This window comes from Hordeum vulgare, chromosome 2H (assembly GCF_904849725.1).
Source record: "Hordeum vulgare subsp. vulgare chromosome 2H, MorexV3_pseudomolecules_assembly, whole genome shotgun sequence".
NCBI classification, from domain to species: domain Eukaryota; kingdom Viridiplantae; phylum Streptophyta; class Magnoliopsida; order Poales; family Poaceae; genus Hordeum; species Hordeum vulgare.
Genome location: NC_058519.1, coordinates 78,505,056 through 78,577,144, shown reverse-complemented (window position 1 = coordinate 78,577,144; position 72,089 = coordinate 78,505,056). Strand labels below are relative to the sequence as shown.

Sequence of the window (72,089 nt, the reverse complement as noted above, 5' to 3'; positions counted from 1 at the left end):
CAAGATTGGTAGCACAAGGATACTCCCAGGTCGAGAGCATCGACTATGGTGAAACCTTTGCTCTTGTTGCTCGCCTTGAATATACTCCCATGTTACTTGCATTTGCTTCTTATCATAACTTCAAATTATACCAAATGGATGTGAAGAGTGCATTTATTAATGGTCCCCTTAAGGAGTTGGTTTATGTCAAGAAACCCCCGGGGTTCGAGGATCCCAAGTTCCCTAATCATGTTTATGTTCTCGATAAGGCACTCTATGGCCTGAAACAAGCCCCACGTGCGTGGTGTGAGCACCGTACCGAGATGTTACACGACCGTAGATTTGAAGTTGGGAAATTCATCCCACTCTTTTTACTAAGAAGGTCAAGGGGTGTTTGTTCACATGCTAACTATATGTTGATAATATTATTTTTGGTTCTCCTAACAAAGCTTTCAATGAAGAATTCGTCACACTAATGACTAAAGAGTTTGAGATGTCTATGATGGGAGAGTTGAAGTTTTCCTTGGATTCGAAGTCAAGCAACGAAGTCAAGGAACCTTCATCAATCAAGCAAAATATAATCAAGACATGCTCAAAAGGTTCAAGATGTTTGATCTCAAGCCGTACAAGGCCAACACTCCCATGCCTCTCAAATGCCATCTTGACCTCGATCCCAATGGTAAAGTTGTGAATAAAAAGGTATATCGCTCTATGATCGGATCTCTGACTTACCTTTATGCATCTAGACCGGATATTATGTTGAGTGTGAGAATTTGTGCATGATTTCAATCCGCACCTAAGGAAAGCCACTATGTGGCGGTCAAGTGAATCTTTCGATATTTGGCTCATACCCCAAACTTTGGCTTATGGTATCCCAAAGGTGCTTCATTTTATCTCATAGGATATTCGGATTCGGATTGGGCGGAGACTGTGTGGAGAGGAAGTAAACTTCCGGAGGTTGCCAATTCCTTGGTCGCTCTCTGGTAAGTTGGTCTTCCAAGAAACAAAATTGTGTTTTCTCTCATCCATCGAGGCTGAATATGTAGCTGCTGCAAGTTGCTATGCTCGGTTGCTTTGGATGAGGCAAACTTTAAAGGACTATGGTGTCACATGTGACAAAGTGCCTCTTTATTGTGATAATATAAGTGTTATCTCAATCTCCAATAACCTTGTTCAACATTGCAAGACGAAGCACATCAATATTCGTCACTACTTCATCCGGGAGCATATCAAGCGTGGGGAGATTGACCTCATTTACCTCAACACTTACGATCATCTTGTAGATATTTTCACGAAGCCTTTGACTGAAGCAAGATTTCACGAGTTAAGGCATGAGCTAAATATCATTGATTTGAGCAATGTGGATTGAAACTAGGCACACCACACCACTCTCATCATTTTATCTTGTTTAGGTGTAGGCATGGTTTTAGGGGTAGTGTTGTTCTCTCAATGAACTCTCACTCCCCCTATTATGCATAAAACAATCCGATCGTTCACATTAGTCATCATCGATGACACTTGTGCTTCAACAATGAGTGATGGTCTTGGGCCCAAGGTTAAAATCTTCGCGGTGCCATACCTACTAACTCAAACATAGGTGGCTTCGGCCACCGCCCTCCTCCTTATGCCACTTGTCTCACAAGAATATCCCGTTTTTGTTTGTGTGACTCCAAGTCGTCCTCTCTCTACTTATATTTTTTCCACAAACTTGGAGTGTTCTCATCCCCATGATGTGTCTTTATATCTTTTACCTCGTTGTGGGTCGAAGTTTTCTTCTTTTGCGCATTTTTTGGTCATTTGGAGCGGTACTACCGCTGCCACGGCGATACTACCGATGATAAGAGGTAGTACCGCTCGTTGCAACGATCCTACCACTGGGCGGTGTTGGAAATATGCCCTAGAGGCAATGATAAATAGTTATTATTATATTTCTTTTTTAAGGTAATCGTTTATTATCCATGCTATAATTGTATTGAATGAAAACATAGATACATGTGTGGATACATAGACAAAACAATGTCCCTAGCAAGCCTCTACTTGGCTAGCCAGTTGATCAATGATAGTCAAGGTTTTCTGACTATGTGCAAGTGTTGCCACTTGATAACTGGCACATTATTAGGAGAATCATGTGATGGACTAGACCCAAACTATGAACGTAGCATATTGATCGTGTCGTTTTATTGCTATTATTTTCTGAGTGTCAAGTATTTGTTCCTATGACCATGAGATCATATAACTCACTGGCACCGGAGGAATACCTTATGTGCATCAAACGTCACAATGTAACTGAGTGACTATAAAGGTTCTCTACAGGTATCTCCAAAGGTGTCCGTTGAGTTAGTATGGATCAAGACTGGGATTTTTCACTCCGTGTGACGGAGAGGTATCTCGGGGCCCACTCGGTAATACAACATCACACACAAGCCTTGCAAGCAATGTAACTAAGTGTAAGTCACGGGACCTTGTATTATGGAACGAGTAAAGAGACTTGCCGGCAACGACATTGAAATAGGTATGGGGATACCGACGATCAAATCTCGGGCAAGTAACATACCGAAGGACAAAGGGAATGACATACGGGATTATATGAGTCCTTGACACTGAGGTTCAACCAATAAGATCTTCGGAGAATATGTAGGATCCAATATGGGCATCCAGGTCCTGCTATTGGATATTGACCGAGGAGTGCCTCGGGGCATGTCTACATAGTTCTCAAACCCGCAGGGTCTGCACACTTAAGGTTCGATGATGTTTTAGTATAGTTGAGCTATATGTGTGGTTACCGAATGTTGTTCGGAGTCCCGGATGAGATCACTATGTCACGAGGGTTTCCGAAATGGTCCGGAAACGAAGATTGATATATAGGATGGCTTCATTTGGTTACCCCCTCCCTCCTATATATAGTGGTGGTCTAGGGCTGATTTGAGACAACTTTTGCCAGGTGCAACTCAGATCTAGACACCATAGTTTTACCTCTAGATCGAATTTTTGTGGAGCTCGGGCGGAGCCGTGCAGGAGTAGATCCTCACCACCACTGAAGCATCGTCACACTGCCGGAGAACTCATCTACTTATCCGTCTTGCTTGCTGGATCAAGAAGGCCGAGATCATCGTCGAGTTGTACGTGTGCTGAACGCGGAGGAGCCTTCCGTTCGGCACTAGATCGGAACGGATCATGGGACGGATCGCGGGACGGTTCGTGGGACGGTTCATGGGGCTGATCGAGGAATGTGAAGATGTTCCACTACATCAACCGCGTTTCTTAACGCTTCCTGCTGTGCGATCTACAAGGGTACGTAGATCCAAATCTCCTCTAGTAGATGGACATCACCATGATAGGTCTTCGTGTGTGTAGGAAATTTTTTGTTTCCCATGCAACGTTCACCAACAGTGGCATCATGAGCTAGGTTCATGCGTAGATGTTATCTCGAGTAGAACACAAAGTGTTTTGTGGACGGTGATGTTTGATTTGCTGCCCTCCTTAGTCTTTTCTCGATTTGGCGGTATTGTTGGATTGAAGCGGCCCGGACCGACATTATTCGTACGCTTACGTAAGACTAGTTTCATCGATTGACATGCAACCTTGTTGCATAAAGATGACTCGCGGGTGTCGGTTTCTTCAACTTTAGTTGAATTGGTTTTGACCGGGGCGGTCTTTGGAGAGGATAAATAGCAATTTGCACATCTCCATTGTGGTTTTTGCGTAAGTAAGATGCGATCTACTACATACCCATAGCAGCCACGTAAAACATGCAACAACAAATTAGAGGACATCGAACTTGATTTTGCAGGGTATGCTTGTGATATGATATGGCCAATGACTTGATGTGATATATTGGATGTATGAGATGATCATGTTGTAATAATTAATATCGACTTGCACGTCGATGGTATGGCAACCGACAGGAGCCATAGGGTTGTCTTTAAACTAATGTTTGTGTTTGGAGATGCGTTTACTATATTGCTAGGATGTGGCTTTAGTAGTAATAGCATAAATAGCACGACAACCCCGATGGCGACACGTTGATGGATATCATGATGATGGAGATCATGGTGTGGTGCCGGTGACAAGAAGATCGTGCCGGTGCTTTGGTGATGGAGATCAAGAAGCACATGATGATGGCCATATCATGTCACCTATAAATTGCATGTGATGTTAATCCTTGTATGCACCTTATTTTGCTTAGAACAACGGTAGCATTATGAGGTGATCTCTCACTAAAATTTCAAGACGAAATTGTGGTTTCCCCGACTGTGCACCGTTGCTACAGTTTGTCGTTTCGAGACACCACGTGATGATCGTGTGTGATAGACTCAACGTTCACATACAACGGGTGCAAAACAGTTGCACACACGGAACACTCGGGTTAAGCTTGACGAGCCTAGCATGTGCAGACATGGCCTCGGAACACATGAGACCGAAAGGTCGAGCATGAATCGTATAGTTGATATTATTAGCATAAAGATGCTTACCACTGAAACTATTCTCAACTCACGTGATGATCGGACTTGAGTTAGTGAATTTGGATCATGTGCCACTCAAATGACTAGAGAGATGTACTTTTTGAGTGGGAGTTCAGGAAGTAATTTGATTAGTTAAACTCTAATTATCGTGAACATAGTCTAAGTCCACTATGAAAATATTTGTGTTGTAGATCAATGGCTCACGCGACAGTCACCCTGAATTTTAATATGTTCCTAGAGAAAATAAGTTGACGATGATGATCATGAAACTTCGGATCAAGTTGCTATAGGATCTCACAGGTCGACAAGATCACGTACTGCTCCTGAGTGGTACGGTAATCCTGTCTTAACAATTATGTTGTTGGACAACAATGAACCTACGAATTATGAAGAAGTGATATCAGTTGTGCTTCCCCGGCAACGGCGACAGGAATAGTCGTGTCGACGGCACCAGGAATCCTTCTCCTACAGCTATGGAGCCTTGCGTTGGTGTTCCCTCAAAGCGGAAAGGGTGATGTAGCACAGCGGTGGTAAGTATTTCCCTCAGTTTGAGAACCAAGGTAACAATCCAGTGGAGGAGTATCACAAGATCCTGCACAAACACAAAAGCTTGCTCCCAACGCTATGAAGGGGTTGTCAATCCCTTATAGATTGTTCGCCAAGTGAGAACTGAAAGCAACAAAGTAACAAAGCGAAGTAAAAGCGGAGGTGTAAACGATGGATGTGAATAGACCCGGGGGGCGTAGTGTTTACTAGTGGCTTCTCTCATGAAAGCAAGTAGACGGTGGGTGAAAAAATTACTGTCGAGCAATTGATAGAACCGCGCAAAGTCGTGACGATAGCTATGGCAATGATTATATCTATAGGCATCACGTCCAAAACAAGTAGACCGATACTTTCTGCATCTACTACTATTACTCCACACATCGACCGCTCTCCAGCATGCATCTAGTGTATTAAGTCCAAAAGAACAGACTAATGCCTTAAGCAAGATGACATGATGTAGATGGACAATCTCATATCAACGACAGAGCCCATCTTGTTACCCTTGATGGAAACTACTTAATGTGTGCCTTGCTGCCCCTACTGTCACTGGCAAAGGTCACCACATGGTAGAACCCAAAACCAAGCACTTCTCCCATTGCAAGAATCATAGATCTAGTTAGCCAAACAAAACCCAAGACCCGGAGAGACTTACAAGGATATCAAATCATGCATATAAGAAATCAGCAAAGACTCAAATATATATCATAGATAATCTGATCACAAATCCACAATTCATTAGATCTCGACAAACACACCGCCAAAGAAGATTACATCGAATAGATCTCCATGAAGATCATGGAGAACTTTGTGTTGAAGATCCAAGAGAGAGAAGAAGCCATCTAGCTACTAATTACGGACCCGTAGGTCTGAAGTGAACTACTCACGAGTCATTGGAGGGGCGATGATGATGATGAAGAAGCCCTCCGACTCCAAAGTCCCCTCCGGCAGGGCGCCAGGAAGGGTCTAGAGATGAGATCTCGCGGAAACGGAAGCTTGCGGCGGCGGAAAAGTATTTTCGAGGCTCCCCTGATTTTTTGCTGTATTTTTGGGAATATATAGGCCAAAGATCTAGGTCAGGTGGCGGCCAGGGAGGCAAGCCCTGCCACCGCCGCCTCCCCCCTGGTGGCGGAGTGGGGGCTTGTGGGCTCCCTGGAGCCCTCCTGGCTTGGTCCATAGGCCCCCTGATCTTCTTCCGTTCGGGAAAAAATCATTTCGGGGATTTTATTCCGTTTGGACTCCGCTCCCAAATCAGATCTGAAAAGAGCCAAAAACACAGAAAAAACAGGAACTGGCACTTGGCACTGAATTAATAAGTTAGTCCCCGAAAAGATATAAAAGGTACATAAAACATCCAAAGATGACAAGATAACAGCGTGAAACCATCAAAAACTATAGATACGTTTGAGACGTATCAAGCATCCCCAAGCTTAACTCCTGCTCGTCCTCGAGTAGGGAAGTGATAAAGAATGAATTTTTGATGCTTTCATGCTACCTAGCATAGATGTCCTTTGTAACTCCTCTTATGTGACGTGAATGTTCAGATCCATTAGATTCAAAACAATAGTTTGCTATTGACGTGGAAACAATAATAATTGAAGCAAACTAGCAAGGTAATGATGAACTTTCAAAATAACAAGGCCAAAAGAAAGTTATCCCTACAAAAGCATATAGTCTGGCTATGCTCTATCATCATTGCACAACGAATTTAAATCATGCACAACCCCGGTATTGGCCAAGTAATTGTTTCACACCTTTACTTTCTCAAACCTTTTCAACTCTCACGCAATACATGAGCGTGAGCCATGGTTATTGCACTATAGATGGTGTGGAGTGAGGTGGAGGTTGCAAGACAAAAAAGGAGAAGATAGTCACATTAACTAGGCATATCAATGAGTTGTGGAGATGCTCATCAATAGATATCAATGTGAATGAGTAGGGATTGCCATACAAATGATGCACTAGAGCTACGAGTATGTGAAAGCTCTTAAAGAAAACTAGTGGGTGTGCATCCAACTTGCTTGCTCACGAAGACCTAAGGCAATTTTGAGGAAGCCTATCATTGGAATATACGAGCCAAGTTATATAATGAAAAATTCCCACTAGCTATATGGTGGTGACAAAACGAGAGACTCTCAATCATGAAGATCATGGTGCTTAACATGCACAAGTGTGGAAAAAGTGGTAGCATTGTCCCTTCTCTCTTTTTCTCTCATTTTTTTTTATTTTTTTGGTGGGCTCTTTGGCCTCTTTTTTTATATTTTTTTATTTGTTTGGTGGGCTTCTTTGGCCTCTTTTATTTCCTCACATGGGACAATGCTCCATTAATGATGATCATCACACTTTCACGGCACTAAGAAGATAGTGATGGTGGAAGGTGAAAGTGCATCTAAACCATGGACTCAACATTAGTCATGAAGAACTCATATACTTGTTGCAAAAGTTTTATTAGTAATCTAAACAAAGCATTCAACGCATACTCCTAGGGGAAGGGTTGGTAGGTATAAACCATCGCGCTATCCCGACCGCCACACAAAGGATGACAATCAATAGACCAATCCTGCTCAGATTTATCACATAGCGTTTCACCATGCGTGCATGCTACGGGAATCACTAACTTCAACACAAGTATTTCTAGATCCACAACACCTTACTAGCATGACTTCAATATTACCAAAACCACAACTCAAAACTAATTGAGATGAATCAAACTTCTCTAACTACTCAATGCACATGAAGGTGGAAGTTTTTGTATCCCTTTGGATAACTACCCCTCTTGAGACTATTTTCAAAGCATAGATCAACTACCAAGCCACGCACCGATGTTCTCTAAAATATATAAGTGAAGCTCATAGAGCAAAAGTATCTAGCTCAAAAGATATAAGTGAAGCACATGTGAGCTGAATTGTCTACCAAAAGATATAAGTGAAGCTCGACAAAATCACGGTGAGTGCATGTCTCTCTCTCTAGGAGTGCAGCAAGGATGATTGTGAAACAACAAAAATAAAAGACTCCTGCGATACAAGACGCTCCAAGCAAAAACACATAACATGTGGTGAATAAAAATATAGCCCCAAGTAACGTTACCGATGGATTGAAGACGAAAGAGGGGATGCCTTCCCAGGGCATCCCCAAGCTTAGGCTTTTACGGCATCCTTGAATCTCTTGGGGTGCCTTGGGCATCCCCAAGCTTGAGCTCTTGCCACTCTTCATCTCTTTGTCCATAAGAACTTCACCCAAAACTTGAAAACTTCACAACACGAAACTTAAACAGAAACTCGTGATAACATTAGTATGAGAAAGCAAACCACCACTTCCTTAGGTACTATAGCAAATTTAAATTCTACTTATGCTGATGTTGGGTTACTGTATTTTCAATCTTCCATGGCTAATACCCCCCCCCCCCCCGATACTATCCATAGTTTCATCAAAATAAGCAACCAACACAAGAAAAACAGAATCTGTTAACAGCAGACCAGTCTGTAGCAATCTGTATGTTTCGTATACCTCTGATACTTCAAAAATTCTTAAACATTACGATAGTCTGAAGAATTTGCGTAGCAATCAGCAGCAAAAAGAATCAACTCAAAACCTCTTACAGAAAAAAAATCTTTTCGTGAGCAGAAAGTTTTCGTCTTTTCCACCATGACCAAACGATCATCCCCAAGACTAATTATAACTGTTTTTCTTGGCACAAACGCAAAAAGAAACACAAAAAACACAATCATAACAGAATTATGGAAGTGTTGAAAACACAAAACAGAAAGAAAAAGGATAGATTCGTTGGGTTGCCTCCCAACAAGCGCTTTTGTTTAACGCCTTTAGCTAGGCATTCAATGATGCTCTCACAAAAGACAAGAATTGAAGCACAACGAGAGCATCATAAAGCATGTGAAAATCACATCTAAGTCTAACATACTTCCTATGCATAGGCATTTTATAGGAAAACAAATTGTCAAGACAACCAATAGCTGCCATATGCAAGGAAGAAGAAAAAGACAAGAGCAATCTCAACATCACGAGAGGTGATTTGGTAACATGAAGGTTTCTACCACAATATTTTCCTCTCTCATAGAAATTACATGTGGGATCATATTCAAATTCAACAATATAGTATCCCATAGGATATTCTTTTCATGATCCACATGCATGCAAAGTTGACGCTCTTCAAAAATATTGGGATTATCATCAACTAAAGTCATGACTTCTCCAAACCCACTTTCAATATTATTGCAAATATCAAATTCATCATGAGGTTTGAACAAATTTTCAAGATCATAAGAAATATCATCACCCCAATCATGATTATTGCAACAAGTAGTGGACAAAGCAAAACTAGCATCCCCAAGCTTAGGGTTTTGCATAATTTCAGCATGATTAACACTAATAGAATTTATAGTGAAACCATTGCAATCATGCTTTTCATCCAAGGATCCCTCGTGAATCACTTCATAATTTTCTTCGACACAATTTTCAGATTCACGCCTCTCAAGCAAAACTCCATAGAGATAGTCAAGTGCCCTCAACTCACTAGCAATTCGTTCCACATAAGTGGGTCTCTTAAAGAGATTAGCTAGTGGATGAGGATCCATATCACTAGATTTTCAGCAAGCGAAGATGCAAGCATAATGAAGGCACATGGCACACAAGCGAATAGAAAGCAAGCGAGAGAAAAGGGAGAGCGAAAAGGCAAATGAAAAAGGCAAACGAAAAAGGCAAACGAAAAAGGCAAAGGAGAAAGGCAAATGAAAATGACAAATGTGAAGCGGGGGAGAGGAAAACGAGAGGCAACTGGCAAAAAAAATAAATGCAAGAGATGAGTTTGTGAGACCTACTTGGATTGATCTTGATCTCTCCTCCCCGGCAACGGCGCCAGAAATACTTCTGATGTCAGCTGTGCTTCCCCGGCAACGGCGACAGGAATAGTCATGTCGACGGCACCAGGAATCCTTCTGCTACGGCTATGGAGCCTTGCGTTGGTGTTCCCTAGAAGCGGAAAGGGTGATGTAGCACAGCGGTGGTAAGTATTTCCCTCAGTTTGAGAACCAAGGTATCAATCCAGTGGAGGAGTATCACAAGATCCTGCACAAACACAAAAGCTTGCTCCCAACGCTATGAAGGGGTTGTCAGTCCCTTATAGATTGTTCGCCAAGTGAGAACTGAAAGCAACAAAGTAACAAAGCAAAGTAAAAGCGGGGGTGTAAACGATGGATGTGAATAGACCCGGGGGCCGTAGTGTTTACTAGTGGCTTCTCTCATGAAAGCAAGTAAACGATGGGTGAACAAATTACTGTCGAGAAATTGATAGAACCGCGCAAAGTCATGACGATATCTATGGCAATGATTATATCTATAGGTATCACGTCCAAAACAAGTAGACCGATACTTTCTGCATCTACTACTATTACTCCACACGTCGACCGCTATCCAGCATGCATCTAGTGTATTAAGTCCAAAAGAACAGAGTAACGCCTTAAGCAAGATGACATGATGTAGATGGACAATCTCATATCAGCGACAGAGCCCATCTTGTTACCCTTGATGGCAACTACTTAATGTGTGCCTTGCTGCCCCTAATGTCACTAGCAAAGGTCACCACATGGTAGAACCCAAAACCAAGCACTTCTCCCATTGCAAGAATCATAGATGTAGTTGGCCAAACAAAACCCAAGACCCGGAGAGACTTACAAGGATATCAAATCATGCATATAAGAAATCAGCAAAGACTCAAATATATATCATAGATAATCTGATCACAAATCCACAATTCATCGGATCTCGACAAACACACCGCCAAATAAGATTACATCGGATAGATCTCCATGAAGATCATGGAGAACTTTGTATTGAAGATCCAAGAGAGAGAAGAATAAATCTAGCTACTAACTATGGACCCGTAGGTCTGAAGTGAACTACTCACGAGTCATTGGAGGGGCGATGATGATGATGAAGAAGCCCTCCAACTCCAAAGTCCCCTCCGGCAGGGCGCCGGGAAGGGTCTCCAGATGAGATCTCGCGGAAACGGAAGCTTGCGGCGGCGGAAAAGTATTTTCGAGGCTCCCCTGATTTTTTGCTGTATTTTTGGGAATATATAGGACAAAGATGTAGGTCACGGGGCGGCCAGGGAGGCCACAAGCCCTACCACCGCCGCCTCCCCCTGGTGGCGGAGTGGGGGCTTGTGGGCTCCCTGGAGCCCTCCTGGCTTGGCCCACAGGCCCCCTGATCTTCTTCCGTTCGGGAAAAATCATTTCAGGGATTTTATTACGTTTGGACTCCGTTCCCAAATCAGATCTGAAAAGAGCCAAAAACACAGAAAAAACAAGAACTGGCACTTGGCACTGAATTAATAAGTTAGTCCCAAAAAAGATATAAAAGGTACATAAAACATCCAAAGATGACAAGATAACAGCGTGAAACCATCAAAAATTATAGATACGTTTGAGATGTATCAAGAAGCAATGGTGGGACCGAATTCCAACAAATGGCTGGAGGCCATGAAGTCTGAGATAGGATCCATGTACGAGAACAAAGTGTGGACTTTGGAAGTACTACCTAATGGCCGCAAGGCTATTCAGAACAAATGGATATGTAAGAAGAAGATGGACGTAGACAGTAATGTGACCGTTTATAAAGCTCGACTTGTGGCAAAGGGTTTTTCACAAGTTCAAGGAGTTGACTACGATGAGACTTTCTCACCGGTAGCGATGCTTAAGTCCATCCGAATCATGTTAGCAATAGTTGCCTTTTATGATTATGAAATCTGGCAGATGGATGTCAAAACGGCGTTTCCTAACGGTTTTCTTGAGGAAGAGTTGTATATGATGCAACCCGAAGGGTTTGTCGATCCAAAGAAAGCTAACAAAGTATGCAAGCTCCAGCGATCCATTTATGGACTGGTGCAAGCATTTCGGAGTTGGAATAAGCGCTTTGATGAGGTGATCAAAACTTTTGGGTTTATGCAAGTGGTTGGAGAATCCTGTATTTACAAGAAAGTGAGTGGGAGCTTTGTGGCGTTTCTAATATTATATGTGGATGACATATTTGATGGGGAATGTCGCATGGGAAACAAAAAATTTCCTACGCGCATGAAGACCTATCATGGTGATGTCCATCTACGAGGGGGATTTCAGATCTACGTACCCTTGTAGATCGCATAGCAGAAGCGTTAATAAACGCGGTTGATGTAGTGGAACGTCCTCACGTCCCTCGATCCGCACCGTGAACCGTCCTGTGATCTGTCCCACGATCCGCCCCGATCTAGTGCCGAACGGACGGCACCTCCGCATTCAGCACACGTACAGCTCGACGATGATCTCGGCCTTCTTGATCCAGCAAGAGAGACGGAGAGGTAGATGAGTTTTCCGGCAGCGTGACGGTGCTCCGGAGGTTGGTGGTGATCTAATCTCAGCAGGGCTCCACCCGAGCTCCGCAGAAACGCGATCTAGAGGAAAAACCGTGGAGGTATGTGGTCGGGCTGCCGTGGAAAAGTTGTCTCAAATCAGCCCTAAAACCTCTGTATATATAGGTGGGAGGGGAGGGGCCTTGCCTTGGGGCTCAAGGAGCCCCAAGGGGTTCAGCCGAAGGGGGGAGGAGGATTCCTCCTCCAATCCTAGTCCAACTAGGATTGGAAGGTGGAGTCCTTCCCTTCCTTCCCACTTCCCCTTTTTTTTCTTTCTCTTTGATTTTCTTATCTCCTTGCGCAGGGGCCTCTTTGGGCTTGCCCACCAGCCCACTAAGGGCCAGTGCGGCACCCCTCAAGCCTATGGGCTTCCCCGGGGTGGGCTGCCCCCCCCCCCACCCCCTGAACATCCGGAACCCATTCGTCATTCCCGGTACATTCCCGGTAATTCCGAAAACCTTCCGGTAAACAAATGAGGTCATCCTATATATCAATCTTCGTCTCCGGACCATTCCGGAAACCCTCGTGACGTCCGTGATCTCATCCAGGACTCCAAACAACATTCGGTAACCAACCATATAACTCAAATACGCATAAAACAACGTCGAACCTTAAGTGTGCAGACCCTGCGGGTTCGAGAACTATGTAGACATGACCCAAGGGACTCCTCGGTCAATACCCAATAGCGGGACCTAGATGCCCATATTGGATCCTACATATTCTATGAAGATCTTATCGTTTGAACCTCAGTGCCAAGGATTCATATAATCCCGCATGTCATTCCCTTTGTCCTTCGGTATGTTACTTCCCGAGATTCGATCGTCAGTATCCACATACCTATTTCAATCTCATTTACCAGCAAGTCTCTTTACTCGTTCCGTAATACAAGATCCCGTGACTTACACTAAGTCACATTGCTTGTAAGGCTTGTGTGTGATGTTGTATTACCGAGTGGGCCCAAAATACCTCTCCGTCACACGGAGTGACAAATCCCAGTCTCGATCCATACTAATTCAACGAACACCTTCGGAGATACCTGTAGAGCATCTTTATAGTCACCCAGTTACATTGCGACGTTTGATACACACAAAGCATTCCTCCGGTGTGAGTGAGTTATATGATCTCATGGTCATAGGAACAAATACTTGACACGCAGAAAATAGTAGCAACAAAATGACAAGATCAACATGCTACGCTATTAGATTGGGTCTAGTCCATCACATGATACTCCTAATGACGTGATCCAGTTATCAAGCAACAACACCTTGTACATAGTCAGAAGACCCTGACTATCCTTGATCAACTGGCTAGCCAACTAGAGGCTTGCTAGGGACAGTGTTTTGTCTATGTATCCACACATGTATCTAAGTCTTCATTCAATACAATTATAGGATGGATAATAATGATTATCTTGGTACAAGAATTATAATAGTAACTTATTTATCATCGCCTCTAGGGCATAATTCCAACAGTCTCCCACTTGCACTAGAGTCCATAACCTAGCCCTCACATCACCATGCGAATTACATTGTAATAAATCTAACACCCATACAGTTCTAGTGTTGATCATGCTTTGCCCGTGGAAGAGGTTTAGTCAGCGGGTCTGCTACATTCAGATCCGTGTGCACTTTGCATATATTTACGTCCTCCCCTTTGACGTAGTCGCGCATGAGGTTGAAGCGTCGTTTGATGTGTCTGGTCTTCTTGTGAAACCGTGGTTCCTTCGCTAAGGCAATGGCACCCGTGTTATCACAAAACAAGGTTATTGGATTCAGTGCACTTGGCACCACTCCAATATCCATCATGAACTGCTTCATCCAGACACCCTCCTTAGCCGCCTCCGAGGCAGTCATGTACTCCGCTTCACATGTAGAATCAGCTACGACGCTTTGCTTGGAACTGCACCAGCTTACCGCACCCCCATTAAGAATAAATATGTATCCGGTCTGCGACTTAGAGTCGTCCGGATCTGTGTCAAAGCTTGCATCGACGTAACCTTTTACGGCGAGCTCTTCGTCACCTCCATACACGAGAAACATCTCCTTAGTCCTTTTCAGGTACTTCAGGATATTCTTGACCGCCGTCCAGTGATCCACTCCTGGATTACTCTGGAACCTGCCTGCCATACTTATGGCCAGGCTAATATCCGGTCTAGTGCACAGTATTGCATACATGTGGTGGGGAACATCGCATGGGAAACAAAAATTTTCCTACGTGCATGAAGACCTATCATGGTGATGTCCATCTACGAGAGGGGATGAATGATCTACGTACCCTTGTAGACCGTACAGCAGAAGCGTTAGAGAACGCGGTTGATGTGGTGGAACATCCTCACGTCCCTCGATCCGCCCCGCGAACAATCCCGCGATCAGTCCCACGATCTAGTACCGAACGGACGGCACCTCCGCGTTCAGCACACGTACAGCTCGACGATGATCTCGGCCTTCTTGATCCAGCAAGAGAGACGGAGAGGTAGAAGAGTTCTCCGGCAGCGTGAAGGCGCTCCGTAGGTTGGTGATGACCTTGTCTCAGCAGGGGTCCAACCGAGCTCCGCAGAAACGCAATCTAGAGGAAAAACCGTGGAGGTATGTAGTCGGGCTGTCGTGGAAAAGTCGTCTCAAATCAGCCCTAAAACCTCCGTATATATAGGTGGGAGGGAGGGGGCCTTGCCTTGGGGCTCAAGGAGCCCCAAGGGGGTCGGCCGAGTCCAAGGGGGAGGACTCTCCCCCCCCCAAACCGAGTTGGACTAGGTTTGGTGGGAGGGAGTCCCCCTTCCTTCCCACCTCCTCCTTTTTTTTCTTTCTCTCTTGATTTTCTTCTCCTTGGCGCATAGGGAACTTGTGGGCTGTCCTACCAGCCCACTAAGGGCTGGTGTGTCTCCCCAAAGGCCTATGGGCTTCCCCGGGGTGGGTTGCCCCCCCCCCCCCCCCCCGGTGAACTCCTGGAACCCATTCGTCATTCCCGGTAACTCCGAAAACCTTCCGGTAATCAAATGAGGTCATCCTATATATCAATCTTCGTTTCCGGACCATTCCGGAAACCCTCGTGACGTCCGTGATCTCATCCGGGACTCCGAACAACATTCGGTAACCAACCATATAACTCAAATACGCATAAAACAACGTCGAACCTTAAGTGTGCAGACCCTGCGGGTTCGAGAACTACGTAGACATGACTCGAGAGACTCCTCGGTCAATATCCAATAGCGGGACCTGGATGCCCATATTGGATCCTACATATTCTACGAAGATCTTATCGTTTGAATCTCAGTGCCAAGGATTCGTATAATCCCGTATGTCATTCCCTTTGTCCTTCGGTATGTTACTTGCCCGAGATTCGATCGTCGGTATCCGCATACCTATTTCAATCTCGTTTACCGGCAAGTCTCTTTACTCGTTCTGTAATACAAGATCCCGCAACTTATACTAAGTTACATTGCTTGCAAGGCTTGTGTGTGATGTTGTATTACCGAGTGGGCCCCGAGATACTTCTCCGTCACACGGAGTGACAAATCCCAGTCTTGATCCATACTAACTCAACTAACACCTTCGGAGATACCTGTAGAGCATCTTTATAGTCACCCAGTTACGTTGCGACGTTTGATACACACAAAGCATTCTTCCGGTGTCAGTGAGTTATACGATCTCATGGTCATAGGAATAAATACTTGACACGCAGAAAACAGTAGCAACAAAATGACACGATCAACATGCTACGTCTATTAGTTTGGGTCTAGTCCATCACGTGATTCTCCCAATGACGTGATCCAGTTATCAAGCAACAACACCTTGTTCATAATCAGAAGACACTGACTATCATCGATCAACTGGCTAGCCAACTAGATCCATGCTAGGGACGGTGTTTTGTCTATGTATCCACACATGTAAATGAGTCTTCATTCAATACAATTATAGCATGGATAATAAACTATTATCTTGATACAGGAATTATAATAATAACTATATTTATCATTGCCTCTAGAGCATAATTCCAACAGTCTCCCACTTGCACTAGAGTCAATAATCTAGCCCTCACATCACCATGTGAATTACATTGTAATAAATCTAACACCCATACAGTTCTGGTGTCGATCATGTTTTGGCCGTGGAAGAGGTTTAGTTAGCGGGTCTGCTATATTTAGATCCGTGTGCACTTTGCATATATTTACGTCCTCTTCCTCGACGTAGTCGCGGATGAGGTTGAAGCGTCGTTTGATGTGTCTGGTCTTCTTGTGAAACCGTGGTTCCTTTTCTAAGGCAATGGCACCAGTGTTGTCACAGAACAAGGTTATTGGATTCAGTGCGCTTGGCACCACTCCAAGATCCGTCATGAACTGCTTCATCCAGACACCCTCCTTAGCCGCCTCCGAGGCAGCCATGTACTCCGCTTCACATGTAGAATCTGCTACAACGCTTTGCTTGGAACTGCACCAGCTTACTGCACCCCCATTAAGAATAAATACTTATCCGGTTTGCGACTTACAGTCGTCCGGATCTGTGTCAAAGCTTGCATCGACGTAACCTTTTACGGTGAGCTCTTCGTCACCTCCATACACGAGAAACATCTCCTTAGTCCTTTTCAGGTACTTCAGGATATTCTTGACCGCCGTCCAGTGATCCACTCCTGGATTACTCTGGAACCTACCTGCCATACTTATGGCCAGGCTAACATCCGGTCTAGTGCACAGTATTGCATACATGATAGAACCTATGGCTGAAGCATAGGGGACGGAGCGCATATGCTCTCTATCTTCATCAGTTGCTGGGCACTGAGTCTTACTCAATCTCGTACCTTGTAAAACTGGCAAGAACCCTTTCTTGGACTGTTCCATTTTGAACCTCTTCAAAACTTTATCAAGGTATGTGCTTTGTGAAAGTCCTATCAGGCGTTTTGATCTATCCCTATAGATCTTAATGCCTAGAATGTAAGCAGCTTCTCCTAGGTCCTTCATAGAGAAACTTTTATTCAAGTAACCTTTTATGCTCTCCAAAAGCTCTACGTTGTTTCCAATCAGTAATATGTCATCCACATATAATATTAGAAACGCCACAGAGCTCCCACTCACTTTCTTGTAAATACAAGATTCTCCAACCACTTGTATAAACCCAAATGCTTTGATCACCTCATCAAAGCGTTTGTTCCAACTCCGAGATGCTTGCGCCAGTCCATAAATGGATCGCTGGAGCTTGCACACTTTATTAGCATTCTTAGGATCGACAAAACCTTCGGGTTGCATCATATACAACTCTTCCTTAAGGAAACCGTTAAGGAACGCCGTTTTGACATCCATCTGCCAGATTTCATAATCGAAAAATGCAGCTATTGCTAACATTATTCTGACGGACTTAAGCATCGCTACGGGTGAGAAAGTCTCATCGTAGTCAACTCCTGGAACTTGTGAAAAACCCTTTGCCACAAGTCGAGCTTTATAAACGGTCACATTACCGTCAGCGTCCGTCTTCTTCTTAAAGATCCATTTATTCTGAATAGCCTTGCGGCCCTCAGGTAGTATCTCCAAAGTCCACACTTTGTTCTCATACATGGATCCCATCTCGGATTTCATGGCTTCTAGCCATTTGTTGGAATCTGGGCCCACCATTGCTTATTCATAACTTGCAGGTTCATTGTTGTCTAACAACATGATTGATAAGACGGGATTACCGTACCACTCTGGAGCAGCACGTGATCTCGTCGACCTGCGTGGTTCAACAGAAACTTGAACTGGAGTTTCATGATCATCATCATTAACTTACTCCTCAACCGGCGTCGCAATGACAGAGGTTTCCCCTTGCCCTGCGCCACCATCCAGAGGGATGAGAGGTTCGACAACCTCGTCAAGTTCTATCTTCCTCCCACTCAATTCTCTCGAGAGAAACTCCTTCTCGAGAAAAGCTCCGTTCTTAGCAACAAACACTTTGCCCTCAGATTTGACATAGAAGGTGTACCCAACTGTCTCTTTTGGGTAACCTATGAAGACGCACTTTTCCGCTTTGGGTTCCAGCTTTTCAGGCTGAAGCTTTTTGACATAAGCATCACATCCCCAAACTTTAAGAAACGACAACTTTGGCCTTTTGCCACACCACAGTTCGTATGGTGTCGTCTCAATGGATTTTGATGGTGCCCTATTTAAAGTGAATGCAGTTGTTTCTAATGCATAGCCCCAAAATGATAACGGCAAATCAGTAAGAGACATCATAGATCGCACCATCTCTAACAAAGTACGATTACGACGTTCGGACACACCATTATGCTGTGGTGTTCCAGGCGGTGTCAACTGTGAAACAATTCCACATTTTCTTAAGTGATCACCAAACTCGAAACTCAGATATTCACCCCCACGATCAGACCGTAGGAACTTGATCTTCTTGTTATGATGATTTTCCACTTCACTCTGAAATTGCTTGAACTTTTCAAATGTTTCAGACTTGTGCTTCATCAAGTAGACATAACCATACCTACTCAAATCGTCAGTGAAGGTGAGAAAATAACGATATCCGCCGCGTGCCTCCACGCTCATTGGACCACACACATCGGTATGTATGATTTCCAATAAGTCACTTGCACGCTCCATTGTTCCGGAGAACGGAGTCTTAGTCATCTTGCCCATGAGGCATGGTTCGCACGTGTCAAGTGAATCAAAGTCAAGTGACTCCAAAAGTCCATCAGCATGGAGTTTCTTCATGTGCTTTACACCAATATGACCCAAGCTGCAGTGCCACAAAAATATGGCGCTATCATTGTTTACTCTAACTCTTTTGGTCTCAATGTTATGTATATGCGTATCGCTATCAAGATTCAGTATGAACAATCCTCTCACATTCGGTGCATGACCATAAAAGATGTTACTCATAGAAATAGAACAACCATTATTCTCTGACTTAAAAGAGTAACCGTCTCGCAATAAACAAGATCCAGATATAATGTTCATGCTCAACGCAGGCACTAAATAACAATGATTTAAGTTCATCACTAATCCCGACGGTAGCTGAAGTGACACTGTGCCGACGGTGATTGCATCAACCTTGGAACCATTTCCTACGCGCATCGTCACTTCATCTTTCGCCAGCCTTCGTCTATTCCGCAGTTCCTGTTTCGAGTTGCAAATATGAGCAAGAGAACCGGTATCGAATACCCAAGCACTACTACGAGAGCCGGTTAAGTACACACCAATAACATGTATATCAAATATACCTGATTTTTCTTTGCCCGCCTTCTTATCTGCCAGATACTTGGGGCAATTGCGCTTCCAGTGACCCATACCCTTGCAATAGTAGCACTCCGTTTCAGGCTTAGGTCCAGCCTTGGGTTTCTTCGGCGGATTGGCAACAGGCTTGCCGCTCTTCTTCGAATTTCCCTTCTTGCCTTTGCCGTTTCTCTTGAAACTAGTGGTCTTATTCACCATAAACACTTGATGCTCTTTACGGAGTTCAGACTCTGCGACTTTCAACATCGCAAACAACTCGCCGGGAGACTTGTTCATCCCTTGCATGTTGTAGTTCAACACAAAGCCTTTGTAGCTTGGCGGCAGTGATTGAAGGATTCTGTCAGTGATAGCTTCTTGCGGGAGTTCAATCCCCAGCTCAGCTAGACGGTTTGAGTACCCAGACATTTTGAGCACATGTTCACTGACAGACGAGTTTTCCTCCATCTTGCAAGCATAGAATTTATCGGAGGTCTCATACCTCTCGATCCGGGCGTTCTTCTGAAAGATAAACTCCAACTCCTGGAACATCTCAAATGCTCCATGATGCTCAAAGCGACGTTGAAGTCCCGGTTCTAAGCCATACAAGACTGCACATTGAACTATTGAGTAGTCCTCCTTACGCGCTAACCAAGCGTTCTTAACATCCTGATCAGCCGTAGCGGGTGGTTCATCTCCTAGCGCAGCACTAAGGACATAATCCTTCTTCCCAGCTTGTAAGATTAGCTTAAGATTACGAGCCCAGTCTACAAAGTTGCTTCCATCATCTTTCAACTTAGCTTTCTCTAGGAACGTATTAAAATTCAGGATGACTGTCGCGTGAGCCATGATCTACAACACAAATATATTCAAAGTGGACTTAGACTATGCTCAAGATAATTAGAGTTTAACTTAATCAAATTATATGCTAAACTCCCACTCAAAAAGTACATCTCTCTAGTCATTTGAGTGGTTCATGATCCACTTACACTATCCCAAGTCCGATCATCACGTGAGTTGAGTATAGTTTCAGTGGTAAGCATCCCTATGCTAATCATATCATCTATATGATTCATGATCGACCTTTTGGTCTCATGTGTTCCGAGGCCATGTCTGCACATGCTAGGCTCGTCAAGCTTAACCCGAGTGTTCCGCGTGCGCAACTGTTTTGCACCCGTTGTATGTGAACGTTGAGTCTATCACACCCGATCATCACGTGGTGTCTCGAAACGACGAACTGTAGCAACGGTGCACAGTCGGGGAGAACACAATTTCGTCTTGAAATTTTAGTGAGAGATCACCTCATAATGCTACCGTCGTTCTAAGCAAAATAAGGTGCATAAAAGGATTAACATCACATGCAATTCATAAGTGACATGATATGGCCATCATCACGTGCTTCTTGATCTCCATCACCAAAGCACCGGCACGATCTTCTTGTCACCGGCGCCACACCATGATCATCCATCAACGTGTTGCCATCGGGGTTGTCGTGCTACTCATGCTATTACTACTAAAGCTACATCCTAGCAAAATAGTAAACGCATCTGCAAGCACAAACGTTAGTATAAAGACAACCCTATGGCTCCTGCCGGTTGCCGTACCATCGACGTGCAAGTCGATATTTCTATTACAACATGATCATCTCATACATCCAATATATCACATCACATCGTTGGCCATATCACATCACAATCATGCCCTGCAAAAACAAGTTAGACGTCCTCTAATTTTGTTGTTGCATGTTTTACGTGGTGACCATGGGTATCTAGTAGGATCGCATCTTACTTACGCAAACACCACAACGGAGATATATGAGTTGCTATTTAACCTCATCCAAGGACCTCCTCGGTCAAATCCGATTCAACTAAAGTTGGAGAAACCTCCACTTGCCAGTCATCTTTGAGCAAAGGGGGTTACTCGTAACGATGAAACCAGTCTCTCGTAAGCGTACGAGTAATGTCGGTCCAAGCCGCTTCAATCCAACAATACCAAGGAATCAAGAAAAGACTAAGGAGGGCAGCAAAACGCACATCACCGCCCACAAAAACTTTTGTGTTCTACTCGAGAAGACATCTACGCATGAACCTAGCTCATGATGCCACTGGTGGGGAACGTCGCATGGGAAACAAAAAATTTCCTACGCGCACGAAGACCTATCATGGTGATGTCCATCTACGAGAGGGGATGAGTGATCTACGTACCCTTGTAGATCATATAGCAGAAGCGTTAGAGAACGCGGTTGATGTAGTGGAACGTCCTCACGTCCCTCGATCCGCCCCGCGAACAATCCCGCGATCAGTCCCACGATCTAGTACCGAACGGACGGCACCTCCGCGTTCAGCACACGTACAGCTCGACGATGATCTCGGCCTTCTTGATCCAGCAAGAGAGACGGAGAGGTAGATGAGTTCTCCGGCAGCGTGAAGGCGCTCCGTAGGTTGGTGATGACCTTGTCTCAGCAGGGCTCCAACCGAGCTCCGCAGAAACGCAATCTAGAGGAAAAACCGTGGAGGTATGTAGTCGGGCTGTCGTGGAAAAGTCGTCTCAAATCAGCCCTAAAACCTCCATATATATAGGTGGGAGGGAGGGGGCCTTGCCTTGGGGCTCAGGGAGCCCCAAGGGGGTCGGCCGAGTCTAAGGGGGAGGACTCTCCCCCCCCCCAAACCGAGTTGGACTAGGTTTGGTGGGAGGGAGTCCCCCTTCCTTCCCACCTCCTCCTTTTTTTTTCTTTCTCTCTTGATTTTCTTCTCCTTGGCGCATAGGGCACTTGTGGGCTGTCCCACCAGCCCACTAAGGGCTGGTGTGTCTCCCCAAAGGCCTATGGGCTTCCCCGGGGTGGGTTGCCCCCCCCCCCCCCCCGGTGAACTCCCGGAACCCATTCGTCATTCCCGGTACATTCCCGGTAACTCCGAAAACCTTCCGGTAATCAAATGAGGTCATCCTATATATCAATCTTCGTTTCCGGACCATTCCGGAAACCCTCGTGACGTCCGTGATCTCATCCGGGACTCCGAACAACATTCGGTAACCAACCATATAACTCAAATATGCATAAAACAACGTCGAACCTTAAGTGTGCAGACCCTGCGGGTTCGAGAACTACGTAGACATGACTCTAGAGACTCCTCGGTCAATATCCAATAGCGGGACCTGGATGCCCATATTGGATCCTACATATTCTACGAAGATCTTATCGTTTGAACCTCAGTGCCAAGGATTCGTATAATCCCGTATGTCATTCCCTTTGTCCTTCGGTATGTTACTTGCCCGAGATTCGATCGTCGGTATCCGCATACCTATTTCAATCTCGTTTACCGGCAAGTCTCTTTACTCGTTCCGTAATACAAGATCCCGCAACTTATACTAAGTTACATTGCTTGCAAGGCTTGTGTGTGATGTTGTATTACCGAGTGGGCCCCGAGATACCTCTCCGTCACACGGAGTGACAAATCCCAGTCTTGATCCATACTAACTCAACTAACACCTTCGGAGATACCTGTAGAGCATATTTATAGTCACCCAGTTACGTTGCGACGTTTGATACACACAAAGCATTCCTCCGGTGTTAGTGAGTTATATGATCTCATGGTCATAGGAATAAATACTTGACACGCAGAAAACAGTAGCAACAAAATGACACGATCAACATGCTACGTCTATTAGTTTGGGTCTAGTCCATCACGTGATTCTCCCAATGACGTGATCCAGTTATCAAGCAACAACACTTAGTTCATAATCAGAAGACACTGACTATCATCGTTCAACTGGCTAGCCAACTAGAGGCATGCTAGGGACGGTGTTTTGTCTATGTATCCACACATGTAAATGAGTCTTCATTCAATACAATTATAGCATGGATAATAAACTATTATCTTGATACAGGAATTATAATAATAACTATATTTATCATTGCCTCTAGGGCATAATTCCAACAACATGATAGAATCTATGGCTGAAGCATAGGGGACGGTGCTCATATGCTCTCTATATTTATCAGTTGCTGGGACTGAGTCTTACTCAATCTCGTACCTTGTAAAACTGGCAAGAACCCCTTCTTGGACTGTTCCGTTTTGAACCTCTTCAAAACTTTCTCAAGGTATGTACTTTGTGAAAGTCCTATCACGCATTTTGATATATCCCTATAGATCTTAATGCCTAGAATGTAAGCAGCTTCTCCTAGGTCCTTCATAGAGAAACTTTTATTCAAGTAATCATTTATGCTCTCCAAAAACTCCACATTGTTTCCAATCATCAATATGTCATCCACATATAATATTAGAAACGCCACAAAGCTCCCACTCACTATCTTGTAAATACAGGATTCTCCAACCACTTGTATAAACCCAAATGCTTTGATCACCTCATCAAAGAGTTTATTCCAACTCCGAGATGCTTGCACCAGTCTATAAATGGATCACTGGAGCTTGCACACTTTGTTAGCATTTTTAGGATCGACAAAACCTTCGGGTTGCATCATATACAACTCTTCCTTAAGGAAATCGTTAAGGAACGTCGTTTTGACATCCATCTGCCAGATTTCATAATCGCAAAATGCAACTATTGCTAACATGATTCTGACGGACTTAAGCATCGCTACGGGTGAGAACGTCTCATCGTAGTCAACTCGTTGAACTTGTGAAAAACCCTTTGCCACAAGTCGAGCTTTATAAACGGTCACATTACCATCAGCGTATGTCTTCTTCTTAAAGATCCATTTCTTCTGAATAGCCTTGTGGCCCTCAGGTAGTACTTCCAAAGTCCACACTTTGTTTTCATACATGTATCCTATCTCGAACTTCATGGCCTCCAGCCATTTGTTGGTATCCGGGCCCACCATTGCTTCTTCATAATTCGCAGGCTCATTGTTGTCTAACCACATAATTGATAAGACGGGATTACCGTACCACTCTGGAGTAGTACGCGGTCTCGTCGACCTGCAAGGTCCGACAAGAACTTGATCTGGAGTTTCATGATCATCATCATGAACTTCCTACTCAACCGGCGTCGCAACGACAGGGGTTTCCCCTTGCCCTGCGCCACCATCCAGAGGGATGAGAGGTTCGACAACCTCATCAAGTTCAATCTTCCTCCCACTCAATTCTCTCGAGAGAAACTCCTTCTTGAGAAAAGCTCCGTTCTTAGCAACAGACACTTTGCCCTTGGATTTGAGATAGAAGGTATAGCCAACTGTCTCTTTTGGGTAACTTATGAAGATGCACTTTTCCGCTTTGGGTTCCATCTTTTCAGGATGAAGTTTTTTGACATAAGCATCACATCCCCAAACTTTAAGAAATGACAACTTTGGTCTTTTGCCATACCACAGTTCGTATGGTGTCGTTTCAACAGATTTTTATGGTGCCCTATTTAAAGTGAATGCAGATGTTTCTAATGCATAACCCCAAAACAATAACGGCAAATCGGTAAGAGCTATCATAGATCGCACCATCTCTAATAAAGTACGATTACGACATTCGGACACACCATTACGTTGTGGTGTTCCAGGCGGTGTCAACTGTGAAACAATTCCACATTGTCTTAAGTGAGCACCAAACTCGAAACTCAGATATTCACCCCCACGATCAGACCGTAGGAACTTGATCTCCTTGTTACGATGATTTTCAACTTCACTCTGAAATTGCTTGAACTTTCCAAATGTTTCAGACTTGTGCTTCATCAAGTAGGCATAACCATATCTACTCAAATCGTCACTGAAGGTGAGAAAATAACGATATCCGCCGTGTGCCTCCACGCTCATCGGACCACACACATCGGTATGTATGATTTCCAACAAGTCACTTGCATGCTCCATTGTTTCGGAGAACGGAGTTTTAGTCATCTTGCCCATGAGGCATGGTTCGCACATGTCAAGTGAATCAAAGTGAAGTGACTCCAAAAGTCCATCGGAATGGAGTTTCTTCATGCGCTTTACAACAATATGACCTAAACGACAGTGCCACAAAAACATGGCGCTATCATTGTTAACTCTAACTCTTTTGGTCTCAGTGTTATGTATATGTGTATTATCACTATCAAGATTCAATATGAACAATCCTCTCACATTAGATGCATGACCATAAAAGATATTACTCATAGAAATAGAACAACCATTATTCTTTGACTTAAACGAGTAACCGTCTCGCAATAAACAAGATCCAGATATAATGTTCATGCTTAACGCAGGCACTAAATAACAATTATTTAAGTTCATAACTAATCCTGATGGTAACTGAAGTGAAACTGTGCCGACGGAGATTGCATCAACCTTGGAACCATTTCCCACGCGCATCGTCACTTCATCTTTCGCCAGCCTTCGCCTATTCCGCAGTTCCTGTTTCGAGTTGCAAATATGAGCAACAGAACCGGTATCGAATACCCAGGCACTACTACGAGAGCCAGTTAAGTACACATCAATAACATGTATATCAAATATACCTGATTTTTCTTTGGCCGCCTTCTTATCAGCCAGATACTTGGGGTAGTTGCGCTTCCAGTGACCCATACCCTTGCAATAATAGCACTCCGTTTCAGGCTTAGGTCCAGCTTTGGGTTTCTTCGTCGGATTGGCAACAGGCTTGCCGCTCTTCTTTGAATTACCCTTCTTTCTTTGTCGTTTATCTTGAAACTAGTGGTCTTATTCACCATCAACACTTGATGCTCTTTACAGAGTTCTGACTCTGCGACTTTCAGCATCGCAAACAACTCGCCGGGTGACTTGTTCATCCCTTGCATGTTGTAGTTCAACACAAATCCCTTATAGATTGGCGGCAGTGATTGAAGAATTCTGTCAGTGATAGCCTCTTGCGGGAGTTCAATCCCCAGCTCAGCTAGACGGTTTGAATACCCAGACATTTTGAGCACATGTTCACTTACATACGAATTCTCCTCTATCTTGCAAGCATAGAATTTATCGAAGGTCTCATACCTCTTGATCTGGGCGTTCTTCTGAAAGATAAACTTCAACTCCTGGAACATCTCATATGCTCCATGACGCTCAAAGTGACGTTGAAGTCCCGGCTCTAAGCCATACAAGACTGCACATTGAACTACTGAGTAGCCCTCCTTACGTGTTAACCAAGCGTTCTTAACATCTTGGTCAGCCGTAGCGGGTGGTTCATCTCCTAGCGCAGCATTAAGGACATAATCCTTCTTCCCAGCTTGCAGGAGCAACTTAAGATTACGAGCCCAGTCTAGAAAGTTACTTCCGTCATCTTTCAACTTAGCTTTCTCTAGGAACGTATTAAAATTCAGGATGACTGTCGCGTGAGCCATGATCTACAACACAAATATATTCAAAGTGGACTTAGACTATGTTCAAGATAATTAGAGTTTAACTTAATCAAATTATATGCTAAACTCCCACTCAAAAAGTACATCTCTCTAGTCATTTGAGTGGTTCATGATCCAATTCCACTAGCTCAAGTCCGATCATCACGTGAGTTGAGGATAGTTTCAGTGGTAAGCATCCCTATGCTAATCATATCAACTATATGATTCATGATCGACCTTTCGGTCTCATGTGTTCCGAGTCCATGTCTGCACATGCTAGGCTCGTCAAGCTTAACCCGAGTGGTCCGCGTGTGCAACTATTTTGCACCCGTTGTATGTGAACGTGGAGTCTATCACACCCGATCATCACGTGGTGTCTCGAAACGACGAACTGTAGCAACGGTGCACAGTTGGGGAGAACACAATTTCATCTTGAAATTTTAGTGAGAGATCACCTCATAATGCTACCGTCGTTCTAAGCAAAATAAGGTGCATAAAAGGATTAACATCACATCCAATTCATAAGTGACATGATCTGGCCATCATCACGTGCTTCTTGATCTCCATCACCAAAGCACCGGCACGATCTTCTTTGTCACCGGCGCCACACCATGATCTCCATCAACGTGTCGCCATCGGGGTTGTCGTGCTACTCATGCTATTACTACTAAAGCTACATCCTAGCAATATAGTAAACGCATCTGCAAGCACAAACGTTAGTTTAAAGACAACCCTATGGCTCCTGCCGGTTGCCGTACCATCTACGTGCAAGTCGATATTAACTATTACAACATGATCATCTCATACATCCAATATATCTCATCACATCGTTGGCCATATCACGTCACAAGTATACCCTGCAAAAACAAGTTAGATGTCCTCTAATTGTTGTTGCATGTTTTACGTGGTGACCATGGGTATCTAGTAGGATCGCATCTTACTTACGCAAACACCACAACGGAGATATATGAATTGCTATTTAACCTCATCCAAGGACCTCCTCGGTCAAATCCGATTCAACTAAAGTTGGAGAAACCGACACTCGCCTGTCATCTTTGAGCAACGGAGTTGCTCGTAGCGATGAAACCAGTCTCTCATAAGCGTACGAGTAATGTCGGTCCGAGCCACTTCGATCCAACAATACCGCGGAATCAAGAAAAGACTAAGGAGGGCAGCAAATGGCACATCACCGCCCACAAAAACTTTTGTGTTCTACTTGAGATGACATCTACGCATGAACCTAGCTCATGATGCCACTGATGGGGAACGTCGCATGGGAAACAAAAAAATTCCTACGCGCACGAAGACCTATCATGGTGATGTCCATCTAAGAGGGGGATTTCAGATCTACGTACCCTTTTAGATCGCAGAGCAGAAGCGTTAATAAACGCAGCTGATGTAGTGGAACGTCCTCACGTCCCTCGATCCGCCCCGCGAACCGTCCCGCGATCTGTCCCACGATCCGCTCCGATCTAGTGCCGAACGGACCGCACCTCCGCGTTCAGCACACATACAGCTCGGCGATGATCTCGGCCTTCTTGATCCAGCAAGAGAGACGGAGAGGTATATGAGTTCTACGGCAGTGTGACGGTGCTCCAGAGGTTGGTGGTGATCTAATCTCAGCAGGGCTCCGCCCGAGCTCCGCACAAACGCGATCTAGAGGAAAAACCGTGGAGGTATGTGGTCGGGCTGCCGTGAAATGTTTTCTCAAATCAGCCCTAAAACCTCCGTATATATAGGTGGGAGGGGAGGGCCTTGCCTTGGGTCTCAAGGAGCCCCAAGGGGTTCGGCCAAAGGGGGGGAGGAGGATTCCTCCTCCAATCCTAGTCCAAACTAGGATTGGAAGGTGGAGTCCTTCCCTTCCTTCCCACTTCCCCTATTTTTCTCTTTCTCTTTGATTTTCTTATCTCCTTACACACGGGCTTCTTTGGGCTTGCCCACCAGCCCACTAAGGGCTGGTGCATCACCCCTAAGGCCTATGGGCTTCCCCGGGGTGGGCTGCCCCCCCCCCCCCCCCCGGTGAACATCCAGAACCCATTCGTCATTCCCGGTACATTCCCGGTAATTCCGAAAACCTTCCGGTAATCAAATGAGGTCATCCTATATATCAATCTTCATCTCCGGACCATTCCGGAAACCCTCGTGATGTCCGTGATATCATCCGGGACTCCGAACAACATTCGGTAACCAACCATATAACTCAAATACGCATAAAACAACGTCGAACCATAAGTGTGCGGACCCTGCGGGTTCGAGAACTATGTAGACATGACCCGAGGGACTCCTCGGTCAATATCAAATAGCGGGACCTGGATGCCCTTATTGGATCCTACATATTCTACGAAGATCTTATCGTTTGAACCTCAGTGCCACGGATTCATATAATCCCGTATGTCATTCCCTTTGTCCTTCGGTATGTTACTTGCCCGAGATTCGATCGTCAGTATCCGCATACCTATTTCAATCTCGTTTACCGACAAGTCTCTTTAATCGTTCCGTAATACAAGATCATGTGACTTACACTAAGTCACATTGCTTGCAAGGCTTGTGTGTGATGTTGTATTACCGAGTGGGCCCCAAGATACCTCTCCGTCACACGGAGTGACAAATCCCAGTCTCGATCCATACTAACTCAACGAACACCTTCGGAGATACCTGTAGAGCATCTTTATAGTCACCCAGTTACGTTGCGACGTTTGATACACACAAAGCATTCCTCCAGTGTCAGTGAGTTATATGATCTCATGGTCATACGAACAAATACTTGACACGCAGAAAACAGTAGCAACAAAATGACACGATCAACATGCTACGTCTATTAGATTGGGTCTAGTCCATCACATGATACTCCTAATGACGTGATCTAGTTATCAAGCAACAACACCTTGTACATAGTCAGAAGACCCTGACTATCCTTGATCAACTGGCTAGCTAACTAGAGGCTTGCTAGGGACAGTGTTTTGTGTATGTATCCACACATGTATCTAAGACTTCATTCAATACAGTTATAGCATGGATAATAAACGATTATCTTGATACAGGAATTATAATAATAACTTATTTATGATTGCCTCTAGGGCATAATTCCAACAATATTGCTGATTGGAAACAACGTGGAACTTTTGGAGAGCATAAAGAATTACTTGAATAGAAGTTTCTCTATGAAGGACCTAAGAGAAGCTGCTTACATTCTAGGCATTAAGATCTATAGGGATAGATCGAAACGCCTGATAGGACTTTCACAAAGCACATATCTTGATAAAGTTTTGAAGAAGTTCAAAATGGATCAGTCCAAGAAAGGGTTCTTGCCAGTATTACAAGGTATAAAATTGAGTAAGACTCAGTGCCCGGTAACTGCGGAAGATAGAGAACAAATGATTTTCGTCCCCTACGCTTCAGCCGTAGGTTCTATCATGTATGCAATGGTGTGCACTAGACCAGACGTCAGCTTGGCCATAAGTATGGCAGGCAGGTTTCAGAGTAATCCAGGAGTGGATCACTAGACGGCGGTCAAGAATATTCTGAAGTACCTGAAAAGGACTAAGGAAATGTTTCTCGTTTATGGAGGTGACAAAGATCTCGTCGTAAAAGGTTACGTCGACATAAGTTTTGACACCGATCCGGATGACTCTAAGTCGCAAACCGGATACGTATTTATTCTTAATGGGGGTGTTGTAAGCTGGTGCAGTTCCAAGCAGAGCGTCGTAGCAGATTCTACATGTGAAGCGAAGTACATGGCTGCCTCGGAGGCAGCAAAGGAGGGTGTCTGAATGAAGCAGTTCATGACAGATCTTGGAGTCGTGTCGAGCGCACTAGATCCATTAACTATGTTATGTGACAACACTGGTGCCATTGCCTTAGCAAAGGAACCAAGGTTTCACAAGAAGACCAGACACATCAAACGACGCTTCAACCTCATCCACGACTACGTCGAAGGAGAGGACGTGAATATTTGCAAAGTGCACACGGATCTGAATGTAGCAGACCCGCTGACTAAACCTCTTCCATGGGCAAAACATGATCAACACCAGAACTCTATGGGTGTTCGATTTCTTACAATGTAAATTGCATGGCGATGTGAGGACTAGATTATTGACTCTAGTGCAAGTGGGAGACTATTGGAAATATGCCCTAGAGGCAATGATAAATAGTTATTATTATATTTCCTGTTTAAAGATAATCGTTTATTATCCATGCTATAATTGTATTGAATGAAAACATAGATACATGTATGGATACATAGACAAAACAATGTCACTAACAAGCCTCTAGTTGGCTAGCGAGTTGATCATTGATAGTCAAGGTTTTCTGACTATGTGCAAGTGTTGTCACTTGATAACTGGATCACATCATTAGGAGAATCATGTGATGGACTAGACCCAAACTATGAACGTAGCATATTGATCGTGTCGTTTTATTGCTATTGTTTTCTGAGTGTCAAGTATTTGTTCCTATGACCATGAGATCATATAACTCACTGGCATCGGAGGAATACCTTGTGTGCATCAACGTCACAACGTAACTGGGTGACTATAAAGGTGCTCTACAGGTATCTCTGAAGGTGTCCGTTGAGTTAGTATGGATCAAGATTGGGATTTGTCACTCCGTGTGACGGAGAGGTATCTCGGGGCCCACTCGGTAGTACAACATCACACACAAGCCTTGCAAGCAATGTGACTAAGTGTAAGTCATGGGATCTTGTATTACGGAACGAGTAAAGAGACACGCCGGTAACGAGATTAAAATAGGTATGTGGATACCGACGATCAAATCTCGGGCAAGTAACATACCGAAGGACAAAGGGAATGACATACAGGGTTATATGAATCCTTGACACTTAGGTTCAACCGATAAGATCTTTGGAGAATATGTAGGATCCAATATGGGCATCCAGGACCCGCTATTGGATATTGACCGAGGAGTGCCTCGGGGCATGTCTACATAGTTCTCGAACCCGCAGGGTCTGCACACTTAAGGTTCAATGATGTTTTAGTATAGTTGAGTTATATGTGTGGTTACCGAATGTTGTTCGGAGTCCCGTATGAGATTAGGAATGTCACGAGGGTTTCCGGAATGGTCCGGAAATGAAGATTGATATATAGGATGGCTTCATTTGGTTACCGGAAGGTTTTCGGGCATTACCGGGAATGTACCGGGAGTGATGGATGGGTTCCGGAAGTTCACCGGGAGGGGGGGCAACCCAGTCGGGGGAAGTCCAATGGTCCTAGGGGTGGCGCACCAGCCCTTAGTGGGCTGGTGGGACAGCCCAAGAGGGCCTTGGCACCAAGGAAAGAAAACCAAAGAAAAAGAAAAAGAAGGTGGGAAGGAAGAGAAGGACTCCACTTTCCAATCCTAATTTGAGTAGGATTGGAGTAGGACTCCTCCTCTCCCTTGGCTGGCGCACCCTTGAGGGCTTGGCCCTCAAGGCAAGCATCCTCCCCCTCCTTCCTATATACAGTGGTGGTCTAGGGCTGATTTGAGACAACTTTTGCCACGTGCAACTCAGATCTAGACACCATAGTTTTACCTCTATATCGTATTTCTGCGGAGCTCGGGCGGAGCCCTGCAGGAGTAGATCCTCACCACCACCGGAGCATCATCACGCTGCCGGAGAACTCATCTACTTCTCCGTCTTGCTTGCTGGATCAAGAAGGCCGAGATCATCGTCGAGCTGTACGTGTGCTGAACGCGGAGGTGTCGTCCGTTCGGCACTAGATCGGAACGGATCGTGGGACGGATCGCGGGACGGTTCATGTGGCTGATCGAGGGTCATGAAGACATTCCACTACATCAACTGTGTTTCTTAACGCTTCCTGTTGTGCGATCTACAAGGGTACGTAGATCCAAATCTCCTCTCTTAGATGGACATCACCATGATAGGTCTTCGTGTGCGTAGGAAATTTTTTGTTTCCCATGCAACGTTCACCAATAGGCGGTACTACCGATGATAAGAGGTAGTACCGCTCGTCACAGTGGTGCTACCGCTGGGCGGTACTACCGCTTAGACTCCTTGGTGAGGGGTTTATGGGGCCGGGCAGGGGCAGTTTTCTCTCCTTGTACCAATTCATCCCCACTCCTCCTCGTGGGTGTCTCTCTCTAGGCGACCCCAAGGGTCCGGTAGCCGCCGCCGATCTCCATTTCCGGCCACTCGTTCGCTATTTCAACTCGTGGAATCGTTCTCTACCCTCTCCTCTTGCCATGGATACCGGTATTGTCCCCTTTCTTCTCCTCATTTGGTATCTTTTTCAGATCTAGGTCTTGGACAATATGAGGTGTATCTACGTCTTTTTAGTTCCGATTTGTGGCATGTGAAGGGTGTGGATGATGGCTAGTGTTTATACATGATGTTCTTTCATGAACTTTGTGGTCAAGGCATCCCCGGTAGTACCAGATCTGATTGGTGGTGGTTTTCACCCCACGGTCCAGGCCCTGAGCGGTACTACCGCTCGTCCGGGCGGTACTGCCACTCATAAGAGGTAGTACCGCCCCTGGCGGCAGTACTACCGCTTTGGGCTGGCCTTTGCACGGTATTCCTCCTTGTTCATCACCTCTTTCTCGCCCATCTTGGTGTCTTGCTATCTCGTACTCATTGTTTTTCTCTCGTGCTTTCTTCTGGTTGTGTTTTTGGATCTCAGGAGGTGGCAGCTTTGCTCCTCAGGAGCGTAGGATAAATCACAGCCGTGGCAGCATGAAGAGGTACAGTTCATTTGAGGCTGATAGTTCAAGTCAACCACAGGAGCATATTCCCGCCGAGAAGGTCAGTCAGTCTGCATCCAAATCCAAGGGGAAGCGCCCTGCTCTCAGGCCCTCGAAGTCCCAATCCATGGACTCTCTGAAGGCTAAGGACTTTTGGATGTACCGCAAGATCGATCCCTATGTGGAACCTCAGGAGCCATCGATGCGCAACTGTCCCTTCTAGAACCGGAAGCAACTGTCCATATATAATGACAGTATGAAGCCAAGGGGGAACTTGTTTGTTCCTCATGTCAAATCTATTTATGTTGAATACTTGCAGCACAATGAAAGGTACTCCGGGACTGCTCTCTCCCTCTGTGACAAGCTAGGCATTCTCAACATTATGCAGTTCAAAAAAGACTTTGATGCCGAGATTATTGTTGTGTTCTTTTCCACGGTTCACCTAGGAACTGATGAGGCCGGGACTCTATCATGGATGACCAATGGCAGGTTACTTTCTGCTCCCTGGAAGTCTTTCATGCATCTGCTTAACAATGAGGATAAGGGACTCAACAACCCTCTCGGTTACCGTCCACACCGTGAGTTTGTTGCTACTCACAAGCAAGCCTTGTACAAGTATAGCACTGAGAAGATATCCTCTACTACAGGCAAGTCCACTTGGGTGCTGGAACCATTCCTTGATATCATGCACCGCATCTTCTGCCACACCTTGTTCCCCCGTGTTGGCAATCTGGATCAGGTCCACTCTTACTTGGTAGACATGCTTCTTTACTGCGAGTTTCATAAATTCAAGGTTTAGGTGGAGTCTCTCGATGTTTCTCCTGTTATGTGGTCTGAGCTCCGTTCTGCGGTGTATGAGTGTAAGTGCCCAATGTATGGCCCCTTTTTTATGCTTCTGATTGAGAAGACTTGGGCAGACACCTTTCCTGGTGAGTTGTTTGAAGCTGGGAACTGGTATCCCACAAGGTTGTGCAGCTTCAGCAGAAGGACAAGTGGACTACTCACACTGCCCTTGAACAAGATGTGCCTGAAGACATGTATGAGGATTCTGCTGATGAAGAGGCTGGTGAGGATTTTGTGGCTGACGAGGACACTGCTTCCCCCGTTGTGCCCCCCACTCGAGAACATTCGTGGGCTAAGAATCTCAAGGAGAAGATGAAGAAGCTATTTTGTTTGCACGCCAAGGGTAAGCACAGGGCTCACGCGGCTGAAAAGGCGGCTATCAGTCGTCACAAGGCTCTTGGAAGGCACGTTGGCTTAACGATTGAGAGCGATTCTGAGGACAGATTCACTGATGAGGACACCTGGATTGCTCGCCACTGCCCATGAGATTCCGACTCTGAGTTGCCTGGCTCTCCTGCTCCTCCTGGCACCGTTCACCACAACTCTGAGTCTAGAGAATATTGATGTGTCAGCATTACCACCTCTCTTGGATCCTCGCTATTTTATTTGTCCTTTTTGGCGTCTTGCCGCCAAAGGGGGAGAATATTTGGATTTGCGAGTCACGAGTGTTCTTTCGTGGCCCATCTTTTCACTCGTGAACTCTTTTATCATTTGCTTTGCTTAAAGACTACATCGTGTGGTGTGGAACTTATGTTGCTTTGCGTTTTAAGTGTGTGAGACTCATTGAGATTGTATCATATGGTGTGAGACATATGCTACCGTAGTTTTATCATATGTCTTAAGTTTCATGAGATGCTTATATTGTGCCCTAATGAGCATGCTCACTTCACTTCTTGCAGTTATATTACTCTCAATTGTTCCCTTTGTGCAAGTAGTGTCTGACTATAAAATATAGGGGGAGTGTTGATCCTAGCATGTGCACTTTGCATTCCAAAAGCATACTTAAATAGTGCACACACTTAGGGGGAGCCTCTCTATATTTTGTAGAGAGTGGGGTTGCATTCTATCTCGTTTTTATCCTCTATGCAAATCCCGTGTTGTCAACAATCCACCAAAAACGGGGAGATTGTAAGGGCATATTTCTACCCAGTAGTTTTGGTGATTGATGACAATACATTTGCGGACTAATCGTGTGCGAGAAGCCTTTCAGGTACTTCCTCTGTTTGCACAAAGACGATTCTTGCCCCTTGGTGTATTAATAAGAAGACGGTTTTCTCTCTTACATTTCGTTGTTGGTGGACTTGAGTCGTACGAAAAGTCGTACTATTAAGAGGGGGTCCGCTTGGAAAAGTGTGGGTGGAATCATCACGTACACTTTCCTCTCACCCTGTTTTCCGATTCAATGGAGCACTCTTCTCTGCCAAAATATGTGTCCTGAAAGTTCAAAGCGGTAGTACCGCTCCCTCGAGCGGTAATACCGTAGTATCGCTCTAGGGCGGTAGTGGTCCTGCTGGTACCGCTGGCCAGTACCGCTGCCCATAAGTTCAACTCCTTTCTTGGTCGGACTTTGCGGTAGTGGTGGGCGGTAGTACCGCTCGTAGGGCGGTACTACCGCTTGTTACTACCACTCCTGGCAGTACTATCGGCCCTGCCCCTCTGTGTTAGGCCTCCCTCTGCCTGAACGATAGTACCTCTCACTCTGAGCGGTACTACCTCTTATCATCGGTAGTATCGCTCTGGCTCGAGCTGAGGTGGTGGGTAACGGGCAGATTCTTTACCCCACTATATAAAGGGGCTCTTCTTCCCTAAGAACTTCACCTTTTAGTCCCCAAGCTCCATTGTTGATCCAAGCTCCATTTTCGCCCGATCTCTCTCCCTAGCGAACAAAACTTGTTGATATCCTAGGGTTTGGTTGAGAGGGCCTTGATCTGCACCTTCCACCAAGAGAAATTTGATTCCCCCCACTAATCCCTCGTGGATCTTGTTACTCTTGGGTGTTTGAGCACCATAGACGGTTGAGGTCACCGCGAAGCCATATTCCATTGTGGTGAAGCTTTGTGGTCTTGTTGGGAGCCTCCAATTGAGTTGTGGAGATTTCCCCAACCTTGTTTGTAAAGGTTCGGTCGCGCCTTCAAGGGCACCACTTAGTGGAATCATGGCACCTCGCATCGTGTGAGGGCATGAGGAGAATACGGTGGCCTTAGTGGCATCTTGGGGAGCATTATGCATCCACACCGCTCCAACGGAGACGTACTTCCTCTCAAAGGGAAGGAACTTCGGAAGCACATCCTCGTCTTCATCGGTTCCACTTGTGGTTATTTCTTACCTTTACTTGTATTTACTTCTTGCTTACAATTGTTGTTGTTAGCATCATATAGGTTGCTCACTTAGTTGCATATCTAGACAACCTATTTGTTGCTAAACTTAATTTATTAAAAGAAATGAATAAAAATTGTTAGTTGCATATTCACCCCCCCCCCTCTAGTCAACCATATCGATCCTTTCACCTTGTACATGGTAACAATGTGTTTCCAACAATCCTTTGCACGAGTGAAAGGACGAAAGTGAGGAAGATCTTCAATGGGGACAGCGGACTGGAGAATGAACAAGGTAGAGTGATTGAATTGATTGCCAGCCTCTTCTCTTTGAGTGAGGTTGCTCGGATCATGTGGGTAGTACCCTTGCTCAATGGTTCTCCAAAGTTGCGTTGAGTTGTGATTCGAATGAGACTTGATACGAAAACCCAATTAGCAAAATCATTATTTACAAGTTTAGCTCGAGGACCAAGGTTGGTGATATATGGTGGGTGGACCCGTCCTCCATAGACCACGGGAGGTGGTACCGAGGCAAAGGTGTCCGTCCCACTCTTCCCTTGAGGCAACTTATTCTTATCACTTCTAGCCCTCTCCTTTAGCAGAGTTGGCATCCGAATCTGATGTACTGGGATTACCCACTTGCAATGGATTGGTAGAGAGTTTGAGCCCATCAAGGACATGTTTAAACGTGGATTTCACCTCGGTCGCTATGGAAGATGTAAGTGACGCAATTGCCTCATTTAAATACTCTCGAGAGACCGTGTTCACACCAATGGCCTCGGGTAACTCCACAACCCGATCCCCATCGTTAACCATACTTTTTGGGTGGTGAAACCCTTAATAAAGAGCTCTTATACCAATTGAAAGCATCGATATGGTTGACTAGAGGCGGGTGAATAGGCAACTACCAATTTTTAGCTTTTCTTGAACAACTTAGGTTTAGCAACAAATAGGTTGTCTAGATATGCAACTAGGTGAACAACCTATATGATGCTAACAACAATAATACCAAGCAAGTAATAAACACAAAGTAAAGGTAAGAAGTAACCACAAGTGGAACCAATGAAGACGTTGATGTGTTTCCGAAGTTCCTTCCCTTTGAGGGGGGTACGAATTTATTGGAACGGTGTGGAGGCACAATGCTCCCCAAGTTGCCACTAAGGCCACCGTACTCTCCTCACGTCCTCACACGATGCAGATGCAGTGATTCCACTAGTGGTGCACTTGAAGGTGGCAACTGAACCTTTAGAAATAAGGTTGGGGCAATCTCCACAGATTAATTGGAGGCTTCCAACAACACCACGAAGCTTCACCACAATGGAATATGGCTTTGAGGTGACCTCTTCTATCTGGGGTGCTCAAAAACACAAGAGTAACAAGATCCGAAAGGGATTAGTGGGGGAATCAAATTTCTCTTGGTGGGAGTGTAGATCAAGGCCTTCTCCTCCAAAGCCTAGAGCATCAACAAGATTCGATGGCTACGGAGAGAGATCGGGCAAGAATAAGCTTAGGAGAAACAATGGAGCTTTTTGGGAAAAGAGGTGAGTCCTCTTGGAGAAGAAGACCCACTTATATAGTGGGAGAAAATCTGATTGTTTTCTGCTCGCGAGACACATATAAACGATAGTACCGCTCGAGTGAGCGGTACTTCCGCTTGCACGGAAGTTCCGGGCTCCCATACAGCTGACATAGTCAGAGGGTGCGGTAGTGCCGCCAAAGCGGTACTACCGCTTCCTTGCCAACGGTACTTCCGTTTAGCATTGTATGAAGTGGGACTTAGCCAAAATAGAGGGGGGCAATACGGCAATACCGCACGCAGCGATACTACCGTTGTCCACTGCCAGTCTAAATTAGCTCGAGCAAGAAAGTTACCCACGCACCAAAAATGAGTGGTAGTAGTCAGGAAGTGGAGGGAAGAAGTATCGCCCGAGCGGTACTACCACTTCCACCACAGCGATATTTCCGCTTAACAAAGGCAAAGGGCTCCACAAGATCATATAAGAGAAAGTGGCCATTGCACCGTGGGGCAATAGTACCGTTGGGCGGTACTACTACTCTACGGAGTGGTACTTCTGCTTAGGTGAAACTGAAGATACCTAGGAGAGAACAGGAGCTCCAAAGTGTCGGGAAGGGAAAGGGTGCAAATGTGTACGAAATGATTCCATCCAACTTTTCCAAATGTGGGCCCCATCTTGATAGTACGGATTTTCCTACGACTCAAGTCCACCAACACTAAATCGATAGAAAATAATTGTCCTCTCTTTTAACCACCGAGGGGAAGAAAACCGTCTCATGACATTTATTAATCTCTGAAAACTTAATGAGCATGGTTAGTCTGCAAATGGCATTGCCATCAACCACCAAAACTACTTATGAAAAACTATGCTCCTATAAGGACTACTACCTTGTTGATTTTTGAGCAATATATTCACGTGGGGATCCTCCCCCCCCCCCCCCCGCCCGTTCAAAACAACCAAAAAAAAGATCATTGCAGTTACTGCATATGCATAAATGGCCTAATCTCAAGCTGATCTTAAAGTGGACGAATCTCATATGTGGTTGAAATGATTATCTCAAGAGCATGACATATGAATACTACAAGCATGAAACATGAATACTCACAAGAGCAACTCTAACCGCCCAACCTAACAGACGCACAGTTGTCCGTTTTCTGTACGTTTGGGTCGGTTCGTTCTCCCCCTTTTGTAAAATGGTCGGCTGTGTACCCAATGGAGTGACTCATTTTTCGTCCGCACAGAACATTTCTTTTTTGTAAAAAGGTTCGCGGCCACATATCATGCCAGCGCCAAGAGTTCACGTCGGAGATATGCCAGCGGCTGGCATACATATGCCAACTGTAAAAAAAGTATGTGGCTCATGCTGGGTGCAGTTGCCAACGGCCGGCACACATGCCAGCACACAAAATGAGACTCTGGTGTTACCATGCCATCTCGGACGTGCTCATGCGCACACTTGCGCGCATACAAAACATGGTGTTATCGGCCATAGATTACTCGTCTTTGAGGTTGAGCATATTGGGCTACATCTTCTCAAACCAAGATCTCTTTCTTGGGGATACCGTGCTCAAGTCGACCTTCATGATCTCCACCCCCTTCGTCATGCAAGCGAGTCAAACTTCTCTTGCTTTGGTAGCAACTTTGGTGGCCTCAATCTCGAGCATCTTCGCTTGCTTCTCCGCCTCCAACGCGAGCTTCTTCTTTTGTATGTCCTTGAAGGCCCTAATTTGCCCCTCCTTGTCTTGTCGGTGCTTCTCCTCTCTCGAATCCTTGTCGGTGATCATGCCTTGCAAAGTAGCTTGCAAGGCAAGGGAGCCGCCTCGCGCTTGTCTTTTTTCTTGGAGTTGGTCTTCACCGTGGCCGCGGCTTCTCCCCCTCACCATGCTCTTCAACGGCTCGCCTTGATGGCGGTGTATTGCGCCTTGAACTTCTCTTCTCCGTTGATGATAATCCAACAATTGATGAGGTTGAAGGGCTTGCCCTCATATTGGGCCTTGAATGCTTCCAAAGCTTGGAAGACCTACAAATGGAGAAGCAAGCATATGAGGAAGGTTGTCGACAAGCATACGAGCAAGCGTATTAGCTACGGGACAATTAAATGAGCAAGCATATGAACGAGCATGTCGGCATACCATGTCTTTGATGCCGAGGCCACTCACGGGATGGGTCTTGATGCTCTCAAGCGTGGCATAAAACTTATTGCACTCTTGTTGTATCACCCTCCAACGCTTGCCGAGCGAAACCCACCCACGCTTGCTCTCAATTTGGTATGACTTAAACTTCTTGTGCTCGTGGAACTCGCGATGCACTATTTGCCAAAATACCAAAGCCTTTTGCTAGGAGCCTATCTTGGATTCTTGGCCAATGTCTCTCCAACATTCACAATGGAGTTTATCCTCATCCTTTGTGTATGCTTTGGTCCGCTTGCTCTTCTGCTTCTTCTTTGCATTGGCTTGGGTGGTGAGATCTTGCTAGAAAAACAATGGCACTCCATCGGTGTCCACTTCATCATCCTCTTCATCTAGGCCACAGTCTTCCGGGAACTCGTGCTCTAGCAGGAAAGAGCTGCCCATGCCCAGTTGGTCCTCCATGAAGGGGTCGATCGTGCCTCCATTGTCTTCACCAAATATGTTGCCCATGCCCTCGTGGCCGGCCATGAACGGGGATCGGCCATCTTGGCTTTGCGTCTCATCGGGATTGAAGGAAATGCCACCGGCACCACCTTCGAAGATGATGCTCTCTGTGAACATGTGGTTGGCCTCATTGACTGCAGTCGGCATTGTGTCGAATATGTTGCGAGTGTTCCCCATGGCATCGGTTGGGAGCTCGCGTTCCCGTTTCCGCGCACCCCCGGAGGACGATGCACCACCCATAGGTATCGCATTGAGATCGATGCTCATGGGCACTGACGTGGCAGGCATGACTACACTCTCCTCCGGTAAACTGGAGCCCGTACAGTTGAACAAATGGGAGGCTTGCGGGTGATGAGGGTGGAAGTTGTGCGCGTGTGTCATGGTCGACAGTCGACACGTCGTCGTCCATGGCACGCGCGACCAGGCAGAAGGTTTTTGAAAAAATGAGAGGAAATGATGGCGTTGTGCCACCAACTGGTAGGTCAGAGGGAGGAGAAGGGCGGACATCGCCTGCAACCATCTCGTGTACGCACCGATGCAAATGCGGCCCGAATTTGGGCCTGCAATAGGTCACGGGCGAACAAAAAACAGACACATGTCCATTTGGGTTGCCACGTTGGGCTGATTTTTGTGTCTAAGACACCCAAACGGACACGCACGGACGAAATAAGTCGTCCAATTGAAGTTGCTCTAATGCATCTAATGCAAGGTCAGTTCTCCACGATAATAAGCAAATGCGTGCACAACGCAGAAAGGAATAGCATCAAACGCCAAGTCATCAACAATATAGCTCTATATGATATTCAATCAAAACACAATCCCATGACAAGCTGTTTCTTTTGCAAGAATGGGCACCTCACTGAATTCCGAGGTGGACATCTCATATGACCGTACGGGGAAACCCGTACTCATTGCAAATTATGGTTGTATCTTTAATCTTTTAGATGTTGCAGAGCAAACCCATTAGTTCAGGCTGTTGCAAGTTCCAACCACATCACATCTGAAGAGATTGCTCTTCAGTGTGTCTAGTTTCCCTAGCAGGGCAGAGCAAGCATTAGACTAAACATGAAACCACTTCCACAGCAAGCATTACACGAAATATGTAACTAGTTCCACAACGTATATTTTGATAGAACTTAGCAACTAGATGTGTGATATCGAACTATCCTTGAATTTTTGTTCTAGAAGAAGTTTGACAACAAACAAATAATCATATATTCATCAAATATATTCTTGGATTCCATACTTGCAATTAATTCTTGTATCTGCAAAACAGCTGATCAGCTTCCAAAAATGTTGCTCAAGGCGATCCAAGAGAATAACGAACTGTATTTCGTACTAACAAACAATAGACACACCCAACCCAGTGCTCGTTCAATCTAAAGATGCCTACATTTTTCTAGGTTCCTTCTAGAGGCATCACTCAGGTGGCCACATCATGACTATAAAACTACGTGTCGACCTACCACCACACGCAAAACCAAGCTAAAATCCGTTTTATAACAACTTCCAAATTGCATGTTAAGATATGTTCCTACTCAAATAGATAAGTTGGCCAAAATCTCACCCAATGCAGTGATCTGCAATTTCAATTTTATTAGTCAATTCCAAGCAAGCAACAAGTGATCATGTTGAATACTATCAAGGAATTTTGATTTTATTACTGGATCCCAATTAAGCATGAAGGGTGAATAAAACCAAGAATAACCAGTTAACCACTCTATTTCATATACCAACTAAAAATGTACGAAGCACACTTGTTGATACAGCTGTAGCGGATCAGAATATTTTCGCACCATAACTTATCAATTTCCTAGGTTAGTAAGCATCAATGGACTTCCTGTGTGCTCATGTGTTCCCCAAAACCTGACCTGTATCCCCCTTTCCCAGATTCTTTTCAGATACATGTGCATCAAACTGACAAATTGCAACTAGCATATGGACCGTAACGAAATACCAGGTACCACAAAAATACAAAAGAATTATCCAGACAATCTTTTGAGGAGCTTTCACCACAACAAGCCAGCCTGGCCAACCTAGTTACCACTACAGTGAACGGAATCACAATCCCCAAATGACAGAAGCGAAAGCCAGTTTTCTTTTTAAGTCTTTAACTGGTCAATTGTTCTTCTACTCAATTGAGACAGCACTAACCAGCTGCCTGAAAATAATAATCCATTTAGCATAAGGATTCCCTGTTACACAGCAGGATCCATTTTAATATGATATTAGCATATTTCTTACAGTAATCAGATAAATCCAATACTATGATACCTTCAAGTGTTGCATATCCAACCAAGCACGATGGCAAGTGGAAGTAAGAAGAATAACCCAACTTTATTTCAAATTAACTCAAAATGTATAGATGCGCACTTGCCAAATACTACCTCTGTTCCAAAATACCTTGCATATTAGGTTTCCTTGTGCTCAGGTGTTCCCTAAAACCTGACATGTATCCCTCTTTCCCGGATTCATTTGAGATACATGTGCACCAAACTGACAAATTGCAACTAACATATGGACGAAACACCAGGTACCACAAAAATACAAAAGAATTATCCAGACGATCTTTTGAGGAGCTTTCACCACAACAAGCCAGCCTGACCAACCTAGTTACCATTGTAGTAAACGGAATCACAATCCCTAAATGACAGAAGCTACATCCAGTTTTGTTTTTAGCTGGTCAATTATTCTTCTACTCAATTATTGTTTGCCAAGCCACCAACAATATAGCTATATCTGATATTCAATCAAAAACACAATCCTATGACAAGCTGTCTCGTATGCAAGAATGGGCATCTCAGTGTATACCAAGATGGACATCTCAAATTCTCAATGACCGTACGGGGAAACCCATACTTATCGCAAATTATGGTTGTAGCTTTTAGATGTTGCAGAGCCTACCCATGAGTTCAGATTGTTGCAAGTTCCAACCACATGGGCAGATCAAGCATTAGACCTAACATGAAATCACTTCCACAGCGTATATTTTGATAAAACTTAGCAACTAGAAATGTTATATCAAACTATCCCTGAAACAAATTACTCCCTCCGATCTATATTAATTGTCGCTGCTTTAGTACAACTTTGTACTAAAGCAGCAACAGTTAATATGGACCGGAGGGAGTACTAGAAAATGGTTGACAACAAGCGATCAATTATACTATTCATCAAATATATTCTTAAATCCTGTAATTGCAGGTCATTCTTGTGTCTGCAGAACAGCTGATCAGCTTCCAAAAACATTGCTCAAGGCAAACATTCAAGAGAATAACCAACTGTATTTCGTATTAACAAAAAATGTACACACAACACTTGACAATACCATTATCACTAGGTGGCTCAGGTTGTTTGCTAGATTAGTAAGCATTGATTAACTTTCTGTGTACCCCAGCGCTACTAAATTAGTATCATCTTCATTTTCCTAGGTTCCTTTTAAATGCACCACCCAGATGGCCACATCTCTGGACTATAAAACAACGTATTGACCTACCACCACACGCAAAACCAGGCTAAAATCCATTTTAACACAACTTCTAAATTCTACAGTAGGATCATTCATTCCTACTCAAATAGAAAAGTTGGCCAAAATCTCATCCAATGCAACAACCTGTAATTTTAATGTCATTAGTGGATTCCAACAAAGCAACAAGTGATTATATTGAATAATATAAAGGGAGTGGTCAGGAATTTTAAATTTATTACTGCATTTCAATTGAGCATCAAGCATTCAAGCAATGAAAGTATAATAAGATAAAGAATGGCCACTCTATTTCATACCAACTAAAAATGTACGGAAGCGCACTCATTGATACAACTATTGTCAGCCGGATCAGTTTTTTTTTGCACCATAACTTATCAATTTCCGAGGATAGTAAGCATCAATGGATTTCCTATGTGACCAGGTGCTCCTTAAAGCCATTTTTCCTTATAACTGGTGAATTATTCTTCACTAAATTAAAAGGCAGAGCTCCTACTGGTTGCCCCTTTTTCCCATTTTAGTGTAAGGATTCCCTATTTCACAGCAGAATCCATTTTAATAGTAGGTAAGCATATTTTCTACAAATAATCAAATATATTCATTCCTATGATACCTTCAAGCATTGCATATCCAACCAAGAATGATGGTGAATGGAAGAAGAAGAAAAAAAATCGCAGCATAACTTATCATTTTCCTAGGTTAATAAGCATCAATGTACTTCCTATGTGCTCAGGTGTTCCCTAAATCCTGACCTATATCCCCCTTTCCGGACTCTTTTGAGATTCATGTGCACCAAACTGACAAATTGCAACTAACATATGGACAGTAACAAATCACAGGATACCACAAAAATACAAAAGAATTATCCAGACAATCTTCTGACGAGCTTTCACCACAACAAGCCAGCCTGACCACCTAGTTACCACTGCAGTAAACGGGATCACAATCCCTAAATGACAGAAGCTAAAGCCAATTTTCTTTTTAGCTGGTCAATTATTCTCCGACTCAATTAAGACAAAGCACTAACCAGTTGCCAGAAAATAATAATCCATTTAGCATAGAAATTCCCTGTTATCTGCAGAATCCATTTTAATACTCCCTCCGTCCCGAAATAAGTTGTACTAATCAGCGACACTTATTTTGCGACAGAGGGAGTAGAGATTTAGCATATTTCCCACAGATAATCAGATAAATTCAATCCTATGATACCTTCAAGTGTTGCATATCACACCAAGCACGATGACAAGTGGAAGTAAGAAGAATAACCAACTTTATTTCATACTAACTCAAAATGTGTAGATGCGCACTTGCCAAATACTGCCTCTGTTCCAAAATACCTTGCACATTAGGTTTCGTTAGGACAAGTCTTTGCATTACACTAAGCATGTAAATTTTGTGATAGAAAATCATAAGCACAGATAAGTATTTTAGAATATGAATCTAATGGCATGAATTCTATGTCACAAAAGATATACTCCCTCCGTCCAGAAATACTTGTCCTATAAATGCATGTATCTAGACTTATTTTAGTTATAGATACATCCATTTTAATCATTTCTAGGACAAGTATTTTCGGACGGAGGGAGTATATGAATAGAGTAATTGTTGGTCAAAAGCTTGTCCTAACAAAACCTAACAGACAACGTATTTGGGATCAGAGGGAGTACCACTATCATCAACTCATTATGTGGATCAAGTTACTGGGCAGCATAACTTATTTATCTCCTGGGCTTGTAAGCATTGATGAATTTACGTGTGATCAAGTGCTGCCTAAATTAGCAGCCTAACTTCATTTTACCAGATTCTCTACATGTGCACTAATATTCACACCGCATCTAGGCCGTAACAGCTTCACACCAGGTAACTATCGATAAATAAGTTCTCTAGACACCTCTTTAGATAGACTTACGCCACTGCTAGCAAGCGTGAGGCAAAAGAAAATCACACTACTCAATCTAGAGATACCAAAATCCATTTTAACAGAACAGTTCCCCAATTCCAGAGTTTTACCGAAATGGCCACCAAATTTTGACCCTGTGATAACAAAACGAGTAAAATCATATCATGAATTCCTCACTACCGTGCAGCAAGGCACCCCATTTATTACACCAAGGCCAGACATTGCCCACACCAAGTGCAGCTCACTCACGGGAGATTAGATAGAGAAAGTTAAAAGGAAAGATGCAACACTTGCGGCAGAGAAACGGGGAGAAACGATGACGCATCCTACCACTACAGCTTGTACTTGTAGCGCGCGACCTCGGATTCGTTGGGGAAGAATCCCATCAGGCGTCCGGCGGAGTTCTGGTAGGCGTACATGAACCCTCCCAGGACCCCGATGAGGCCCCCCGTCACCATCGACGGCCCGCGGATCCCCGGCTTGATCCCTGCGAGCACCCCCCAAGAAACGCGGATTTGAGCCTCCGGTAGCGAAGCGAAGAGGATGGTCGTAAGGGGATAGGGGGACGTACCGGAGAGGTAGCCGACGGTGACGGAGACGGCGGAGATGGTGGAGAGGCGCATGTAGTCGAGCGCGGAGAAGTTGCCGACGACCTTGGTGAAGGCCGGGTTCCGATCCACCACCGGGTACTCCGGCTTCACTGACGCGGTGATGTCGGTGTTCATCGCGCAGTCGCGGGGATCGATTCCGGTAGGCGGCGCGGCGGCAGATTTGGTCGCTGGGAGGAGGAGGTCGAGATTCAGGTGTGGTTCTCGGGCTCTCTCACTGGGAGAGACGGAGAGTAGTGGGGGCGCGGCGCTCTGTGTGATAATGGGCCAGGCTTGGCGCGGCCCAAGTTCTGACAGACAGCCCCGCTTGTTTACACTTCTTCGGAAGTGACATTCGGCCCGGCCTACCACTACTCTCGTCGGAGTTTCCAAAGGCTCGCTCACCTAGCTTTCCTTATTTATATTTTAAAAGAACTTTCTCTCAAATGATTCTAAAAAAGATCTTTCTAAAATAAAAAAAGCTTTCACTCGAATTGAACCAAGCCCTGCTCTCCTTCGCCTACGAACATCCCACATCCTAGAGCTTTGCAATGGCGGCAATCTCCAGCTCCCCTCTCGCTCTTCGCCTCCACCTTGTGAGTTGCATGAGACTCATAGTACAAACTTGCACATGGCTGCAGGACGATGGTGGTCCACGCCATGATCTAGGAGATCTTCATGCCGGCGTCAATGATACTTGTATCCAAGGATGTGGTTTTGTTAGGGTAGAACCGAGACACATGACCCCTCCATGATTTTCATGATATTTTATATACATATATGCAATCAGCCCACTTTACCTCCTGATAAGTGGTGTGTTTTCGTAATTACTTAGGAGTGGTGTGTTTTTGTTGTCCGTTGGTTGAACTGAGCATAGTTAATGCATTTTATTACAAATTTATATGTTGAAATAGATGATAAAAAGCTATTTTCCTTCCAAATTCGTACATAGTGCTTGATACCTTTTTGAGACGTAATGCCTAATGTTTTTGTTAACTATGTTTTAGTATATGAAGATCATTGAACAATGTTGCGTAAAAATATACTCCCTCCGTCTCAAAATTCTTGTCTTAGATTTGTCTAGATATGAATGTATCTAGTCACGTTTTAGTATTTTGATACATTCATTTTCAGGCAAAACTAAGAGAAGAATTTTGGAAAACAGAGGGAGTAGAATATGATTATCTTGTCACAAACTTGTTTCTTGACATATTGACCGAAATTGCAATGCGAACAAAAGGTACACTCGTGAATGATGTCTAATTTTTGTGTGCTCTTCTTTAACTTGGCCCGTTCAGCTTTTTCTTCGAAGCTCCGCCACTACTTGTAACGCCGCACGACTTGGACTACTTCTCAACTTCCTTGGCCGCACCATGGATGACAACGATGGTCGTGAGAAGAAGACTGGTGATGGCACTTGTACCACCGTCACGACACTAGTCTTCCTAGTTAGAGGAATATCATGTGCTGATCGTGCTTTCACTAATTCACGTCCTTACACTACTTGTTATGTTCATTTACAAGGTACTTTCACGCCTTTCGATGTTGCAGAGATTCTAAAATTTTCGTTATGCACCCGAAGGGTGGCAGACTTTTGGACCTGGCATGAGTAGAGTTAGGGGGACTTCAACATTCGATCTGCCTATCGTATGTTGCTACAGACAAAGCTCAACTCGAAGCGTGGATCCAAGAAGATGGGGGTTCCTCGTATGATCAAAATGGAAGTATAGAAGTGGAGCATGATCTGGCATATTCAGGTACCATCGAAGTATGGATGTTTATATGGCTCCAGCTCAACACTCTATGCCTTGTGGTGCAGTTCTCAAACATCACAACATGTCAACATAAGATACTTGCATGCTCTGCGGGGCGACTCATACATGGAAACATGCCTTGCTTAAATGCCTAATGGCGGTGAGTGTTTGGGTGCTCTCTCGTGAGGACCTAGTACATGAGGTGGTCGAGCGGCAAGAGGAAAGTGCCAAGGAGCGGCTATTTGCGATACATGAAATATTATCTAGTGAGAATTTTGTGAGGCTGATTTTGACACTATGAGCGATTTAGGGAGCACTTTTGATATCCATTTGGTAGAGAGTTATATCATGGTGATTGGCATAATCTAGAAGAATGTGAATGGCTTCAAGTCTAGCAACAAGAGCATAAGTCTCACCGTAGTCCATACCTTCGACTTGCGTGTATCCTTGGGCTACGAGACGTGCCTTGTCGCGTACAACTTGTCCTCTTCATCTTGCTTATTTCGAAACACCCATCTTCTACCAACGATGTTCTACTTGCCTTCAGGCTTTTCAACAAGTGTCCATACTTGGTTCATCTCGAAGTTGTGTAGCTCTTCGTGCATGGCATTCACCCAATTTTGATCTTGAGGGGCTTCTTCCACCTTCAAAGGTTCAATGCTAGAGATGAAAGAATAATGCTCAGAAAAGTTAGCTAAACGAGTTTTAGAGAGAGTGATTCTCCCAGTTTTTATGTCACCATAGTTTTGATTCAACGGATGATCTCTATCCACTCTTGCTCTAACTCTTGACAGCTTCTTCTTGTTGGATGGTGGAGCTTCTTATTCATCATCAGCATGTGGCACGTTGTTGTTGACGTTGTCATCTCTTTGAGGTGGTGGTGAGGAATGTTGAGGTGGATCATCATGATGTTCTTCTTCCTCTTCTTCATCATGTCGTGTACCGCTTGTGGATGCTTCCATGTCGTTTTGTTGTTCGCCTTAATGCGAGGTAGGAGCTTCCACTTGAATTGATGAAGTGATTTCCTTCACCTCTATGGGACGAATCTTGCCAATGGACAAGTCTTTGATAGCTTCCGAAGGTTCCTTACCTCCTAGATCATTTAGCAATTGTTCGACTTGTGAACCGTTAGTCTCATCAAACTTCACATCTACCATCACTTAAACTTTTCGAGTGAAGTTGTTGTAGACACGGTAAGTGTGAGAATTTGATCTGTAACCGAGTAGGAAACCTTCATAAGATTTAGGTGCAAATTTCGAGCGACGAGCTTATCAAGAATATAGCACTTAGAGCCGAATACCGAAAGTATCCAAATTGGGGTTTGTTGCCGGTAAATAGCTCGTATGCCGTTTTGCCAAGAAGCTTGTGCTGGTAGAGTCAGTTTATGGCATGGCAAGTTGTTTCCACAGCTTCTGCCCAAAAGTTTCTTGTAGTCTTGTATTCATCAAGCATCGTTCTCGCCATCTCTATGAGAGTCTGGTCCTTCCTCTCAACAGATCCATTTTGTTGAGGTGTGTACATTACCGAGAACTCATGTGAGATACCTTCTTTGTCTAGAAAAGTATCCACATTCGTGTTCTTGAAATCCGTCTCATTGTCGCTCCAAACCTTCTTGATCTTCACTTCAAACCAATTTTGAGATTCCGAGCAAGGTTCTTGAAGATCTTTTGTACCCGCGACTTATCACCAAGAAAGAATACCCACGTAAATCTGGAAAAATCATCAACAATGGCTAAACCATAAGAATTTCCACCGAGGCTATTGTAAGCATTGGGACCAAAGAGATCCATGTGAAGCAGCTCGAGTGGTCTTCTAGTAGTCATGATGTTCTTCACGGGATGACTTCCACCAACTTGCTTTCCTGCTTGACAAGCACTACAAAGTCTATCTTTGTCAAAGATAACATCTTTTAACACCAAGAATATGATCATCTTTGATAAGGTTGTCAAGATTACGCATACCAACATGTTCTATGTCATAACCAACCTTTAGAAGATTTTGCAATAAGACATGTACGGGGTTTGCATATCTTAGAGAAATCAACAATGTATAGATCACCTCTATGGAAACCAGTAAAGACAATGTTATGGTTGTCGCTATGAAACACTCGGCAGTCAAAATAGCACATTGAAACCAAAGTCTGCTAGTCTAGATACGGAAAGAAGATTGTAGCCAAGGGATTCAACAAGCATGAAATTTTGAATGGAACTATCATGAGATACGACCACCTTACCAAGACCAAGTACCTTACCCTTGAAGTTATCTCCAAAAGTCACGTACCTTCGAGGTCCACGGTTTGGTGTGATCTCATGGAACATGTCTTTATCTCCGGTTATGTGATCGGTGCATCCACTATCGAGAACCCATTCCTTTCCACCGGCCATGTAGTCTACAAGGTTCGCCGTAAGACTAAGATTCCTCGTGGTCTTCTCATACTCAATGTCAAAGTCATCATCTTCATCATAGTATCCATGCTCCACATAATCATCATCGGATGAAGTTCCCTCATAAGAAATAAGAGTTTCATCAAAATTTTGACTATGACAATGTTCATGTTTATGTATTCGAATGTCTTCAACAATGATATTGTTAATGGTAATGGCATCTCCTTTGGCACACACGAGGCCACAAAGCTCAAATAGGCATTTATCAAAATTAGGAACGGTTTGCTTCATTTTGTGAAAAGCAATGCATTTGTGGACAATGATATGAAGATTTTTCAAGGAATAGTTTGGATATATTTTCTCCAAGTCTTTCCACAAGGTATGAGCACACTTAAAGTTTTGCAACCGATTAAGCACATTTCTTGGTAATCCTCTAATGATTAGATTGACAGTGTTAAGATTACCAAGCATATCAATTTCATCGTCATGAGAAGGGTGTATGGGATTAATGGGAGGCACATAGGGATATTCAACATACTTGCGCAAATGGAACTCATCAAATATATCAAGCATTTAATCTTTCCATTGTCTAACATACTCCCCATCAAGAATAGGCACTCTCCAACTAAAAATCATGGAACTAGTCACACTCATCTCCCCCCAACAGTGATTAAACCAAGGTTTTGGAGACCTTGCTCCGATACCAATTGTGGGATCGATAGAAGATGTGTCTAGAGGGGGGTAAATAGACTAATTGTCAAGATAAAACTCCTAACCTAACCCAAGTTCAAGGAAGGCAGAAATACAACAGTTCTAACAAGTCTAGTACACCATACACCTACTAGTCAACAAATATGGTAGCGAAAAAGTAAAGACTTTGCACCTGTAAAGGAGTAGAGTTTAGGAGATCAAACGCGAAGAGGTTGACACAATGATTTTTGGTATGGTTTTGATAGGTGGCGCTATCGTACGTCCATGCTAGTGGATACTTCAACCCACGAATGGTAACGGCTACGAGAGTCCACGGAGGGCTCCACACACAAGGGGTCCACGAAGAAGCGGTTGTTGGGGAACGTAGAAGTAATTCAAAAAAGTTCCTACATGTCACCAAGATCAATCTAGGAGATGCTAGAAACGAGTGATAAGGAGAGCATCTCCATACCATTGACGATCGCTAAGCGGAAGCATTACTATGAACGCGATCGATGGAGTCGTACTTGTGGCGATCTGATCCAAGCACCGAACGAACGGTGCCTCCGCGTTCAACATACGTGCAGCCCAGGGACGTCTCCTCCTTGTTGATCCAGTAAGGGTGAAGGAGAAGTTGAGGGAGAGCTCTGACAACACGACGGTGTGGTGGCGGTGGAGCTTGTAGTTCTCCGGCAGGGCTTCGCCAAGCGTCGCGGAGGATGAGAAGTGGAGAGGTAGGGCTGTGCCAAGGGGAGGGGTTCATGGGTGTGCGGAGCCCTCCCAACCCTCCTCTATTTATAGGAGGAATGGGAGAGGGGGCGGCCACCCTAGGGAACCCTAGGAGGGGGCGGTGGCAGCCCTAGGGGTGGCTTGCCTCCCAAGTTGGTGGGAGGCAGCCCCACGCCGTAGGGTTTTTGCCCTAGGCGCTTTGGACCCCCTTGGTGGCTCGCACCAGCCCACCAGGGAGCTGGTTCCCTCCCACTTTCGGCCCATGTGGCCCTCCAGGACAGGTGGACCCTCCCGGTGGACCCCTGGTACCCTTTCGATGGTCCCGATACAATACCGATAAACCCCGAAACCTTTTTGATGACCGAAACTGGCCTTTCCATATATAAATCTTCACCTCCGGACTATTTTGGAAGTCCTCGTGACGTCTGGGGTCTCATCCGGGACTCCAAACAACCTTCGGTAACCACATATACAATTCCCTTTACAACTCTAGCGTCACCGAACCTTAAGTGTGTAGACCCTACGGGTTCGGGAACCATGCAGACATGACCTAGACACCTCTCCGGCCAATAACCAACAACAGGATCTGGATACCCATATTGGCTCCCACATGTTCCACGATGATCTCATCGGATGAACCACGATGTCAAGGATTCACTCAATACCGTATACAATTCCCTTTGTCTATCGGTATGATACTTGCCCGAGATTCGATCGTCGGTATCCCTATACCTTGTTCAATCCCGTTATCGACAAGTCTATTTACTCGTTCCGTAACACATGATCCCGTGGCTAACTCCTTAGTCACGTTGAGCTCATTATGATGATGTATTACCGAGTGGGCCTGGAGATACTTCTCTGTCACACGGAGTGACAAATCCGAGACTCGGTTCGTACCAACCCAACAAACACTTTTGGAGATACCTGTAGTGCACCTTTATAATCACCCAGTTATGTTGTGACGTTTGATACACCCAAAGCATTCCTACGGTATCCGGGAGTTTCACAATCTCACGGTCTAAGGAAACGATACTTGACATTAGAAAAGCTCTAGCAGACAAACTACACGATCTTGTGCTATGCTTAGGATTGGGTCTCCTCCATCACATCATTCTCCTAATGATGTGATCCCATTATCAATGACATCCAATGTCCATGGCCAGGAAACCATGACCATCTATTGATCAACGATCTAGTCAACTAGAGGCTCACTAAGGACATGTTGTGGTCTATATATTCACACATGTATTACAGTTTCTGGTTAATACAATTATAGAATGAACAATAGACAATTATCATGAACAAGGAAATATAATAATAACCATTTTATTATTGCCACTAGGGCATATTTCCAATAGTCTCCCACTTGCACTAGAGTCAATAATCTAGTTCATTGTGATGAATCAAACACCCATAGAGTTTTGGTGTTGATCTTGTTTCGCTCGTGGAAGAGGTTTAGTCAACGGATCTGCGACATTCAGATCCATGTGTACCTTACAAATATCTATATCTCAATCCTGAATCTATCCACGAATGGAGTTGAAGCGGCGCTTGATGTGGTTGGTCTTCTTGTGAAACCTGAGCTCCTTGGCAATGGCAATAGCTCCAGTGTTGTCACAGAAGAGAGTCATCGGCCCCGACGCACTGGGAATCACTCCTAGGTCAGTGATGAACTCCTTCATCCAGACTCCTTCCTAAGCTGCTTCCGAAGCAGCTATGTACTCCGCTTCACATGTAGATGTCGCCACGACGCTTTGCTTGCAACTGCACCAGCTGACTGCCCCACCATTCAAAATATACACGTATCCGGTTTGTGACTTGGAGTCATCCGGATCTGTGTCGAAACTAGCATCGACGTAACCCTTTACAACGAGCTCTTCGACACCTCCACAAATGAGAAACATATATTTAGTCCTTTTCAGGTACTTAAGGATATTCTTGACTGTTGTCCAGTGATCCACTTTGGGATCACTTTGGTACTTCCGTACCAAACTTATGGAAAGGTTCACATCAGGTCTGGTACACAACATGTCATACATAATAGAGCCTATGGCTGAAGCATAGGGGACGATACTCATCTTTTCTCTATCTTCTGCTGTGGTCGGGCATTGAGCTGTGCTCAATCTCGTACCTTGCAATATAGTCAAGAACCCCTTCTTGGACTTATCCATATTGAACTTCTTCAATATCTTGTCAAGGTATGTGCTTTGTGAAAGACCAATGAGGCGTCTCGATCTATCTCTATAGATCTTGATGCCTAATTTGTAAGCAGCTTCTCCAAGGTCCTTCATTGAAAAACACTTATTCAAATAGGCCTTTATGCTTTCCAAAAGTTCTATATAATTTCCCATCAACAATATGTCATCCACATATAATATGAGAAATGCTACAGAGCTCCCACTCACTTTATTGTAAATACAGGCTTCTCCATAAGTCTGTACAAACCCAAATGCTTTGATCACCTCATCAAAGCGAATGTTCCAACTCCAAGATGCTTGCACGAGCCCATAGATGGAGCGCTGGAGCTTGCATACCTTGTTAGAATTTTTCGGATCGATAAAACCTTCCGGCTGCATCGTATACAATTTTTCCTTAAGAAAGACGTTAAAGAATGTCGTTTTGACGTCCGTTTGCTAGATCTCATAATCATAAAATGCGGCAACTGCTAACATGATTCGGACGGACTTCAGCATCGCTACGGGTGAGAAAGTCTCAACGTAGTCAACTCCTTGAACTTGTTGATAACCCTTAGCGACAAGTCGATCCTTATAGATGGTCACATTACCATCTCTGTCAGTCTTTTTCTAAAAGATCTATTTATTTTCTATGGCTCGTCGATCATCGGGCAAGTCCACTGATACGTCTCCGTCGTATATATAATTTTTGATTGTTTCATGCCAATATTCTACAACTTTCATATACTTTTGGCAACTTTTTATACTATTTTTGGGACTAACATATTGATCCAGTGCCCAGTGCCAGTTCCTGTTTGTTGCATGTTTTTTGTTTCGTAGATTATCCATACCAAACGAAGTCCAAACACAATAAAAAACCTACGGGGATTTTTTTGGAATATTTATGATTTTTGGGAAGAAGAATCAATGCGAAACGATGCCCAAGGGGGTCACAAGCCCCCTAGCCGCGACCTGGGGGTGGGGCCGCGCCTGGCAGACATGTGACCAACCCCTAAGGCGGTTGGGGCCCTTCTTTCGCCGCAAGAAAGATAATATCCGGAAGAAAATCGTGTTAAAATTTCAGCCCAATCGGAGTTACGGATCTCCGTGCTTTTAAGAAACGGTGAAAGGCAGAATCTGGGAGCGCAGAAACAGAAGGACGCAGAGAGAGAGATCCAATCTCGGAGGGGCTCTCGCCCCTCCGCCACCATGGAGACCATGGACCAGAGGGGAAACCCTTCTCCCATCTAGGGAGGAGGTCAAGGAAGAAGAAGAAGAAGGGGGGCTCTCTCCCCCTCTCTCCCGGCGGCGCCGGAACGCCGCCCGGGACATCATCGTGTGACAGCGATCTACACCAACACCTCCGTCATCTTCACCAACACCTCCATCACCTTCCCCCATCTATATTCAGCGGTCCACTCTCCCGCAACCCGTTGTACCCTCTACTTGAACATGGTGCTTTATGCTTCATATTAATATCCAATGGTGTGTTGCCATCCTATGATGTCTGAGTAGATTTTCGTTGTCCTATCGGTGATTGATGAATTGCTATGATTGGTTTAATTTGCTTGTGGTTATGTTGTTGTCCTTTGGTGCCCATCATATGAGAGCGCGCGTGGATCACACCATTGGGTTAGTAGTATGTTGATAGGACTATGTATTGGAGGGCAAGGGTGACAGAAGCTTCAACCTAGCATAGAAATTGATGCATATGGGATTGAAGGGGGACCAATATATCTTATTGCTATGGTTGGGTTTTACCTTAATGAACGTTAGTAGTTGCGGATGCTTGCTAATAGTTCCAATCATAAGTGCATAGAATTCCAAGTAAGGGATGACATGCTAGCAGTGGCCTCTCCCACATAAAATTTGTTATCGGTCTAGTAACGTAGTCAATTGCTTAGGGACAATTCCGCCACTCCTACCACCACTTTTTCACACTCGTAATTGTTTCTTTATCTAACCAGCCCCTAGTTTCTATTTACGTGTTCTTTAATTTCTTGCTAGCCTATCCTATCACTCGTACAAAGTACTTCTAGTTTCATACTTGTTCTAGGTAAAGCGAACGTAAAGTGTTCTAGGTAAAGTGAACGTAACGTGGTGTTTGCGTAAGTAAGATGCGATCCTACTAAATGCCCATGGTCACCACGTAAAACATGCAACAACAAATTAGAGGACGTCTAACTTGTTTTTGCAGGGTATGCTTGTGATGTGATATGGCCAACGATGTGATGTGATATATTGGATGTATGAGATGATCATGTTGTAATAGATAATATCAACTTGCACGTCGATGGTACGACAACCGGCAGGAGCCATAGGGTTGTCTTCAAACTAACGTTTGTGCTTGCAGATGCGTTTACTATTTTGCTAGGATGTAGCTTTAGTAGTAATAGCATGAGTAGCACGACAACCCCGATGGCGACACATTGATGGAGATCATGGTGTGGCGCCGGTGACAAGAAGATCTTGCCGGTGCTTTGGTGGTGGAGATCAAGGAGCACGTGATGATGGCCATATCATGTCACTTATGAATTGCATGTGATGTTAATCCTTTTATGCACCTTATTTTGCTTAGAACGACGGTAGCATTATGAGGTGATCTCTTACTAAAATTTCAAGACGAAATTGTGTTCTCCCCGACTATGCACCGTTGCTACAGTTCGTTGTTTCGAGACACCACGTGATGATCGGGTGTGATAGACTCAACGTTCACATACAACGGGTGCAAAATAGTTGCACACGCGGAACACTCGGGTTAAGATTGACGAGCCTAGCATTTGCAGACATGGCCTCGGAACACATGAGACCGAAAGGTCGACCATGAATCATATAGTTGATATGATTAGCATAGGGATGCTTACCACTAAAACTATACTCAACTCGCGTGATGATCAGGTTGAGGAGGAAACCCTGTCATTGCGACGCCGGTTGAGGAGGAAGTTAATGATGATGATCATGAAACTCCGGTTCAAGTTCCTATCGAACCACGCAGGTCGACAAGACCACGTGCTGCTCCAGAGTGGTACGGTAATCCCGTTTTGTCAATCATGTTGTTAGACAACAATGAACCTGCAAATTATGAAGAAGCAATGGTGGGCCTAGATTCCAACAAATGGCTGGAGGCCATGAAGTCCGAGATAGGATCCATGTATGAAAACAAAGTGTGGACTTTGGAAGTACTACCTGAGGGCCGCAAGCCTATTCAGAACAAATGGATCTTTAAGAAGAAGACGGACGCTGACGGCAATGTGACCATTTATAAAGCTCGACTTGTGGCAAAGGGTTTTCACAAGTTCAAGGAGTTGACTACTATGAGACATTCTCACCCGTAGCGATGCTTAAGTCCGTCAGAATCATGTTAGAAATAGCTGCATTTTTCGATTATGAAATCTGGCAGATGGATGTCAAAACGGTGTTCCTTAACGGTTTCCTTAAGGAAGAGTTGTATATGATGCAACCCAAAGGTTTTGTCGATCCTAAAAATGCTAACAAGGTATGCAAGCTCCAGCGATCCATTTATGGACTGGTGCAAGCATCTCGGAGTTGGAATAAACGCTTTGATGAGGTGATCAAAGCATTTGGGTTTATACAAGTGGTTGGAGAATCTTGTATTTACAAGAAAGTGAGTGGGAGCTCTGTGGCGTTTCTAATATTATATGTGGATGACATATTGTTGATTGGAAACAACGTAGAGTTTTTGGAGAGCATAAAGGATTACTTGAATAAAAGTTTCTGTATGAAGGACCTAGGAGAAGTTGCTTACATTCTAGGCATTAAGATCTACAGGCATAGATCGAAACGCCTGATAGGACTTTCACAAAGCACATACCTTGATAAAGTTTTGAAGAGCTTCAAAATGGAACAGTCCAAGAAAAGGTTCTTGCCAGTTTTACAAGGTACGAGATTGAGTAAGACTCAGTGCCTAGCAACTGATAAAGATAGGGAGCATATGAGCACCGTCCCCTATGCTTCAGCCATAGGATCTATCATGTATGCAATGTTGTGCACTAGAACGGACGTTAGCCTGACTATAAGTATGGAAGGCAGGTTCCAGAGTAATCCAGGAATGGATCACTGGACGGCGGTCAAGAATATCCCGAAGTACCTGAAAAGGACTAAGGAGATGTTTCTCGTGTATGGAGGTGACGAAGAGCTCGCCATAAAGGGTTACGTCGATGCAAGCTTTGACACAGATCCGGACGACTGTAAGTCGCAGACCGGATATGTATTTATTCTTAATGGGGGTGCGGTAAGCTGGTGCAGTTCCAAGCAAAGCGTCGTAGCTGATTCTACATGTGAAGCAGAGTACATGGTTGTCTCGGAGGCGGCTAAGGAGGGTGTCTGGATGAAGCAGTTCATGACGGATCTTGAAGTGGTGCCAAGCGCACTGAATCCAATAACCTTCTTCTGTGACAACACGGGTGCCATTGCCTTAGCAAAGGAACCACGGTTTCACAAGAAGACCAGACACATCAAACGACGCTTCAACCTCATCCGCGACTACGTCGAAGGGGAGGACATGAATATATGCAAAGTGCACACGGATCTGAATGTAGCAGACCCACTGACTAAACCTCTTCCATGGGCAAAGCATGATCAACACCAGAACTGTATGGGTGTTAGATTTATTACAATGTAATTCGCATGGTGATGTGAGGGCTAGATTATTGACTCTACTGCAAGTGGGAGACTGTTGGAATTATGCTTTGGAGGCAATAATAAATATAGTTATTATTATAATTCCTGTATCAAGATAATCGTTTATTATCCATGCTACAATTGTATTGAATGAAGACTTATATACATGTGTGGATACATAGACAAAACACTGTCCCTAGCAAGCCTCTAGTTGGCTAGCCAGTTGATCAAAGATAGTCAGGGTCTTCTGACTATGTACAAGGTGTTGTTGCTTGATAACTGGACCACGTCATTAGGAGAATCACGTGATGGACTAGACCCAAACTAATAGACGTAGCATGTTGATCGTGTCATTTTGTTGCTACTGTTTTCTGCGTGTCAAGTATTTGTTCCTATGACCATGAGACCATATAACTCACTGACACCGGAGGAATGCTTTTTGTGTATCAAACGTCGCAACGTAACTGGGTGACTATAAAGATGCTCTACAGGTATCTCCGAAAGTGTTTGTTGAGTTAGTAAGGATCTAGACTGTGATTTGTCACTCCGTGTGACAGAGAGGTATCTTGGGGCCCACTCGGTAATACAACATCACACACAAGCCTTGCAAGCAATGTAACTTAGTGTAAGTTGCGGGATCTTGTATTACGGAATGAGTAAAGAGACTTGCCGGTAAACGAGATTGAAATAGGTATGAGGATACTGACGATCGAATCTCGGGCAAGTAACATACCGAAGGACAAAGGGAATGACATACGGGATTATATGAATCCTTGGCACTAAGGTTCAAACGATAAGATCTTCGTAGAATATGTGGGATCCAATATGGGCATCCAGGTCCCGCTATTGGATATTGACCGAGGAGTCACTCGGGTCATGTCTACATAGTTCTCGAACCGCAGGGTCTGCACACTTAAGGTTCGACGTTGTTTTATGCGTATTTGAGTTTTATGGCTGGTTACCGAATGTTGTTCGGAGTCCCGGATGAGATCACAGACGTCACGAGGGTTCCCGGTACATTCCCAGATGACCTCATTTGCTTACCGGAAGGTTTTCGGAGTTACCGGGAATGTACCGGGAATGACGAATGGGTTCCGGATGTTCACCGGGGGGGGGGGGCAGCCCACCCCGGGGAAGCCCATAGGCCTTGGGGGTGGCGCACCAGCCCTTGGTGGGCTGGTGGGACAGCCCAAGAAGGCCCTATGCGCCATAGATAGAAAATCAAAGAGAAAAGAAAAAAAAGAGGTGGGATGGGAGAGAAGGACTCCACCTTCCAATCCTAGTTGGACTAGGATTGGAGGAGGACTCCTCCTCCCCTTGGTGCGCAGCCCTTGGGGCTCCTTGAGCCTCAAGGCAAGCCTCCCCTCCCTCCTCCTATATATATGGAGCTATTAGGGCTGATTTGAGACAACTCTTTCAAGGCAGCCCGACCACATACCTCCACGGTTTTACCTCTAGATCGCGTTTCTCCGGAGCTCGGGCGGAGCCGTGCTGAGATTAGATCACCACCAACCTCCGGAGCGCCGTCACGCTGCCGGAGAACTCATCTACCTCTCCGTCTCTCTTGCTGGATCAAGAAGGCCGAGATCATCGTCGAGCTGTACGTGTGCTGAACGCGGAGGTGCCGTCCGATCGGCACTAGATCGTGGGACGGATCGCGGGACGGTTCGTGGGACGGTTCGCGGGGCGGATCGAGGGACGTGAGGACGTTCCACTACATCAACCGCGTTCACTAACGCTTCTGTTGTGCGATCTACAAGGGTACGTAGATCGGAAATCCCCTCTCGTAGATGGACATCACCATGATAGGTCTTCGTGCATGTAGGAAATTTTTTGTTGCCCATGCGACGTTGCCCAACACAATCCCATATGCATCAATTTCTGTGATAGGTTTGAAGCTTCTGTCACTCTAGCCTGCCAATACATATTCCTATCAACATACAACTTACCCTATGGTGTGATCCACACACGCTATCATATGATGGGCACCAAAGGACAACAACATAACCACAAGCAAATTAAACCAATCATAGCAATTCATCAATCATAGATAGGACAACGATAATCTACTCAGACATCATAGGATAGCAACACATCATTGGATAATAATATGTAGCATAAAGCACCATGTTCAAGTAGAGGGTACAGCGGGTTGCAGGAGAGTGAACCGCTGAATATAGATGGGGGAAGATGATGGAGATGTTGGTGAAGATGACGGAGGTGTTGGTGAAGATGACAGAGGTGTTGGTGTAGATCGCCGTCACACGGTGATGTCCCGGGCGGCGTTCCGGCGCCGCCGGGAGAGAGGGGGAGAGAGCCCCCCTCCTTCTTATTCTTCCTTGACCTCCTCCCTAGATGGGAGAAGGGTTTCCCCTCTGGTCCATGGTCTCCATGGCGGCGGAGGGGCGAGAGCCCCTCCTAGATTGGATCTCTCTCTCTGTGTCCTTCTATTTCTGCGCTCCCAGATTTTGCGTTTCACCGTTTCTTAAATTCCCGGAGATCCGTAACTCCGTTTGGGCTGAAATTTTAACACAATTTTCTTCTGGATATTATCTTCCTTGCGGCGAAAGAAGGGCTCCAACTGCCTTAAGGAGAAGCCTGCCAGCCGCCGCCGTACCTCCTGGTGGCGGCTACATGGCTTGTGGGCCCTCCGTGCATCGCCTCGCGTTGATTCTTCTTCCCAAAAATCATAAATATGCCAAAAAAAATCCCCGTAAGTTTTTATTACGTTTGGACTTTGTTTGGTATGGATATTCTGCGAAACAAAAACATGCAACAAACAGGAACTCGCACTAGGCACTGGATCAATATGTTAATCCCAAAAATAGTATAAAAACTTGCCAAAAGTATATGAAAGTTGTAGAATATTGGCATGAAACAATCAAAAATTATAGATACGACGGAGACGTATCAGCATCCCCAGGCTTAATTCCTGCTCGTCCTCGAGTAGGTAAATGATAAGAAAGATATTTTTTTGATGTGGACTGCTACCTAGCGTAATCTTGATCATATAATCTAATCATGGCATGAATACTAAAACACGAGTGATTCGAAGCAATAGTCTATCATTTGACATAAAGACAATAATATTTCAAGCATACTAACAAAGCAATCATGTCTTCTCAAAATATCATGGCCAAAGAAAGTTATCCCTACAAAATCATACAGTCTAGCTATGCTCCATCTTCCCCACACAACGTATTTAAATCATGCACAACCCCGGTTTTAGCCAAACAATTGTTTCATACTTTAGTGTTCTCAAACTTTTTCAACTTTCACGCAATACATGAGCGTGAGCCATGGACATAGCACTATAGGTGGAATAGAATATGGTGGTTGAGGAGAAGACAAAAAGGAGGAGATAGTCTCACATCAACTAGGTGTATCAACGGGCTATGGAGATGCCCATCAATAGATATCAATGTGAGTGAGTAGGGATTGCCACGCAACGGATGCACTAGAGCTTATAAGTGTATGAAAGCTCACAAAAGAAACTAGTGGGTGTGCACCCAACTTTCTTGCTCACGAAGACCTAGGGCAATTTTGAGGAAGCCCATCATTGGAATATACAAGCCAAGTTATATAATGAAAATTTCCCACTAGTATATGGAAGTGACAACATAGGAGACTCTCTGTCATGAAGATCATAGTGCTATTTGAAGCACAAGTGTGGAAAGAGGATAGTAGCAATTGTCCCTTCTCTATTTTCTCTCATTTTTTGGGGCCTCTTTGGCCTCTCTTTTTTTGGTGGGCATCTTTGGCCTCTTTTTTATAAATGGGCTTCACTGGCATCTTTTATTTCCTCACATGGGACAATGCTCTATTAATAATGATCATCACACTTACAACTCAATACTTAGAGCAATGATGACTCTATATGAAATGCCTTCGGTAGTGTACCGTGACAATGATCTAGCATAGCAATAACATCAAAAAATGGACAAGCCATGGAAACATCATGCTAGCTATCTGACGATCATGCAATGGCAATATGGAAGTGGTGGCACATGTCATGAGAAGGAACGGTGGTAGTTGCAAGGCAATATATCTCGGAATGGCTATGAAAATGCCATAATAGGTAGGTATGGTGGCTGTTTTGAGGGATGCTATATGGTGGGTGTAATGCACCGGCGAAAGTTGCGCGGTACTAGAGAGGCTAGCAATGGTGGAAGGGTGAGAGTGCATATAATCCATGGACTCAACATTAGTCATAAATAACTCACATACTTATTGCAAAAGTCTATTAGTCATCGAAGCAAGGTACTACACGCATGCTCCTAGGGGAAAGGTTGGTAGGAGTTAACCATCGCGCGATTCCGACCTCCACACAAAGGATGACAATCAATAAATAAATCATGCTCTGACTTCATCACATAACGGTTCACCATACGTGCATGCTACGGGCATCACAAACCTTAACACAAGTATTTCTAAAAATACACAATTACTCACTAGCATGACTCTAATATCACATATTCATGTCGCAAAACTATTGCAAGGTATCAAACATATCATATTCAGTGATCTACAAGTTTTATGTAGGATTTTATGACTAACCATGCGAATGGCCAACTCATGTTAAATCTCTAAATAGGTATAAGTGAAGCATGAGAGTTTAATTCTTTCTACAAAAGATATGCCCCGCTCTAACAAATATAAGTGAAGCAAAAGAGCATTCTACAAATGGCGATTTTCTATGTGTAGGGAAACAGACAATCCAAACTTCAAAAGATATAAGTGAAGCACAAGAAGCATTATATAAAGCCAACCAAGGACTATCTCATACCAGCATGGTGCATAAAACAAAAAGGAAAAATAAACACAAAAGACGCTCCAAGCATTTGCACATATCATGTGACGAATTAAAATATAGCTCCGAGTAAAATTACCGATAGATTGTAGACGAAAGAGGGGATGCCTTCCGGGGAATCCCCAAGCTTAGACGCTTGAGTCTTCCTTGAATATTACCTTGGGGTGCCTCGTACATCCCCAAGCTTAGGCTCTTGCCTCTCCTTATTCCTTCATCCATCGTGCTCTCACCCAAAACTTGAAAACTTCAATCACACAAAACTCAACAAAACTTCGTGAGATCCGTTAGTATAATAAAATAAATAACCACTTCAAGTACTGTTGTGAACTCATTTTAAATTCATATAAGCATTATATATACTGTAATCCAACTTCACCATGGTTCATACCCCCGATACTACCCATAGATTCATTAGAATAAGAGAACAATGCATAGAAAACAGAATCTGTCAAAACAGAACAGTCTATGGAAATCTGTATATTCCGTATACCTGTGATATCTCAAAAAATCTGAAAAATTACGAACATCTGGAAAATTTGCATATCAATCAGCAGAAAGAAGAATCAGATCAAAATCTCTTCCAGAATAAAAATGAAAATTAATTTCGTGAGCAGAAAGTTCCGGTCTTTTCTCAGCGTGATCAAACAACTATCATCCAAACTAATGGTAAAGGCTTTGCTTGGCACATCATTTTTAAAAACACAAAGGAATTGTACAAGGGGATAATTATTTTTGTGAGAAACTTCCATGAAAAATTCTACATTGTTTCCATGAGCATGAACACAAGTGTTCAAGGTCGACCCTCACTTCCACAATGCATCACCTTTCAATCACTTCTCATTTTGAAAAAGTTTTAAGTTCCCCTCTATATTTTTTTGTTTTTAAACTAAATAAAAGCACTCAACAAAAATAAAAGACTCTCTAAAACTTCTGGGTTGTCTCCCAGGCAGCGCTTTCTTTAAAGCCATTAAGCTAGGCATAAAGTGCTCAAGTAATGAATCCACCCGGATGCCAAGGTATATCAAAGCCAATTTTAATTAGCAATGATTTGAAATTTAGTAGTGAGCACAAGGTAACATATATCATGAAATGACGAAGTCTAACTCTCTTCCTATGCATTTGCATGTCATAAAATAACAATTCATGCACATCAAGTAAAGGCCAATACATAGCATAAGCAGTTTCTTGCAATTTTATCGTATTGGAAACATAGAGAGGTGGAGATGTAGTTCCTCTCTCGTAATAATTGCAAGTAGGAGCAGCAAGCACATGCATATTATATTCATCAAAATCATCATGTGTAACATAAGGAACTATAGCTAGCTCATCTTCATAAGCATCATTCATATTGGCATCATGGCCACAAGCGTAGCAAGCATCAAGTTCATGAAAAAGGGATATTTCAAACGAATCCAAGGGATCATAGCATTCATCCTTTGGTAAGAACGAAGGGCAATTAAATATTGTATGAGTACAAGAGTTACTCTCATTAGAAGGTGGACACGGGTAGCTAGTCCGTTCTTCCTCCTTTTGTTCTTCGCTCTACTCGTCATCTTTTTCATCTAATGAGCTCACAATTTCAGCATTTTCTTCTTCCATAGTTTCCTGCAAAATAATAGTCTCTTCTTGGACAGCATAGGATTTCTCCTTAAATCGTTCAATATGGGCATTATATTCATAATTAGTATAACAATAATGAAGCATAGCCAAATTTTCAGATCGGTAAGGAGCATCATCATTATCATCACACCTTTTAAACAGAGCCTCAATTTCATAAGCACCCATAAAAGCAACAAAATCTTCTATGTGATCCACATCATAGTAATCATATATACCATTAGCATAAGAAGCCAAGGTTCTATGATCATTAAATTCACAAGAAAAGGGAAGGTGTGGAGCCTTCATCCTAGAGCAACAAGTAACACCATATCTCTTGCATAGTTCACAATAATACCATTTCAACAAATGGATTTGATCCCATAAAAGTTTCCCTTTTTGAGTCAAGCGACAATCCCTAAAGTATTCACATTGATCCAACGTGTATCCCATTATATAATTGAATGGGGCTTTCTCGGGATTATTAAAGAAGTGCATAATATTTTCCACATAACGAGCATCGAGGGTTTTAGGAGGTTCCCCATCTCCATGAGTAGCAAGTACACCTAATTTTTTTGGTATTTCGTGTTCCATATCCATGACTAAAGATAGAGAACAACTTAGAACAGCAAATAAATCTACATAGTGATAAAGCAAACAAGCACACACGAGGATATTCACCCCACGCTATTGTTCCCCGGCAACGGCGCTAGAAAAAGGTCTTGATAACCCACAAGTATAGGGGATCAATTGTAGCCTTTCTCGATAAGTAAGAGTGTCAAACCCAACGAGGAGCTAAAGGTAGGACAAATATTCCCTCAAGTTCTCGCTGCCCCTGTCAGAACAAGCGCATGATGAACTCAGGATGATGCAACAAGAAATCAGAGAAGTGCAGCTAAACCCTAGGGGAGATGACTGGGTGTGTTCTTGGGGGGCTGGCACCTTTGAAACGGCAGCATATCGACATTTCTATTTCAAAGAGACTACGGTGCATCCAGTCTTTCGATGGCTGTGGAAAACAAAGTGTGTCCCAAAGATCAAGGTATTTGGATGGTTTTTGCTGATGGACAGGCTCAACACGAGGAATATGCTCAAACGGAGACATTACAACACAGGGGCTACTCTGGACTGCATGCTTTGTGATCGACACATGGAGGAAACGCTGGAACACCTCTTTTTTGAATGCAGCTTTAGCCAACGCTGTTGGAATATGCTCAACATCAAATGGTCCGAACAACAACATAGACTAGAGAAACTACAACATCAGAGGACAGCACACCCGAGGGACATGTTCATGGATGTTTTTCTGGTGGCAGCCTGGAGTATATGGAAGGAAAGAAATAACAAGTGCTTTGAGCAAATAACCCCATCTCTTGGGGCTCGGCGACGTCGGTTTGTAAAATATTTCTCCAATCTTAGACACCGTGTGCCTACTAGCAAGGTGCAAAACATAGATAACATTGTAGCCACCCTAGCTGATACCACATAATATGTAACCCCCACCCTGCCCACCTCCCCCCTCCCCCCATCCCCATTCCACCCCCTCCCCATCATGTACATGTGTAACTATTGGCTTTGTATATACATGCAGTAGGATTATATCCTACTGTCTTACACTAAAAAAAAGTTCTATCGACCACCGATACAACTCTACGCACACTTTACGTTCGCTTTACCTAGAACAAGTATGAAACTAGAAGTACTTTGTAGGAGTGATAGGATAGGCTTGCAAGAAAGTAAAGAACACGTAAATAAAACTAGGGGCTGGTTAGAAAAAGAAACAAATATGAGTGTCTAACAAGTGTGGAAAAGTGGTGGTAGGAGTTGCGGAATTGTCCCTAAGCAATTTACTACGTTACTAGATCGATAGCAAGTATCATGTGGGAGAGGCCTCTGCTAGCATGTCATCCCTTACTTGGAATTCTATGCACTTATGATTGGAACTATTAGCAAGCGTCCGCAACTACTAACGTTCATTAAGTTAAAACCCAACCATAGCAATAAGATATATTGGTCCCCCTTCAATCCCATATGCATCAATTTCTATGCTAGGTTTGATGATTCTGTCACTCTAGCCTGCCAATACATAGTCCTATCAACATACAACTTACCCTATGGTGTGATCCACGCGCTATTATATGATGGGCACCAAAGGACAGCAACATAACCACAAGCAAATCAAACCAATCATAGAAATTCATCAGTCACCGATAGGACAACGATAATCTACTCAGAAATCATAGGATAGCAACACATCATTGGATAATAATATGTAGCATAAAGCACCATGTTCAAGTAGAGGGTACAGCGGGTTGCGGGAGAGTGAACCGCTGAATATAGATGGGGGAAGATGATGGAGATGTTGGTGAAGATGACGGAGGTGTTGGTGAAGATGACGGAGGTGTTGGTGTAGATCGCCGTCACACGTTGATGTCCCGGGCGGCGTTCCGGCGCCGCCGGGAGAGAGGGGGAGAGAGCCCCCTCCTTCTTCTTCTTCCTTGACCTCCTACCTAGATGGGAGAAGGGTTTCCCCTCTGGTCCATGGTATCCATGGCGGCGGAGGGGCGAGAGCCCCTCCTAGATTGGATCTCTCTCTCTGTGTCCTTGTGTTTCTGCGCTCCCAGATTCCGCGTTTCACCGTTTCTTAAATTCATGAAGATCCGTAACTCCAATTGGGCTGAAATTTTAACACAATTTTCTTCCGGATATTATCTTTCTTGCGGCGAAAGGAGGGCTCCAACCGCTTTAAGGAGTGGTCACAAGCCTGTGAGCCGCTACCGTACCTCCTGGTGGCGGCTACAGGACTTGTGGGCCCTCCGCGCATCGCCTCACGTTGATTCTTCTTCCCAAAAATCATAAATATTCCAAAAAAAATCCCCGTAAGTTTTTATTACGTTTGGACTTCGTTTGGTATGGATATTCCGTGAAACAAAAAACATTCAACAAACAGGAACTGGCATTGGGCACTGGATCAATATGTTAGTCCCAAAAATAGTATAAAAAGTTGCCAAAAGTATATGAAAGTTGTAGAATATTGGCATGAAACAATCAAAAATTATAGATACGACGGAGACGTATCAACCACGAAGGTCCACAAGGGTATGTTACAAACCAGAGTGGTACGACAACCCTGTGATGGAAATCATGTTGTTAGACAACGGTGAACCTTCAAACTATGAAGAAACAATGGTGGGCCCAGATTCCAACAAATGGCTTGAGTCTATGAAATCCGAGATAGGATCCATGTATGAGAACAAAGTATGGACTTTGGTGGACTTGCCCGATGATCGGCGAGCCATAGAAAATAAATGGATCTTCAAGAAGAAGACTGATGCAAATGGTAATGTGACCGTTTATAAAGCTCGACTTGTCACAAAGGGTTTTAGACAAATTCAAGGAGTTGACTACGAAGAGCCTTTATCTCCCGTAGCAAAGGTAAAGTCAGTCCGGATCATGTTAGCAATTGCCGCCTTTTATGATTATGAAATTTGGCAAATGGACGTCAAAACAGCGTTCCTTAACGGGAATCTTAAGGAAGAGTTGTATATGATGCAACCAGAAGGTTTTGTCGACCCTAAGGGTGCTAACAAAGTGTGCAAGCTCCAGCGCTCCATCTATGGGCTGGTGCAAGCATCTCGGAGTTGGAACATTCGCTTTAATGAGGTGATTAAAGCGTTTGGGTTCATACAGGTTTATGGAGAAGCCTGTCTATACAAGAAAGTGAGTGGGAGCTCTGTAGCTTTCCTCATACTGTATGTGGATGACATATTATTGATGGGGAATAATATAGAGATGTTGGAGAGCATAAAGGCCTATTTGAACAAGAGTTTTTCAATGAAGGACCTTGGAGAAGCTGCATACATATTAGGCATCAAGATCTGTAGAGATAGATCGAGATGCCTCATAGGTCTTTCGCAAAGTAAATACCTTGACAAGATATTGAAGAAGTTCAATATGGAAAACTCAAAGGAGGGGTTCTTGCCAGTTTTGCAATGTATGAGATTGAGTAAGACTCAGTCACCGACCACGGCAGCAGATAGAGAGAAGATGAGTACTGTCCCCTACGCTTCAGCCGTAGGCTCTCTAATATATGCCATGCTGTGTACCAGACGTGATATAAACCTTGCCATAAGTTTGGTAGGGAGGTACCAAAGTGATCCCGGTATGGAACACTGGTCAGCGGTCAAGAATATCCTTAAGTACCTGAAGAGGACTAAGGAGATGTGATAACCCACAAGTATAGGGGATCGCAACAATTTTCGAGGGTAGAGTATTCAACCCAAATTTATTGATTCGACTCAAGGGGAAGCAAAAGAATATTCTCAAGTATTAGCAGTTGAGTTGTCAATTCAACCACACCAGAAAGATTTAGTGTCTGCAGCAAAGTATCAGTAGCAATGTAGTATGATAGCAGCAGTAGCAATAGTAACCAGTAAGAGCAAAGTAACAACAGTAGCAACTGAGTAACAACAGCAGCAGTGACAGCAGTAGTGGCAAAGTAACATAGCAAAGACCAGTAGGAAAAACTCGTAGGCATTGGATCAGTGATGGATGATTATGCCAGATGTGATTCATCATGTAACATCTATAACACGGAGAGATACCTAACTAGCTCCCGTTCGTCAATCTAATGTAGGCATGTATTCCGTATGTAGTCATACGTGCTTAGGGAAAATAACTTGCATGACATCTATTGTCCATCCTTCCCGTGGCAGCGGGGTCCTAATGGAAACTACGGGATATTAAGGTTCTCCTTTTAATAAAGAACCGGACCAACGCATTAACACTTGGTGAATACATGAACTCCTCATACTATGGTCATCTCCGGGAGTGGTTCCGGCTATTGTCACTCCGTGGTTGCCGGGTCGTAACACATAGTAGGTGACTACAACTTGCAAGATAGGATCTAAAACACACATATATTGGCGACAACATAATAGGTTCAGATCTGAAATCATGGCACTCGGGCCCTAGTGACAAGCATTAAGCATGGCAAAGTAGTAGCAACATCAATCTCAGAACATAGTGGATACTAGGGATCAATCCCCGTCAAAACTAACTCGATTACATGATAGATCTCATCCAACTCATCACCGTCCACCGAGCCTACGAATAGATTACTCACGAACGGTGAAGAGCATCATGGAATTGGCGATGAAGGAAGGTTGATGATGACGATGGCGACGATCTCCCCTCTCCGTAGCCGAGAACAGACTCCAGATCTGCCCTCCAGATGAAGAACAGGAGGTGCCGACGCCTTCGTATCGTAAAACGCGATGAACTCTTCTCCTTGATTTTTTTCCGGACGAAAGAGGTTATATAGAGCTGGAATTGGGGGCGGCGGAGTCCCCACGGGCTCACAAGCCTGCCAGCCCCAGCCAGGGGGGTGGCCGGGCCTGGTGGGCTTGTGGGCTCCTGGCTCCGTCCCTCCAATTGATTCTTGCACCAGTATTTTTTATATATTCTAGAAAAATTCCTTGTAGATTTCCAGGTCATTCCGAGAACTTTTATTTCTGCGCAAAAACAACACCATGGCAAATCTGCTGAAAACAGTGTCAGTCCGGGTTAGTTCCATTCAAGTCATGCAAATTAGAGTCCAAAACCAGGGCAAAAGAGTTCGGAAAAGTAGATACGACGGAGACGTATCAACTCCCCCAAGCTTAAAGCTTTGCTTGTCCTCAAGCAACTCAGTTGACAAACTGAAAGAGACAAAAGAAAAACTTTGACAAACTCTGTTTGGTCTTGTTGTTGCAACTATGTCTAACTCATATCCAGAATTTCAGCAAGATCACAAGTAAACCACATAAGCAAATGACATATAGGTCTCACGGTAAACTCATACCAATGGCATAATCAACTAGCAAGCAAATAATAATAAGTCTCAAACGTAAACACTTCAATCAATACAATCATGAAGCAGTACGAACAGATGGTATCTCTCTAGCTCTTTCTGAGACCGCAAAACATAAATGCAGAGCACCTTCCAAGACCAAGGGCTGACTAAACATTGTAATTCATGACAAAGAAGATCCAGTCACACTCATACTCAACACAGTTAAAAGCAAAGCATAAAAATGACAGAGGTGCTCTCTAATTGGTGCTTTTTCAAGAGGAGGATGACTCAACACAAAAATAAATAGACATGCCCTTCGCAGAGGGAACCATTGATTTGCAGAGGTGCCAAAGCTCAAGCTTTGAAAACAGAGATAATAGTTTTGGGTGGCATGCTTTCATTGTAAACGCAATGACTAAGAGTTCTCACCATCTTCCACGCTACACATGCTATAGGCGGTTCCCAAACAGAAAAGTAAAGTTTTGACTCCCCCACCACCAATCAATCACACTCCACGACTAGCCGAATACTCGGGTGCCGTCCATACCAACATCAATCCTGGGGGAGTTTTGTTTGTAATTATCTTTTCGATTTGAGCATGGAACTGGGAATTCCAATTACCGACCCCTTTCTCGTGAATGATAGTGAATAAACACATATCGAGGATAACACG

General features: G+C 44.2%; 1 protein-coding gene across 1 annotated transcript; it reads right to left on the bottom strand.

The window, feature by feature from the left end:
• Positions 1-46,322: 46,322 nt before the first annotated feature.
• Positions 46,323-47,048, bottom strand: LOC123425154 (NADH-ubiquinone oxidoreductase 20.9 kDa subunit-like). Its single transcript, XM_045108834.1, has 2 exons — positions 46,790-47,048; positions 46,323-46,705 (listed from the first exon to the last, which is right to left on the bottom strand). The coding sequence occupies exons 1-2, from the start codon at positions 46,941-46,943 to the stop codon at positions 46,551-46,553; spliced, it is 309 nt and encodes a 102-aa protein (XP_044964769.1). The 5' UTR covers positions 46,944-47,048; the 3' UTR covers positions 46,323-46,550.
• Positions 47,049-72,089: the final 25,041 nt, after the last annotated feature.

Coding starts and splice junctions, on each gene's coding strand:
- LOC123425154 (XM_045108834.1), bottom strand. CDS start 46,943: ATGAACACCGACATCACCGCGTCAGTGAAGCCGGAGTACCCGGTGGTG. Junction 46,706..46,789: donor CACCGTCGGCTACCTCTCCG/GTACGTCCCCCT, acceptor GGGTGCTCGCAG/GGATCAAGCCGGGGATCCGC.